General features: G+C 39.3%; 2 protein-coding genes and 1 long non-coding RNA gene across 5 annotated transcripts; 1 reads left to right on the top strand and 2 right to left on the bottom strand.

Moving 5' to 3' along the window:
• Positions 1–21,590: 21,590 nt before the first annotated feature.
• LOC113133872 (uncharacterized) lies at positions 21,591–53,527 on the bottom strand. Of its 3 annotated transcripts, none has more exons than XR_003296026.1 (6): positions 53,444–53,527; positions 49,287–49,524; positions 46,908–47,136; positions 43,473–43,598; positions 34,732–34,797; positions 21,591–21,734 (listed from the first exon to the last, which is right to left on the bottom strand). It is a non-coding gene; the product is annotated as an uncharacterized LOC113133872 (long non-coding RNA). The 3 variants fall into 3 exon arrangements; XR_003296025.1 differs by lacking the exon at positions 21,591–21,734 and adding an exon at positions 22,923–24,192; XR_003296027.1 differs by lacking the exons at positions 21,591–21,734; positions 53,444–53,527 and adding exons at positions 22,923–24,192; positions 50,940–51,035.
• On the top strand, positions 40,151–54,916 carry emilin2a (elastin microfibril interfacer 2a). Its single transcript, XM_026312863.2, has 9 exons — positions 40,151–40,462; positions 41,086–41,211; positions 43,094–43,284; positions 43,447–45,408; positions 51,341–51,691; positions 52,962–53,015; positions 53,451–53,498; positions 53,628–53,768; positions 54,286–54,916. The coding sequence occupies exons 1-9, from the start codon at positions 40,320–40,322 to the stop codon at positions 54,618–54,620; spliced, it is 3,351 nt and encodes a 1,116-aa protein (XP_026168648.1). The 5' UTR covers positions 40,151–40,319; the 3' UTR covers positions 54,621–54,916.
• A 607-nt stretch (positions 54,917–55,523) lies between these two features.
• lpin2 (lipin 2) lies at positions 55,524–71,292 on the bottom strand. The gene is made up of 20 exons (XM_026313091.2): positions 70,937–71,292; positions 68,685–68,885; positions 66,611–66,706; positions 66,010–66,365; positions 65,820–65,927; positions 65,596–65,722; positions 65,179–65,506; positions 64,992–65,091; positions 64,637–64,824; positions 64,221–64,314; positions 64,070–64,139; positions 63,868–63,960; positions 63,645–63,724; positions 63,280–63,427; positions 62,743–62,891; positions 61,604–61,690; positions 60,964–61,116; positions 59,700–59,814; positions 59,058–59,161; positions 55,524–58,218 (listed from the first exon to the last, which is right to left on the bottom strand). The coding sequence occupies exons 1-20, from the start codon at positions 71,105–71,107 to the stop codon at positions 58,074–58,076; spliced, it is 2,913 nt and encodes a 970-aa protein (XP_026168876.1). The 5' UTR covers positions 71,108–71,292; the 3' UTR covers positions 55,524–58,073.
• Between the last annotated feature and the right edge of the window lie 797 nt (positions 71,293–72,089).

Raw genomic sequence — 72,089 nt, 5'->3', positions numbered from 1 at the left:
CCCACCTCTCCATCGGGCAAAGGTGGTTCTGGCTTCCTGCTGTACTGTATTACCCAGAAGTGACCAGAGCAAACAGCAAGGGAGCTTGTGACAGCTGCTAATTTATACATTGGTTTCTGCCACACACAAAGGTGTGAATTCACCAAGGAAAACCATGTGCTTTGTAAACAATAACAGCAAGCAGAAGTTCAGTTGCTATTTAGAAATTCCTGTATTTGCTCTGTCTAATTATTCTATTTCTGATTCAGTATTCTGCCTTTAATACAACAAAGAGTGATGCACATACTGAGCTTTTCATTCTTTCAAAACCACCAGCGCTTGTGGTTACCATGATATGTCACCATGCACAAGAGCAGCTGATAGTGGAAAAAAATGTGTGCCATTGAAGCCTAAGTTGGACACAGTACTGTGCTCACCAGGGAGCAATAGAGAATGGTGACGGCAGTGGGAGTCAGTGTGAACGATGAGATGGAAAAAAAAAAAAAAACATTTAGGTGGAATGACGGAAAGGTTGAAGGGGAAAAAAAATCCATGCACAGCCTCATGTCCCTGCATTTTGTAACAGCAGTGGGATTTCATTAGCCCTAGTCTAATACGAACTAATAAAGTTGCTTCGCCATTGTTTGATATTGATTTCTTTTTTTGCCCCTCTTGATGACTGTAACATCACCCGTTAGAGAGGTGGGTCGATCCATATGTTGGTTCATATATCTGTCATGGCCGTAGCGGTTTTCATTGGTTTTTCATGGTGAGTTATTGAACGTGATGTGCAAGGCTTTTATTAAGGCATCTAGGTGTTTGGGAAGATCTTGTCTCAACTGACCTGTGGTAAGTTGAAGTTATTAAAACAGTCACTCCTTGCCTTTTTCTCACCAACCTTGTCCCTTTATTCCATTAGCTCCCTCAGAGCCACACACCTACTTGATCACTTTCTTTCTGGTTTGACAGCTCCCTCCTACTCGCTCTCATTCTTCATTATTACTCTTCTCTAAGTCTATCTCTCACCCTCATTCTCTCCTGCCTCCCACTACCCACACTCTCTCCTGGGTGTTCTCTAACTCTCTGTAAACTGCTTTCAACTCATTCTCTATCCCCTGTCCTGTCAATTTACCTGTCCTTTGTTGCCTGAACTTGTCACTGCCTTGTAACAAGGGATCGTTTCCCTGGGTCTTGTGATGGCAAAAGTGAGCACTTGTCATATTACTTTCGTCACAGAGCGGCTCTTTCTGGCTCAGGAAGCATCTAGGTTTGCTTGTCTTTGTTCTGGTTCCCATGGTGTCCCTATCCAACTCCAAAGACTGCACCTGGATTCATAAACATACCCCTATAAGCACAAGAAGCAACAGTGTGTTCCTGCAGAGCATTAACGTTCTTTTAATACATTGATTGCTTTGGAGCTGCATGTTCAGCATGACTGGATTGAAGAAGCAAAGATTTTCTATGTTTCAAGTGCACTGCAAAGAATTAAACTGAATAGGATTAGTAAGTCATTCAGAGAGATGTGATTCAGGCATACGGGGAGTAGAGGAGAAGAAGGTGAAGAAGGTGAAGAAGGTGGAGGATTTTAAGTACCTAGGGTCAACAGTCCAGAGCAACGGAGAGTGTGGAAAAGAAGTGAAGAGACGTGTGCAAGCAGGTTGGAACAGGTGGAGGAAAGTGTCAGGTGTGATGTGTGACAAAAGAGTGTCAGCAAGAATGAAAGGAAAGGTGGACAAGACAGTGGTGAGACCAGCAATGTTGTCTGGTTTAGAGACAGTGGCACTGGGAAAAAGACAGGAGGCAGAGCTGGAGGTAGCAGAGCTGAAGATGTTGAGGTTCTCTCTGGGAGTGACGAGGATGGATAGGATCAGGAATGAGGACATCAGAGGGACAGCTAATGTTAGATGTTTTGGAGAAAAAGCCAGGGAAGCCAGATTGAGATGGTTTGGACATGTTCAGAGGAGGGACAGTGAATACATTGGTAAAAGGATGCTGAGGTTAGAGCTGCCAGGAAGGAGGCCTAGAGGAAGACCAAAGAGGAGGTTCTTGGTTGTAGTGAAGGAGGACATGAGGATAGTTGGTGTGGGTGAGGAGGATACAGAGGATAGGGTTAAATGGAGGCAGATGACTTGCTGTGGTGACCCCTGAAGGGAGCAGCTGGAAGGAAAAGAAGAAGAAGCACTAGCTTTGCAAAGATAGCAAAGAAAACAGAAACAACTTTTGGGGGGGGATTTCAACCTTTCAGGAAAGGTTAGAGAAAACATTCAGTGGGGTTCACTGACAGAGAATAATACTGCAGACTACCATGGGCAATGAAGGGTTATGAAGCACTAAACCTAATAGATCCATTAAGTAGCAAGAGTGCTATTAAATGGATCTAAATATAGAAGGGAGGAATCACGTTGCCAAAATTATAAATGCTTCTCAGTGTGTAAGCAGATATGTAAAGGAAAGAGGCTGTAGTACTGTTTTAGAGATGGGAAAGAATAAGGTTACATTCACCAAGAGTATTGTTCTGCTTAAGAGTGAGCTCTAGTGGCAACATGCTGAACCACAAAATGACAAGAATAAAGCACCACATGTTGTATGTTTCCAGCTATGGGCAGTAAAATGCACACAGCTATACCAAAAATGGCTCAATTTCACTCTACTGTCATTTATTATTTGGTGTAACAGTCTTTTCATCTTCCTTGTGTAAAGAAAACTCCACATCTTGGGGATATTGGCACATTAGTCAAGATAAGTGCTAACAGCATTGGCATTGCCATATTAAAGGAAACTGGTGTCTTCTATGCTATGTATTTAGATCAAATGTAAAGGCATATCAAATCAAGCTATATGCCTTTATGCTTACTTAAATATTAGAAGATTACTGAGGGGGGAAAAATCATTGCACACAAAGGAAAATTAACTGCCTTTCTCAACACCAAAGCAAACATTTCCTTTTCTAAAAGCATCCAGTGACCAGAAAAACACTAATTCAAAATGACTTGAAGAGGGATTCTGAAAAAGGAAATGGTACTTTAATGGTTTTCACAAAGTGCTTAGTAGATCACAATCTTCCAAAACAAAACAATACTCTGCAGCGTGGTAGCCTGGAGATTTCACTAATGAGGAGAGATAGGGAGATAAACTTTTGACTTATATTACAGTTGCAGCTGAAAGCCCTTTAACTGCTTTCACTTGGCAAAGATTGTGGATTCAATAACTAGGTGTGACATAAGTTATAATGTGAATTCTGGGCTTTTGCTTCTTTGTTTAGAGACGAGCTCAGAAGCAACACTTGCTGATCAACAAAAATGAAATATATTGAAGCAGAAGTGCTGTCTTATTTGTTTTATGTATTGCATTTAGGTGCTTAGATGACTAATAGTGAACATTTTTTGTAATTAGTAGTATATCAAAATTAAGAGTTTGAAAACCATCATAAAACACTTTGTCTGTTTCCCCTGGGCTGTGGGAATATGCAGCTTTTCTAAATCGCCTGCTCATACAATGCTGTCTGCATTTTGATTAAAAGCAAAGCTATTCTATCACACTGCAGCTTTTTCACCTTCAGAGGATGGTCCTTCCCCACATACAAATCACTACAGGTGCTCGGCTCTTTCGCTCCCTCTGTGACTCTCTCAACACTGCGTCTGCAAAATCCCTGTTTATTATTCATGTTTACCATCACACCATGTCTACTGTTTGCTACCAGTTTCATGGATGGACTGGCAGCAATTTAGAGTTGCTACATGAAACCCGGCTTTACCATCAACACTGAAACAGATCCCACTTTGTTTAACACAGCCAACCACATTGACGTGTGCTCGCGGAAAGGCACGTGCACACGTTTATTTCAACTGCCACTGTAACCACCCACACACTAAATATTCTCTCACACACACACACACACACACACACACACACACACACACACACACACACACACACACACACACAAGTTCTGTGAAATGCCTGTCAGATCACCATTTGAGTTCATGTGTTTTCTCAACACCATGAGCTCTGGCCTTTTAGATGTAGCTATCAATCCGCACAGTGTAGGGGAGAGAAATGAGAGTAATACTACACTAATTGCAAATCTACTCTGATGGTGGATAATTACAGCACAATGACTTCCTTGCTTATTAACCTATAAAACCTATTGTGGGTCTATTCCTCTTTTCTGGGTGCTGATAATAAACATGGAGCAACAATAAAAACAGAAAAACAGGTGTGCACACACTTCCGCAATCTGTAGATTCCGTGCTTTAGCATAGAAAGGATCCAATTTGTATTTTATATATCTAGCCATTTATAGTTTAGCCAACTTTTATATTGTCTCCATGTTCAGTGGTAATTTGTCATACACAAGATCAGAATTTTGACAGATAACTCAAAGATTTTAATTAGATGCAGTCAGATGCCTGAGTCAAGGTCCAGGCCGGAATCTGAACATAATCAAATATAGGCCTAATATCAAAAAGCAAATGCAGAACAAGAGATGTATTTCTAACACTGATTTGTTTGTACAAGGTATGACAACAGCATGAGCTCATCAGTTCCAGACACAGACAAAAAAACAGATTTTAACTTTTAAAATAATAGATCCATCCATTATCTATACCCGCTTATTCCTTAACCAGGGTCATGGGGATCTGCTGGAGATCTCTCTTTCGAGTGGAAGGCAGGGGTACACCCTGGACAGGTCACCAGTCCATCACAGGGCCACATAGAGACAAACAACCTCACACACTCACACTCACTCCTATGGGAGGAAACCAGAGTACCTGGAGAAAATCCACACAAGCACAGGGAGAACATGCAAACTCCACACAGAAAGGCTGGGTTTGCGAACCCAGGACCTTCTTGCTGTGAAGCAACAGTGCTAACCACTCAGCCACCATGCTGCCCCTACTAAAATAAATAGATGATAAAATAAATTTTATTCTTCCATCTTAAGTTTGACATTTTCATAGACAACATGGAGAATCATGTTTATGCTCAGAAGTTCTGCTATCCTCTCCCAATTTTGGTGTTGGCCTGTAGCTGGGCTAACTATATTTGTTGAGCCAAAGCAGAAATCAATATTGAAGAGTTTTATATACTGGCCGATACATTTTTTAAAAAGCTGATAAATACAGAAATTTTTTTTTTACTATGCCCAAGATACATAGTGAGTGAGACATTTTACTGTCAGAAAAAGATCTATTCTCAGTCCATTAAAAAAAAAGAAATTCCTTGAATTGTGTTGTATGTCTCTTGACAAGACAACATTTAACTGTGACACAGCATTTAACTTTATTGTTGCTTATTGTGAAACTGCACACTATAAGAGGTTTTGGTTTGGCGAAAGAAGACGGTGCCTTTTACACCTCATAGTTCCTTCTGAAAGCATGTTCTTGTGTGAAATGTGACTTGGTGCTCTTGTTCACAACAAACGATTGCTGGTTCCAACTGGACATGACACATTAGATGAACCTGACATTCTTGACAACACCCAGCAACTTCATGCTGACATTAAACTAAAACCATCTCATGCTGTGTTCATATGAACATCAGTTTCAACATATTGGTGTATGTATGTATGGTAGGCAGATATTGTGTTGTACGTTTGCACAGAGCCATTCTAGTCATCTCCCCCTATGTCCAGCCTACACAGTAAATGGCTAAACTGCTATAAATGGCTTCTAGCTGCAGCCTTATATTTAATGGACAGACCTTGTTTTATAACTCTATTTAAATTCCTGTGTTAATAAAAATATATAAAAAAGGAAACAAACATTTCATTTTCAAATAGCTGGAGTTTCAAACATTTTTAGATTCAAAAGAGCCAGAAAAGGTTAGAGCTTACGTGGTCAACATAACACAAACTAGACTAAACAAAGTATGCTGTTTTAACAGCTTGAAACTGTGACATTTAAATCTGCTTTGTTGGCAATCAATTGTTTTATATCTACTGAACTGAACAAAGATCTGTATAAAAGCTCAGAGGCTCACTGAGGACCAACCTCTGCCAGGACTCATTAAACTAAAATGTATTATAGCCATCACTGTCATCCACATCATCATCATCAACATCGGAGAAGATATGAGACTGATAACAGCATTATGCTTTTCAATAGAAGATAGGGCTGTCAAATATATAGCTATAGCTATAGCTGTAACGCACATTTGACCAATCATACCGCAGCCTGTGGGCTCAAAATAACCTGAGTAAATGGGATGACCCTGTATGCACCATGGTATAATAAAAATTCCACCTCTCATTATTCCTAGTTATACTAAGAAGCAAAATATCCCACACACTGTCTCTGTCCAGCCTACAGTCATTTCCCATTGAAAGGTGTAAGGTTAGTCTATTCAGTGAAAACAACTTTCACAAAGAGAATATCAAGGCAAAACCAAAAATGTTAACACAGGTCATGGTTACTCAGAGAAGGGATGCTTTGACTGTGTGAGCATCCTGTTGTTGTTTTATAGCTCAAGCCAGTGCACATCCATTCTTATCCACACTACTTTTCCTGGAACAGGGCAGCAGTGTCAGACTTTTAAAATGCTCTTCTGTTAGGTAATAATTTCATTTTCTATTGCACAGATTTATTTCACGATGCCTTAAGAGTTCATGTTTCATATGGCCAGACCCACATCCCACTTCTCCACCTGCGATTAGCATTCAGTGCATACCAGCCCACCCAGAACAAAACAAGAGGCTTTATTTCCTGAGAAGTACCATGTCTTAGCAGCCATCTTCTGATGCTGAGGACTTATCATCCCATCTTTCATTCATCTGTCCATTTCTGTTCTCGTCTATGTGATAACCACACACACGAGAATAGAAGGCATTGCTAAGGCCGGCTGCTTTATGCTCTCACTGAATTGAGGAGTGTTTGATCCGACCACTTTCCACCACTCGAGGGGCAGGAAATGAGATGGTGTCATGATGAATGTGGTCGATGCCTATTTTACACTGATGAGCTCAAGGATGATTGTGGCTCTACTGTTTCCCAGATGTTGAGTATGATGATGTCTTAAAATTGAGCTTTCAGAAAATAAAGTGGCATGGATGAGAGAAAGGGTATTTAATAGCACTTCAGACAATACACATCACTTCTATCGTTTCACGATCTGCAACTTGTTTGTGCTGAAAATGTGTGAAGAGGCGTAAACTCAAACACTTGCAGCGCAACGCCACAACATACACCCACATGGATTAACACTTACATCTACGCATTGTCTTCACAAAGTACAAAAGAGTACAAAAACTTCACTGGGGTGCCAACCTCTTCAAGTACATTACCTTATGCTTTCCTGTAAATAAAGTTCTGTTCCCTTACAGAATCAAAATTAAAATTATGCATTTACCCCATTTGGCCTGTATCCATAAAGAATAGTGGACTAAAGGCAAAACAGAAGATTGACAAACTAAGTGAGTTCACTAACCTTGACCAAGTAACATGGCTGCTGCTATCAATTACTTTCTTTTTCAATTGATCTGCAATTGATCTAATTTAATTGCTTTGGGCCATGTAAATAATAGTTATAATAATACATTAATCAAATGTAATTATAAGCACTTTTCAAAAACATACCAGGTCAGAAAATAGTCAGGAATTCCCAATACATTTTCCCAATGCCCAGGTTTTTATGTCAAATTGATTCTGTCAGCCCAAAACTTCAGCACTCAAAGATCTATCCATCATCTATACAGCTTATCCCATAGATAGTCACAGGGAGGCCGATCACTGTTGACGTTTGGTGAGAAGCGGAGTACAGCCTGGACAGATTGGCCGTCTGTCTCACTTTCACAACTGTGCCAATACAGTTGCCAATTTCTGTATTGGCAGAAGTGCAGTATTGTTTACACATTGTACAGTATGTTGTGTTTTCCATTACTTAGACCTATCCTGACCATCCCAGTGAAGTCATTTAGCCAATAATGTCAGAGAAAAAAAATGTGTAGAGTAGTAAAATAGATTAAGGCATGCAGTTCTTTACTGAAACCCAAACTGGTGCATCCAAACTATGTGTCCATTCTCAAGTTAGAAACTAACCTTTCTAAAGCTAACTTTACCTCAAGGGCCACATAAATCATTTTGACAATGTGTCTGCTCTGTTCTTTAAGTGTATCAACTTGATGGCTAAACCATGACTGAACCATGGTCAGGGTGATTGTGGGAGAATGGATCCAGTCTGGACCTTGCAGGTGCCTTAATAGCAGTTAAATAATAATAATGGCAGTTTGCTATTATTAGGTTTAGTGACTAAGTTTTATACTTACATTGATAAATTTGTACCTTAAACTGCCAGTAATGTCTTCGTACCACTGAAGCAGATATTCTGAATATTTTTATAATAATTAATGAAGTTGACGCTGTGACAATGTGAAAGGAGTTCCTCCTAATACAGAGAATGATCACCTGAATCTGTAGCTACACAGACATTTGGTTGTTGGTAGAGACCAAAAAAGTATAGGAAAAACTGAATGTTGTCACAAATCACAACTTTAAATTAAGAATTATTTTACTCCCAAATGCTAGACATGTAAAGCTACTGTTGGCCAACTTCAACCAAAAACTAAAGAGATCTTTGCAAATCTTTGCAATTTGCTGTTATGGTGAACAAAAAAAAAAAAAAAAACATCACTTGTGACTCTTGAGTTCACACTGACATGGAGTGTATATGATTTACAATGTATGCACCACTTTTTTCGTTATAAGACTCACAGGTTTCAGCCCCAACGCTGCTGTGGAGCAGATTTCTAATGAAAGGGAGCCTGCTGCATTTATTTCCTTTGCTGAAATGTGGGTGCATAGTTTATGTGCCTCTGTGTTTATGTATTCAACACATACAAATAGAAATCAGCACAGTGGGATTTTAGATTGGACAATCACACGTTGCACTGATTTGCTAAAGCACACCCACACCTACACATGCACAGGCACAGAGACAGACACTCAGTGCATCTGAGACCTTTCTTAAAGTAAATCATTTCACAAATTAGATTTGTATTTAGCGAGACAGTATCTGTAAACTTGCGCTCCATAATACATTCATGTATTTGCAAACATATTAGTGTGTGCATCCTCTTTTCTTTCCACTGCCAATAATTACGCTCACGATTGGAGTGTCATGGTATCAAAAATGCATTGGCAAACATAAAAGTTTAAACAGTTGCAAGCTGTTGCATACCACGGACCCATCCAACACGATAACGGCTCAACATTATTCTGAGGAAATGGGGTGCAATCACAACAGGAGGTATAACAGCTTTCATTCAACCAAATATCCTTTATTCTTTCTTCATGATGACATACAGATCAAATCATCAGATACAGATGACATACATACAAATCATCACAGAACATGGTGCATGCTGGGCAGGTTTCCAATGACCTGACAAACTGAAACAAACACTTTTCAAGCCTAGATCTTCTTAATGCCATTGTTGATTGTTGAAGAACATCTCTGCCATGTTCTGTGACTCCTACCACTGACTCAATTAACAAGAGAAGGAAGCCACCCTTTTCCTAATGTCAGCCTAAAAACCTTTCCCCAGAAACCAATTACTGGCGAGTGAGTTCGCCTAATTCGTCGTGACATGTCTGGCTGCACAAAAACACAAGAAGACAGAAAGAGTTGTGATGGGGGATCGGAGGTTCAGGCCACAGTGAGATGAATTGTCTTTTTTTCCCTGTTCCCACTCCAAATCCTGTCACTGCATGGTGACCTTAAGCTATAAGCCAACAGGGGCTGGAGCCTGACGCTGGCTGCTCAAATATTCTGCATTCAACCCACTCACCAAATCACATTTTAAGGTCAGCTTCTATTTAAAGTCACTCTATCAAAATATACCTAAGCTCATTTATACATGCACAAAACTACATATGCACACACACAACCAAAGCAAACAAGCACAATCAGGTGTGAACATATACACAGACATACAAACACTCCAATAAAAAAAAAAAGCATGAAAGACACAATTCTAAACCAGATAACATATAGTGGTGCACATTCACAACAGGCAGTTTTAAAGGCTCTCAAAAGATGCAAAGTAAATGAGGGAATATTCCTGTCACACACCAAATCTAGCATCTCTGCCTTGTACCTTTTTATGTGTTACTGAAAGCATTTCTGCACCAGGAGGAGAATAATAAAATGTTTCATCAAGCAGGAATATTCTAATAAGACATTTTGATAAAAAAGACATGATTCAGTTATATTACATCAACATTAAACCATCCACTGGAGTATTGTTGTAGGATGGAGGATATTACAGGATTTGATACCTATAATTTCATCCTGACACCTTTTTCTCAGGCGGCTTCACACCAATTCACACCTTAATTCATGTGACCAGTGACTCTCAGGGTTCCCTGGACCTTAATGGATACACGTGACCTCAGCGACTCTCATGTGGCATCATGGTGTTTAAATGACAGGGACTCCCCACATAACAGTAAAAATAATCGATCATTTTGGATGAGATTGGAAATGTCTCCACTTTCATACTTGCTTTACCCAGAAAATAAGCAAGAACTCAAAGTCAAGAAAAAAACTCTTCCAAAACAACTTCATTTAAAACACAGCTTCCAAACTGAAAACTCTTAAATATACAGGAGAGGATATCTATCCATGCTCTCTTATATTATGTATTATGTATATAAGATATTGTCATCATACCAAATTTTCAGCTGTAATTTTTGCGATCTAGAAAGTCATCACAATCTCTGCTGGGACTCCATCCACTAAAGCTTTACAGCTCAAAGGCAGTGAAGGAAACTGGCTGTGTGGCTGCACAAAAGGTTTCTCAAATGCATTTATTCAGAAAAGATGCTGTTTCGTTCTAAATAATTACACATTTTAGAAAGAACATACTGTACTTTAGGTTCCATTTGTAGGAAAAGCAGAAAAAACAGTATTAATAATACTGGTGAGATGTTTCCTTGTTTAAAGAAAAGCAGGACTGGCTTGTTTCATTAGCAAAAAAAAAAAAAAAAAATCAACATACTTGGAGGCGGATATGTCCAGATTAGTGGGAATATGCAGAAGGAGAGAGTGTGACACAGCGTTAGCATGTTTCATTAGAGAGCATTGTCATCCCGGTTATGTCCGTGTAATAAAGCTGGTTATCCAAACTGCTAGCCAAATGTGTGTGTGTGTGTGTGTGCGTGTGTGTGTGTGCAAGTGTCTGTGTGACATAACAGGCGGTACACACAACTGCCATCCATCACCCACACACTGTCAGCAGGGGAGCAAAAGAGGACACACATATGCACACACATACACACAGGCAAACACACAGCCCCAGTGTGTGCTCCAGCTTGGCACATATTAGAGACAAATACACAAACACACACACACACGAAAACACGCACACACACACAGATCGCAGAAAAAAAAGTTCTCATCATTTCTCAAGAAATGTTCCTCCTCACAGTCTCAGACCTGATATTTTTGTGGTATATTTATACCAGCCACCGACTCACAACTAGAAAGCCTTGAAGTTTTAATAATCAATAGTATGTTAGTATATTAAAACTAAACACTAACACTAACCCTACAATATGAATTGAATTTAAAATTATGTGACATTTAGTTCAATGAAAGCTGAGATCAGATCTCTGATATCAAACAAAAGATACTGAGCTTTTTTTTTTCCTGCAGTGACAATCCAAAACACGAGGCCTGTATTTATTAGAGTCAGCAGTGTTTGCTTTATATTTTACCATATGACGCGACCCTACCGTACTTTTAATTGGATACACCTTGTCACCTTTTGCTCTCACTGGCTGATCATTTACTTTAATGGATGTCATTATTTTTGAGGTCTGTTAAAATTTTATAACGGTGTCCTAAGAAAATAATAACATATAAATAAATAAACAGACTAATGAATTAAGGCAAACATCATGCCATGCCTGCCAAAATGTCTCTCAGTATCTCACAGAGCAACCATTGTTAGCCATTTGTGGCTCTAATTAGACTCATGAGTTGATTCTTTGTGGTTGTTGTTTTCTAGGAAGCAGGCAGGCATGAAAATGTTAGCAGGGTAAAAGTTTCCTCTCACACTTTCACTCAGTGACAGGGTCGGCAGTGTTTGGACCTATCACGACCTGTTGCCAATGTAAAGTGAATGGGAGGAAAAAAATTTATACTCATTAAGGGGTGAAGAGGAAGTGAAACATGCCAAATTGCAGTAGAATAACACTGAAAGACTCTTGAGCAGTTTTATCCAAAATGATGGGATACAAGAAATGAATAATTAGTGCTCTCAGATTAATATCATGCATGCTTTACCTCCTAATTCACCTAACACCTGTTTAAGAAATCTTTAAAGATGATTTTAAAAGCCAGACATTATTTTTGTAGTGTAATTAACTTATTGGATGTTCTTATAGTTTCAGGAGCCATCAAGTGAAGCATAAAAAATGTAGTAATACAAAGAAGGACACAGCAGAATATTATTAGAATCCATCAATTCAACAAAGATCTAAAAAAATCTATCATCCTGCATATTTAGAAACCTATGCCTGCAAAATATTTTGTTTAGCGGACTCTATAAAGTTCTAGGGCCCATATAATTTATCATCAACATCTTGGGTCGACACCAACATCTCTATTAACAACAGCTCTGAGAAATCCTCCAGCGAGGTCCAATAGCTTAAAATTGCTTCACCAATAAAGCACTGTGCCATCAATTTACCCTCCACAAGCACACCTGCACATTACTAATACTTTACAATCACCAGTATCTGCACTGTAATTAAAGCCATACTGTAGGAAGAGCTTTTATGTGTAGTTTTTATAAGGTTTTCATTATTGCTCAGTTATTATGCAATGTTGGCCATTGCATGGATGTTGCATGGTGTTGGAAAATCTCTCTACGCAAAAAGGTTTTTCTGTAATGGACAAAGCGTGTTAGTGTCAAAAAGTGAAATTTTACACAAATATATGAATGAGACTGCATCTGCTAAGACAACAGAATGACTTTGTCAGCGTTATATATTGCCCAGAGCCACTTTTGAAGAGAAAGCATGTATTTCACTAATAGAAGAATTTTTAAATCTGCGCTAAAACACAGCCCTCTGTGAAAATGTACACTATTGTACATGAAGGTGAAAGGAAAGTGGTGCAGAGCCTGGGCGCTCTGGCACCTGTCAGAGTTAGCTCACTTTCAGCCTCGCCACAGGAACACTCTCGTTTTAAATGAGCTCATTTGTGGCTACCTATCTACACAAGGTGGCCTGTCAAGAGGCCATGGCAGGGCATCAGAACTCTGTTTTATTTTTTCTCCCTCACAGTCTCATATCAAGACGCAAAACCACAATCACACTCTTATTTGCCCTGCTCTCAAGTTCATCTTTCAGTGTTTCAAATTCTCTAAGTTGTTTTGGTAGTGGTTCTGTTTCAGTACATTTGCATTCAATGCAGGAACAGCTGCAGGACAATTTTCCATCTCTGAGAGAAAAATTCCAAAAAGAACTAAAGGAAAGATAAAGTTCACATCATTTGACCACTCAACAGATTCTCTATGCGACAATCAACAGTAATCTCTGACAGCATGGATTGTAGCTGTGCATCCTGACAGAGTTGTGATTGATGGCAGGTTCTCATGCTTTTCTCTATCAGTAATTCTTTGGTGTTTGATGCCTCAGCCCTGCCCCAGGCTCTGCCCCAAGCTCTCGCCTCCAGCAAATCATTTCATCACCTGAGCTGGCTAAACTGGCTAAACCAAGGGGAACCTGAAATAAGAACTACCAGATACAACACAAGCCACTGGCCACAGACATTATTGTCTTTTGGTGTTTCTTTAGAATATCAAGAATATTTGCTTAAACCAGCTGAGGATAGAGAAGTGATGGTCACTTGAATGTCTGGAAGAAAATAGAGCATAGTGAAGGTATATGTTGGGATTACTTCATAGTTTGCCAAAAGACACTGTGTGCTCTTTAATCTTATTTGCCTGAAGGATAGAGAGAGTGCTCATATGCTGCCCTCTTGCTGCACTCTGCAACTCTGTGCAGGAGCAAGACTTGGTAAATAGTATATATATTTTTGATTGATTTTTTAATAGACAATTTTTCGTACTGTATTAGAAGCTTTTGTCAAAAATAATCTACATTAAGTATGACAGGATTTGATCAAATTTGTACAACTGAAACATGCCGACAAAACATCTAAAATATATTTTGCAGTGTTTTCAGGCAGAGGGACGTGAAAGCCAGACTGAGAGACAGCATGCAACAGTTCTGATTTGTTGAAGGTCAGGCTTTCTTGCTGTCCAGGGACGTCTTTGTCTGCAGTTTCAATAGTAAAGTATTGATTTGTCAACATGTGGTCTTCTATTCAGATGGAGACATAGATCCTTTTTTTTTTTCTAGGACCTCTTAAGCAGACCTGGCCACATGACAAGAAACAGCTGGGCTTTTTAAAAATGCCCCAGTATGGCACATGTGGCACTTCTTTGATTTCTTTTTATTTACATTTCAGACAAACTCACTCATTTGCTTCTTTTCTCTATTATTTGTCATTACACCACACCATCTTCATTTTCCTCGTGTTTAGTCAGTATCAATATTTCCATTTAGTTAATATAGATGTAAACTCTGGAGGGCTCTGGAATAGCGATTTACATCAAAATGGCACAAAGAATGAATTGTCGTCATATATGGAAATGCTCTTACACGGTAACCCACATAATTATTGATTTCTCATAATGCCAAAATTGACATTTCATCATACCATAAAAATTGTAAAGAAACAGGCCTTCAATTAAAAAACAACAAATACCTCAATCATTTATGTTTGGCTGAAAAGCAGAGCAATTGTAGGGGGCACAGCTGAAGCAAAAGCAAAACCTTTTCCTTTACAGTAGGCATAATGCACTGTGGACATAATTTGTGTTTGGATGATTCTTCCCCATGGAAAAATATTCAGTTCACATAGATCTCAGAGAGGGTAATATTTAAAGCATTTTTTAAATGTTTTTTGATTTTTTTTCATTGATATTAGAGAATAATTGAAAGATTTATTCTCATATGCAGAGTATCTGTCTGCTGTCCAAGCATTAGTCCTTTGCAGTTGTCCTTGTAAAATATTTAGGCTATCATTATGCAGTGTGAAACTCATGTGGTCAATATGTCTGTGCACCAGTGTGACCAAGACAAATCTGCCATTTATTTCCTCTCTGTGATTAAAACACATCAATAAAGTCTAAGAAATAAAGACATTGTACCGTGTGATGTTTTCTTGATCAGTATGTGTGTGCTTGACACCTCCACAACAGATTTCTCCTTTTAGATGAGCACCCGCATCATCTTCATGTTCTATCACTTGGGTGTTTGCTGTGGGTACTTTACTTTTCACAGTGACAACATAGATGAGTGTGTAATTCGCTAAAGAGGCACATTTGACACCTCTGACACATTCACCACAAAGAACAATGATCATTGTTCTGTTATGAAGCGAGACCAAATTGCATTGTAGTCAGTCCTTAAGTGTGCTACAACAGGCCTCTGCGCTACAGATATCAGTGCTGACCCTTGTTTCTCTTAACCCTGCAGCAACAAGCACTTAAATAAGGACCAGAAGAAAGTTTCACACAAAGACTTTGTTTGGTTCCAGTTGAGAGGCTCACCTCTCTGTGCTATTAAACTAGCAGTGATATTAGAGGTTTGAGCCTGGCCATTCAGCATCAGTTGTTGAGTGTTAAAAAACAAACAAGACCAAGCTGCAGCCCTGAAGCTCTCTCGTCCTTTTGACCAACACCGACTTCTACTCAGACCTTAGTGCTGTGAAGTAGCCCGCTTATCCAGCTGACCATAATGCGTTCAATCAGCCATCTCGCTGAGTCTTTCTACGCATTTTCATCCCTCCTCTCACCCTCTCCCTCGCCCACCCGTCCCTTTCTCTCGCTCTCACAGTTTCTTTACTTGGCTCCTTCTCTGCTGCCATCACTTCCACTTAAACCCAGTACGCAGGGGGCCTGACCGAGCGGATTGATTTCCAGTAAGACAGTGTCTGGAGCGTATTCTGGAGCTTTCCGGACACATTCATCCTCCTTTATTGGACTCTAATCTCAAGAGGCGACCGTGTCTGCTCCTTAGGCTTTGCTGTAGATGCACACACAAAATACATAAAAGCCTTCACACGGAAACACACACACACACACACACACACAAACAGCCAGGTGAAGCTCACAGTACAGTAATTTCAGCATTTGGCTCTTCCCTCCAAAGGCTCCTACTTAATAGCTAAGCACTATTATTGCCTTCTTTGTCTTAATGAATTTTATTGGCCTATCACAGCCAAGCAAGTTTTATTAAAGAATAAATAGGCATTTCATTTATAGCAATAAATTATACCTATCAGTATTAGTGCTGCAATACAGGAAGCCTATGCTCTGGGTGCACAGATTGTGCAACCAAATTGTGAAAGAAAATGCAATCTCCTCTGACCCATGCACTGCAACCACCACCATGACCTCTCAGTCCCCTGGTACCCTGCCCACTCTGCCTGCCAGCTGCCAGGGGCAACTGAATCCCTCACAGTGAAAATCCCTCACCCTCTTCCGATGCAGACACCCAACAAGTCATGTCCAATTAATGGCGGGGTCAAAGCTTTAATACACAAGCCAGCCATAGTTGCTATTCAGCCTGGTGCACAGAGATCAGGACCTGGGATAATGAGATTTCTTTGCACCTGGTGATTACACCGAGCAGCCAACCAGAAACAAAACAGATCAGGACAGCAGGATATGTCCAGTGATAGGGCTATTGCTTGGATCGACTGTCAATACCCAGTCTATTCTTACCCACAATCTATCGGCCGTTTCTGAAGTTTAAACAACAATTATCAAGACTGCTAAAAAAAGCAGGACTTTAACTAACTCTCATCTTCATTACTAAATAATTTGTTGATTGCTTTAAAGGTTAATTGGATTAATGTTTGGTCAATAAAATAAAAAAACAAAAGTAACAGTCATAAATGTTTCAGCTAACAAATTAAATAATCCCTCATTGAACCATTATTTTCTCTGTTACACAGGAATTGTTCGAAGTGTCAGTAAAGAACATGGAGAAAAATAGCTATCAAAACTTTCTCTTTAAAAATGCATTGTTTTGTCCAACTAAAACTAAAGGTATTACATAGAAATGCCAACATAAGTTTATTTGTATTGTACTAACACTGTACATTTGTCATCCATCTGCTGTAATCACGTACAGTACTGTAGTATAAGGTTAATCACATCAGTGCAATATACTGTAGTGACTTTACCTGGTATTTATTTATTTATCCATCGATGTCCATATACTCTACATACCCATAGGCACATATTGTACACACTTATAGTTTTTGTAGCTTTATAGTTTTACTCCACTTAGTATTTTTTTTAATATTTTTAGTTTCTTATTTAACTTACATCTTTGCTACTTCTGGCACTCTGCTGTGTACTTGTACTTTGCTGTTGCAACAATACAATTTCCCCATTGTGGGAAAAATAAAGGCTTTCTTACCTTATCTTATCTTACTATTCTGAGATGAAAATGGCATAGAAAAAAAGCACATTTACACATTTGAGAAAAGGAATGTGTTTTTCTTTTCATGTTTCTTAAGGGAGATGGTTGAGGATTATCTATGTTGTTTTCCACAAATCCCACACTGACAGTAAAACTAACATTAAATTTCATCTACTCATGTCATGTTGTAAATTTGTCAATACTTAGATGGCGCTAGCATGAATAAAGCGGAGATCAGATCACATACATTCTTCTGACATTGTAGAAAATGATGGACATTCTTAGGCTTTGAAGCTTTTATTTTGAAAATCCCATGTATTTCATAAGGAATAAAAATGTCACCGACTGGTGTGTTTTATAATTGCTTCTAGATGACTACAGCACAAACCAATAGGCTTAAGCAACCTTTTGGACTCACAAACATTTTGATGATTACACAAAATTCACTGTTAAGTTTTCGTCACTGTATTGGATTTGTGGAAAACAGACATCCCTGTCCTGGCTCTTTAAATTATCAATCAGTAACTGAAATAGTGAATAACAATTCAGCTCATTAAATGAAGCAGAACATGAGCAAATCCACACATTTGAGAAGATGAAAATTTACATTTTCTGGCATTTTGCTTGACAGCTGACAACTATCAAAACAGATGGCAATTAATTCTTGGCAATCCATTAGTGAAAAAATAATGTCAACTCTAAGAGAATGTTGATTAATTTGTTGACTCAATTTTAGCACTAAAAGGGATAGCTATTTCAAAACTGATGGATTACGCAGATAAGCAGAAGAGAAATCAGCTATGAGATTTTCTTTTAAATCGCTTGATAGATCAATAAAACAGCACATTTGTTTATAATTTAATAATTAAGGCTCAGGGCCAGAAGTAATTTTCACTAAGAAAATGTATTCTTGCAGTCAAATGTCTACCTTCTTGTTAGGATTCCAAATGCATTGTGAAGGGCCTCTCATCTGTTGCCGTCTTGTCTGATCCTGCACACCACAGTTGAGTGAAAATGCTGGCAGTGTGACATGGGCTGATGGGGTGTCCATCCCCAGCAGCTCAATAATGATGAGATAGATGTATGACAGCCAGTCACAGGACAATGTCAGCCTATTTGTCTTTCTGTCTCCACAAAAAGATGGATGACCCTTCAACTCTGCACCAGTGGAAATATTTACAGAGCTGCCATGTCATGAAAAGCCCATCATCATTCCCCACCCTCACAGCGGTCACTTTTCAAGGCTTCACAACTTGTTTAGACTGAATTATGTAGCTGCTTTTGGTATTTTCTATGGATTTAACCATTTTGTAAGCTACTGACATTCAATGGAATGGGTGAATATTGCAAGCAGTCCTAAACATCATGCTGATTTATGATTATTACTGACTATCAGATTTCAATGACATATGAAGACACTGGATTTACCTATTTCTTTTGTTCATATTTATTAATTAATAATTAATTTGTGGCGCATTAAAAAAAGTCTAATTATCATTTTCTAATGTGACTTCCTGATCGTTTTTCAGTGTGCTATATTTCTATAATGCTTCTTCAAAATCAAACCAAGGAGACTTCAGCCAGCTGAAATCTATTACTGAAGTTAACAAATTTCTTGCATTAATAGTCTTTTTTTGGCCACTTGGGAGGAGCTGAATACATTATGCACAATGCAACAATGACATATTATCACCTTACTATAAGATAACTGCATTAGCATACAGTTGCCTATTTACGCATCCAGCAGACAGACACCAATATTAGCATTCATTACCATTGTATTTATGTCTCTGGCCACATGACAGACTTTCACTTTTAGCGCTTCGGTCTCCACTGACTCCTGAGGGAAATAGCTGGCTCTCTAGCTACTAAATGTTCCACTATGTTCACCAGCTAGTTGCTGATTTCTTCTGCCTCTCTGTTGCTGGGCAAGAAGCTTTTTGGATGCCTGCTATGGTTGGTAACAAGGTTAATAGGAGCAGAAATAATGAATCAAAACCATGAGGCTGAAAGCAAGAAAACCAAAACAATGAGCTGCAAGATGCCAAAAACCACTATATGCTCTACACTCCACCCATAGAGGACCAGGTCTAACAATTTGATCTAGTGTTTTCATAAAAATATTACGGTTGGTGCAGCTTTGAAAGGGGCTATGCACTGCGACATGAAATTAGCAGCCGAAGTACCTCACGTTGGTTGGCATATGGGTTGAATCTTAGCTGCCAAAATAGGATACTGCCAAAATCACAATTACATTGTTTTAGTACTCTTCTGTATTCTTGCACACAAAATGGAAGCCAGACCAGCCCAGTCCTTCTGCAATGCAGTGGAGGAAACTACTGTACTTAAATTGGTTATGGATCAGTCCTTGCCTACTGTACCACTATCAATAATGTAAATGTTTAACATCTGCCAAGAGTCAAATAGTACATGGATATTTGCAGTGAATAATTCAAAATAAAAAATAAATAGTGTTAGCAGCTGTTGTGGTACATGCTTGAATTAAAAATTATTATACAGAGATACTGAAATCTATATAGTTTATATAGAACTATAATCACATATAGAATTTGCATGGGAATTAATTTAATCACATTCAGTTTTGCTTTACACAGCTCCTGTTCGTCAATGTATGTAGTAGGAATGCAATGATTAATTACTTGATGAGAATATTCAGACATATCCTCATACACGCAGATGTGCACACTAGTCTCTGAGGAGCAGGGGTCAGTCACAGATGCGACTCTGAGGATCAAGGCTGGGGCCAGACTGGATGATAGGAGGAAATAATTATCTCCATACATTTCAGTCTTTTATTCCCCTCAGGGAATACATCACTGATGTTCCCATCCTCTGTTTCCCAAGATCACATCAGCAGTCTTGCCCTTCTGCTCAGCTGGTAATCTTGACCAAGTGAAATTCAGCTTCATTTAAAGACAATTCTGCTCCTCCTCAACTTTTCACATGTACAGTTTTTGTACAAAAGTGAAAAAAGAGTGAACTGCACAATCAAATTCAAGGACTTGCAGCAGCGCACTGTTTGGTTCAGACTCCATTACACTCTGATGACTCCCACAGTTGCCTTGGTAACAGTAGGTAGTGCTGCGGAGAGTTCAGAGAAGGTACAATTTGAGTTTGTTGATGCAACAGTTGTTAATGAAAAAACCAGTATGGGCGGATGAGTTTCCTTGTCAGATCTCTGAAGCCTTAATATGCTATCACAGCACCCAGCACGTCATATTTCTTACATCCATCCATCTAACCACCACCCAGCACTTCACCTAGCACATCTAAGGTCATTGGGGGCTGGAGTCAGTCCCAGCATTGAGATTGGGCAATGGGCTGGGTGCACCCTGGATAGATCACCAGTCTATCACAGGGCTCTCTTTTATATTCATTCATTCATTCATTTAACAGAATTCAGTGCAATGGTATGAAGTTATTTTTACTGCTGAATTTATTGAGATAAATCTTTTCCCCTTGTGTTTAAAATTAAATTCATAAATCTTTAAAAAAGTATCCATTCAATTTGCATTTCAAAAAGATGAACAGTGGTCCTGTTAACTGTTAGGAAATTCAGCACCAATGCCATTTTATGAGCCCTAAAGTCTGCAATGCACTTTATCATGCACACGTCACAACAGCAAAAAGAGCTATGCAAAATTTTTAATCTCATTTCTATTAAATAAAAATTTCCATTCATTTACTTTTATATAAAATCAAAGGAGGTTTCTTTTATACCAAACATATGTTTTTGGTCAAAATAGCTACTTTGATTTAAAATTTTATTTAAATAAATCTTGCTATTAGTTGCTGCAAGCTGATGATCTAATGTGTCACTATGACACAGTAGTTGCCTGCAAAAAGGCATTTCTTCATGTTTACAGTTTACCAGAGTATATAAGCTATTATGAAGCATAATGTGGTCCACATTCTTGATGTCACAACTTTTTTTTTTTAGCATTTTACTTTTTGGATTTGGGCTGAAATACAGAAATTAGAGTCAGAGCTAAATAAAGGAGCAGTTACACAAACTGAGACAAAAACTTTGGTTTAGGTTTTACATAAAACAAACATGTAAAAGTCTGCTCTGCAGTACCAGGTTTTGATGTTGCTGTGTGTTGTTGTGATGGCTGAAAGCTGCCTCCTAGATCCACTGGAGCTACTGCACCTTCTCAACACTGACAGCTTGATGGATGTTGTTTTACAACTGAATGAGATTTGCTTTACAGTCAGTGTGTGGTGTCACTGTGGTTGGAACAATATGTCAAGTTTAAACACAGAACACTCTGGGTCCCCTTAAGCCTGTTCCTGCTTAGAACAACAAATAAAGATAATTAGCTTATTCATGCTTTCCATTATTGATGTTATGCTTGTATGACTTTATTTTTTACAGCCATTAAGGTGCTCCTGGTGATATTTGAAATACAAATAGACACCAAGTCAAACTCAGAGCAACAAGCCTTTACACAAACAGATTTATCAGGCTCTTACGGCCAACCTGTGCCTGATAAACGCTAGCATTATTACATCATCTACAGACATGAATGCCTAACACACACACACACACACACAATCAAGCATGACCTTCAGATGACAAAGTAGCTAATGTAGTTATGTGTAATTTCTCTTAATGAATGTCACCTTTTGGAATCTTAAAGTCTAGTGAAACAAATATTTCTGGAAAGTTAGTGATAGAATAGCCAATAAAAACAGCACAAATCACCACCAGGGGACTCTGTGTTTAAGACACTGCCCATTAATTTGCAACCTCCCCTGTCTGAATCCGGCTGGAGACCGTTGCCAGCTTCTTTTTCTCTCTCCCCTCCTTTCAATTTTGTACTAAAGATGTCTAAAAAAGGTTAAACGTCAGAGTGACAGCAACAAGCCTTCATATACAAATACTTTTATAGAGTCTTCATGGCCAATTCATTAATAAATAACACACAAAAAGCCTTACAGACCACTATTATGAGTAGTTACACACATACTGTAAATGTGCTGTGCATAATGTGGGCTAATGAGCACAAATTTAAGCTCATGGGTAATATCTTACTGTTAACACTGCAGGTCAGTACATGTCACCTCTAATCATCAAAGTTACACACGTTTGCATAACACACCTATGATTTTTACAGGAGTGTAGAGTTTTACTTTATTTAGATTGGGTGCTGCTCCACTGTCAGCCATGTTTTTATTCAACATAATTGGCAGGGGTAAAGCCATGGAACTGTGGGGGGTTAATCGTCAGTCAGTTAATCAGCAGAACATGCAGTCTACAGTTATTTAGCATCATCACAGCACATGGAATAGTAGGAATAACAGCAGATATAAAGCCAATTGTGAGGCAACAACGTAAACCCTGGACGATTCTGCAAAACCCCAAATACGTTAAGTTTGAACATTTTACATGTTTAATGCAACCATTTTAAAAATTGACACGGCTAATGAAAAGGCAAACATGAAATGTCTGCAGTGGCACTGAATGCTGGCACTGGCTATAAATAATAAAGTGCAGATCATCCAATATGAACATAATTCCTAGAGATACTGAGCCTGAAGTTATCACTCCACAATAATTTCATGACTTTTCTATTGTTATACAAATGCTGTAGCTATTACAGAATCCTGTTCAGCCCGAACTGCCAAAGGCAAACAAAGGATTGGTATTAAAACCAGAACAGGTTCTGAGCCATCATCTCAGCCCATTTATACAAAGATGAAACAGTTATCCTGAGTCTTTGTTCAGGTCTGAGAAAGCCACAGCTGTTTTCAATGAGCATTTTTAAAGTATTTTCAATTGTATGTACAATTTCCAGAGGCAGTTTTACTCCCTAGAAAGCACCTCTCGTACAGTTTAGAGCTCAGGAGAATACACAACCCTTTTAAAAGCATAAAAACTACAGCAGTGAAAACTTCAGATGAACCTTTCTAGCCCAGTTCCTTTACGCAAGTCTCCTGAAAGTATGAATCATGACAGTTTGAAGCAAGCCCCTTGCCCAGCAAAAATAAAAGCAACCCTTTCATAACGAATCATTGCTTTGTCAGAGTTTGTCACTATATTAAAACAGTTCTAGGCTACAACTCTTCTTTGAACTCCAGAGACATTAAAGTAGCTCATTCACATTTAAAAGGAAGGAGTAACACAGATCTGCCCGGGGTGCACTAAAGCTGCAATCACTGTTCAATTATTATTATCACAAAGAATTTTAATAATTAGGTAATAATGGAAACATTATCTGGTTACAGCTTCACAAATGTGCTAATTACAGATCGCTGTGAATGGCACAAACATGCCATTTACACATTTTGCATAGATTAAATGACTGAGAACATTATTAGTTGCATTTTCTGGCAACCAGAAAAACAACGATAATTTCCTAATACATTTAGTGATAATAAACTTAGAAAAAGGAAGTGATGAAATAAGTGAATAATGACATCACACAGTGAATGTCTGCACCAGCACCAACCAACCAACTATTTTCTTGGGGGAGTTGAACATGAATATTACTTCACAGGTGAGTTTTTGGTAAATAACAGCAACTTCTCACACAGATTCACTGCAGCTTGTGATTTTCTTAGTGGTGATTAAACATTCACAGTGTGTCTGTAACCTGCATCTTCACTCCTTTACGTGTTGTATAGCAGCTAATCAACTTGGAAGGGAATCTTGGACATCTCTTCAAGCTGAATGTTGAAGTTCCTGGCAACAGCGATTGACAAGACATTTATCAGCCTGCAGCCATTGTCTCTTTTCTAAAGCCTCATTGATTTTTTTCTACTATTTTCTTCCGTTACGCTAAATGTCAGCTGAGGAACGCAATCTTCCATCCAAGTGTTTGATCACAGGCTAACTGGGCAATTCAATAAAAGATTTTTCCCCAGCTGGGTCTTGCCAGCTGGAGTCTTGCCAGACTTTTGTATTAAAATGCAATCCCTCTGAGTCAGAGGTATTGCTGTTGTCATTGCTCCAACTCCAAGCTCCTGTTCACACTTCTACAACCCATACAGCTAAAACCCTCTGGAAGATAAGCTATTGTTGGCATCACTGCTGGCAACCGGAAAAGACATCACTGATCACTAACTCAACAGAAAATTCATTTTACATTAACATTTACCAGCCTTATTGAATGGATCATCAGTCGTCAGAAGGAAGGCAAACACAAAAATAATTGGTTAGGTTGGTTTAATAAAGTTTCTAAAAGTACAGCCTGGATCTGCTTTCACACTCCGGGGAAATATTCTCTCATTAAGCTGAGTGTGGGGGAGGAGGGTAGCCGCAATAAGGCAGATTTCATCCGAGGCTCAGGAGAAAATGAAACCTTCTGATGACAGTAGAGCATTTAATGTTTTCATCTGGTTTTACCCATGGAGGAAAATTAAACGAAAATTACTGTTGCATGTTTTTTCCCCCTTTACTCACTCGGTAAGTGATTGTTTCCTTCACAATGGACAAAACAAATAGGAATGTTCTGTCTTGATGTTGTATCTTAAAATACACTTGAACAACCACGTGTTGTGCTTTGAACTGTATTAACTGCTGCCTTTGTGCAGGACATGAGAATAGCCTTAAAAGACTGGGAAACTCATCAATGCAGTGAGCTTCAAACCTATGTGAGCTGTTAATGCATGTAGCAGCAGCTTACCAGGATTCCTTTGACCTTTTGGAAACTTTAAAGGCCAGTAAAACAATCAATGTTATACTTTCAGAACTAACATTTAGATTTGAAAAGGGACCAATAGTTTTAGAATTCACAATTGACTCTTTACATCACTGTAAAACTGAACAGTGAACATGTGACATTTCGGCTAACAAGTAATGGTCCACTGTTGTAATGCCTGATCCACAAGGCAGCATTAGTGTATGGACACAACTGCATTTTTATTATGATTAACCTTTTGAATGTTTTTTTTAATTGTGCATTTTGTCTATATAATATCTTAAAATCAGCACAAATGCCCATAGCAAGCTCCAAACTTGTAGATGTTGCCTCTTGTGTGCTTTATCTGAACAGCAGCTGCAAAATCAACAAAACGTTATTCAGTTTATAATAAAGATTGTAAATCTACAATTGCAAAGCTGCAGAAATCAGAACCTACAAAAAAAAAAAATCATTTTATTTGATAAATTACTTAAAATTAGCACTACACCATTAAAGAGCAGTTCAGTATAACAGGTATTTTCTTATAAAATGATTGAACTCATACTAAATTTTGTTTATAGTACTTAGGCTTATCCATGAAAACAAAGCTGCCAATCCTCATAACTGATAAGCTTGAAACAGCAAATATTTAGTATTTTTGGTTAAAAAACTATTGAAAATAATTCCCATCACCAAATATCTATCTAATAATACAGTGATTTTAAGAAAGAATGTCAAATATTTACTATATTTAATATTTCCAGCTTATCACAGGATGTGCTGCTTTTCTCTGTTTTATATTTTATAAAAACTTGACAGCTGATCAAAAACAAAGGACATTTGATGGTGTAACTATGGGCATGAAAGCTTATGATTCATGTTTTGCAATGTTTTCTCATATTTAAGAGACCTTTGGAATAGAGGACTGATTAATGGATTGGAAAAAGGCAGATAAATTGAGAATAATTATTAGGTGACAACTAACCCAATTACCCAATACGCTGGAGAACAAATGGCAAATATATGTTTGAGGCCATTTAAAAACAGACTCCATTACAAATATTAACTAATCAACAAAGATCAAGTTAAAATATTTTCTAATAAATCTCAAAGCTCTTATTTTAATGCATTCATCATTAATTTTAATGAAGCGATTCTGAAAATGTCCAAAAGTTGGGAATGTCTGTCAGTGACAGTTTCAAAGGTCTAAGCAAAGTGTTTTTATACAGTTCTTCCTGACTAGATTAATTTTTCAGGATACAATGAAAATCCTGACTGAAGGCGGGAAGGTCATTATACCAGTGGAGAGCCAAGAGGGAGCAAAGACGAGATCAGGTGAAGGGATGACAAGATATCAGTGCAATAGAAGTAGGGCAATGATATTTCCTAAAATATTCCCCCAGAAGGGACAGAACATCACTGTCACATCTGAGAATAAAACAAAAGTACTTCATTCACTCTAAGAGCTTTGAGGTCGGCTATAAAGTGTGAAGTGTGATTTGTGTGGCCAAGTATGGTGACCCATACTTGGAATTTGTGCTCTGCATTTAACCCATCCCAAAGTGCACACACAGCAGTGAACACACACATAGCAGTGAACACACACACAGCAGTGAACACACACCCGGAGCAGTGGGCAGCCATTGCTGCCGCACCCGGGGAGCAACTGTGGGTCAGGTGCCTTGCTCAAGGGTCTCACCTCAGTCGTGGTTTTGACGGTGGACAGAGCGCTGGCTATTCACTCCGCCCCACCAACAATTCCTGCCAGTCTTGAGATTCGAACCCACAACTTTCGGGTTACAAGTCCCCATCTATTAGGCCACGACTGCCCCTGTCGACGACGGCTAGACCTGCATTGATTAGCTAATTAATCAGTTCATAGAACAACAGACTGCTAATCAGCAAATTATTAATCAGCAAGATACTGACAAGCCAGTAAACAACTTATTTTTCTTAAAATCTGTTATAATGAAAAAGATACAGCATCTTACTCAGACCACAGTGAGTAACACTCAAATCATATCTACTTCCAGCACTTCTTTACAGCAAAACAGCTTTATGGAATTGAGGCTGCAAAGATCTTTCTTGTGGGCCATTTATGGGAAATAAATATAATTGATCTAGGTTTGAAGCATCCAGGATGAAAATATCTATTTGATACACATATTCAGCAAAACCGAATGTGAGATAAATATTTTTTCTCATTTTCAAATGTTCCTTTCTCCATATCCATTAGCATAATTGTATTCTGGCATACAGAGATCAAACCAATCCAGGGCATTGTGACATGGCTTCCACCAGCTCCCAATGTATCCAAGTGATCTAACTGGAAAGCTTTTTTTGAAATGTTTTGCATATCAATATAGGCATCCGCCAATTGAAATCCATTTTTATTTTAGGAGATTGCTTTTTGATGGCTTCTCATTTCAGGAATGCTGGCTATAGGTCAAATGAAAAAGTCATCACAGGCTCAGAAAAGGCTGTTCAGGGAGAGTCCGCTCTAGCACAGACAAACGCCCCTTTATAGTTTAACCTCCTTCGCTTGAGAGATGATGAATCATGAAGCCCATTGGAGAAGGGTGATGGGAGGGTGAATGAGCATTTGACAAGGTGCCAGTCAGCCTGCTTGTGACAATGTTACACACTTCCTACAGTGTTACTCGCAAACCATAATCACTTTGAGCCAGAGGGTTATGTTCAGGCTTGTCACACCTGCTTCTGCAAGTTGCCTTCCAAAAAAAAAAAAAAAAAGAAAAGAAAAACTGAAATTGCACATTGCAAAAGGACCAAAAAACAACTGGTACACTGTAAGACATACAAAAATTGTGTATGTCTTACAATCAACTAATATTAGTATTAGCAAATTCCTAATATTAAAGGAAATGGAGTATATCAGGGCCAAACAAACTGGATCGGAAGAATATGGAATAATATCAGAACAATACTGACAGTTTCATAGGCATGGGAAAGGGGGTGCTGTTGGCTGAGACTGCAACAGAGACTTGCATTAATTATTTATTTGACTGTTGTAGAATCATTTTTGCTGCTGTTTAATGTTGTGAATCTGGTCGATGATGAAAGATTTCAATAGTTTGTAACTTTTTGCTGAAGCCAGCTTATTATTTCCTTGTGCTGAGTGGCTCTGGTGTGTGTGCACATTTTTTTGGCAGCACTACTGACATGTAAATAATGTTCCTGTACCTCTGGACAGTTTTAACTATCTACTAACAGTAAATACAGCAAAATATTTTACAGATTTAACTGATTTGAAAACACATTCAGCCGATTAATCACTGCAAATAGTCATCATGTAGACTACAGCATATATCACTCAGGCAGGTGTGATATGATAGTTAAGGCTACCCTATTTAAGAGAAAAAGATAGATAAAGTAGAAACAGTTAAACATTTACAGATGCTAAGCAAATGCCTGACATTTGCTGTTTACAGCCTCTAAGTATATCGATTTCCTTTATACTTTATGAAACACTACTTTTATAAAAGTCCTGTCTGGCCTTGAGTAGTTTGAATAGGCTGAACTCACTGAATATGGATGCAAAACGTTGTGAGCTCGACTCACTCTTTCTCAATAGACGCCCAAACACAAAAATCAGCTTTTCATGTCTCTTGAGTTTCACGTAAGTGGCATCGAAGTTGAGGTTAAGAGCAAAAACTGTTTCACAATTTCACCTGCGTCTCCGTGGTAACACTTTTGCTTTCACCTCAATAAACATAGCTCCTGTCTCCTATCCTGCTCAGTGTTATGTTTGTGTCTTCTGCAATATAGCCAAATGCCACATCCAGATACTATATAACACAAAAAGTAAAACGTTGGCATATTCGCTTGATGAACCAATGCTTTGCAGTGTCTCTGTCATGATGAGAGCAGGAGGTCACAAGCAGCGACATTGAACGGGGGAGCTAACAGAGCCTGGTCTGCCGCTGTAGAGGTTCAAGCTGCGATGAGAAAGTCAAGCAGTAACGAGCAACCTGTGGTGACGCAGTGCAGGAGTCTGTTTCTGGCGTGTCAATGCGGTAATGAGGTTTTATTCAGACTGGAGCTGTGTCAGGACATCAGGCCCTTGCGTGCGGCCAAATATCTATCTGTCTGAATCTGTAAACTATGTTTGTGTGTTTATATTTGCAGCCTAATGATGAGTAGTCCTGGAAATGAGATGGAGAGGTGGGGGTGTAATGAAGAGGGAGCGATGTGGGGGCTAGAGTATGCTGTGTGTGTGTGTGTGTGTGTGTGTGTGTGTGTGTGTGTGTGTGTGTGTGTGTGTGTGTGTGTGTGTGTGTGCGCGCGCGCGTGTGTGTGTGTGTGTGTGTGTGTGGGGGTGGGTGGCATTCAAAAGAGGAAGCATGCAGTTGTTCCAATCACTGATTAATTAGATCATCATTCTCTCAGACTTCTATTGTTCATCCTCTCATCTGTGTGTACGCGGGCTCATCTAGTGTTTCTGGATCTGAGGTCAGCTGGCCGCCCTGGCGTGCTAATGCAGAGGAGACATTAACCCCAATCTCTCTGGCTGAGAGACCGCTTGGCGAGTATACGTCCCCCGAGACTGGTGGCATGTTTCTGTCTGTCTGCCAATCTTATTTCCCGGATAGCTTGCACACTTATTTCATTTTAGCCTGTTTCACAACCCTGTATTGATTTTTGAAACATCATATTGGTTTGAGGATAACGAGCCCTCTTTAAAACCTTGTCCTCCTCTGTAGTCAACAAAAGAAATTCCTTTGTGACCATGTGATTTGAGGATGTTACTAATTTGATCAGATGTAATTTTACATTAATTTATAGGTGTCCAGTGTTTTTTGATTTCCTCCTATGATACTTGTATGTTCTTTTTCTCTGCTTTTCAAGCTCCTTTATCTGTATTTGTCTAACCTTTTTCTTCCACAGCTTTTATTTCCCCTGTTGCTTTTCATACTCCATGCGCTTGCTTTGTCTGGGTGTGTGTGTCGAAACCAGCGGATATGGGATGGCATGCTGGGTATTGGAGACGTCGCTGTCTGTCTGTCAGTCCCTGTGGTACATTAGCCGTCCCTTACCATGTATTATTGATTCCCTCTCTAATCATTGTCTCCAGTGTTACAGATGAGCCTTTGCTGCCAGCCTCTACTCCAAGGAGTATATGGCAGCCAAAGTCCTCACTAAAGCACATAAAGACACTGCAGTCTTCAAGTAGCAAAAAACAACAGATGAGGTATCCAGAAATCCTGCTCCACACTTAAAACATTTTTTTTTTCCAAATAGGATGCTCTAGTCATAATTAGAACTATTATAGCTAAGGGGTCATGTTAAGCTTTGCACTGGCAAAATAACATATTTTTCAAGCAAAAAGAGACCCTTTCACTTTTGTCTGAGTCTGAACAAAAGTAAACAGAGGGGTGGCTATGTATCTAAACAGGGACGTTTAAGCTTATTGCCTGGTATACAAAACAACATAGATTTCCATGTAAAATCTGCGAAACATAAAAATGTTGAGCAAGGCTGCAAAAGCAAGTTCACAATTAAGACTGTTGTACTGATTTAACCTTTTCTCTCCTTTAGACTGACTGAAACTTTCACTCAGGGACTACCAAAACTAAACCAATCTTGTGTTCCAAAGGTTGCTGTTCATTGATAGTGAATGCAAATGCCTGGCCAATATAATTTTGTCTGCTGAAGCTAGAGATACAGGTTGCCTTGAAGCAGCATCACCTTTCTATGCTGACAAGCTTTCTGTCCTGCAGAGTACATGACTTGGTTGCACTTGTGAAAAATGTTGTCATGGTTTGTTTTAAGAAAACAATCAGAGAAAATATTATTATTGGATTTTTCTGTTTCAGACAGGCTATAATCCAAGCATTCCTATGAAGACTTACCCACACATGCCTGAAAAAACAGGCTCATAAGGTGCTTACTGACATGCTGAAACCTCTCAGGGTTTTGGCTCAGCAAACAGAAGTGTCCCTTCAAAAATCTTTCAGAAAAACAACTTTCTATGTTTGGGGAATCAGTATGTTGAACTCCCGCTGTCAGGACTAAAAATTCATTAAGACAGGCACCATTACACTGTAAACAATTTGGTAAAAAAGATTCATTTGTGCTTATGATGAACATAAATGTGCTAGTTTTATTTAGTAATCTTGTGTTTTACACTGTTCTGTATGTGTTTTCCTGTTTTATGCTGTAAATGCTGTGGTATATGACATAAATCCCCATGAACATAAAAACTATTTCCATAAAGGTTCACAAGCAAGACTGCTGTAATGAAGTCATGATGGCTAAACACAGGCTGTGTGTGCTAAACTGTGCTGATACATTTGACAGGGATAAAACTCATGTAGACAGAGCTGTGAGATGAAGCCTGTTTTTCTCTGTCCTTTCAGCTATTCAGTCAGAGTTTTCTGTGATTCTGAGAGAATCCACACAGTGGGGATTCAATTACATTCACACTAAAATGGATCAGAGACCACTAGCAATCAGCATTTTCTTTCCCCCTTCTCTTCAGCCTGTGTCTTGCTGAAGAACAGAGTTTTTTTTTCTTTTTTTGTTGAAAGAGATGACTACTTTTGTGTGAATCTCTGCTGGGTTCTTTGGCACAGAGTGAAATGCTGCACACAATGGGGGTGTGCTGCATGTGGGAAGAGTAGGGACACTGAGGGAATGTGTATATGTACAGTAAAGGGAGTGAGGAGTTGCAAAGTAGGCCTATTAACTCCTAACATTACAGATCCTTTCTAATGTCATACTGACATCATCACACCCAGCCCTGCCCGCAGTACACGCAACACAAAAAAACATTTACATCATTCTGAGTCATACTGCAGCATAAAGGTGTAGATCAATACTCTACTGATGTCATTAGAAATAACGACAGTCATATTCATAAATTACATTAAACATTATTTAATCAACCTGAATGTAATATTTTCATCACTCTAAGCAAGCATCATATATGAATAGCAATGTACACATTAAAAGATCTCATGCCTTACTAAAGTTTGAGGTGAAATCAAACATGAAAAAGTGCATCAAATCTTTTGAAAAAAATGGACCCTTTTCCAACAATCACTACAGAATTCAAGCCAAAGCTCAGGGTTATGTCTTTCTTCACACTTTTACACAAACGCGCAGACGGAGAAGTGTTTGTTCCCTCTGAACAACAAAAGAACAACATCTGAAAGAGGGTTACGTCACTTATGTCTGACTCAGAGTAGTCCTTGACTAAATTATGTTACGCAGCTGTGGCTGACAAAGGAGTGAAAAGAAAGATAAAGATATTAAAAAAATGAAATAAAGTAAAAGGAGAAAATCAAAAGGATGAAACATGGAAAGTTGGGGTCAACTAAAGAAGTGCGTCTTTGATAAAAACTCATTGAAAAGTTAATTAAAGTCTAACAGGCAGTCTGGTTACATGTGAGAGGAGGAGAATATCACATCTCTCCTGCGTGAAAACATGAACTTCATAAAGTCTGCTAAAGCAAAGAGCATTATGTCTCCTCCCAGGTTCCTTGTGTATAGTTGTTTTGGTCATTTTTTTATCTCTTTCAAATCTACAGTATGGTCTCATTAAACAAGGTTTTGATTTTTCTAATCAACGTTACTACCATACTCACCATATGTACAGTGAAAGAGTTATTGATTGTTATACTTCTTTCTTCTGTCCACAATAACCATGTGCTCCCTTTTTAGCAGGGTTACAATGAACAAATCCAGTTATCTTCCAAGGTTATAGTCCTAAGCATGAAATTCTATCTTCATTTCCCCATACAGAGCTAATGTTGAATAACTGACACTGAATTATCTAGACCGATCAAGGTTTACATTTTGAAAATCCACTAACAATATATTGGCCAACATTTGTTTTTTAACAAACTCCCCAGGTTACTGGTACAACTTTATAAGAACTGAATGCAATGTCTGATCTTCAAAAACAGTCTAGTCAACCAAGGTATGGACTTATCCCATGAAAACAGAGACAGTACAAAGTGAATTTCACTAGTAGATGCTGATTTCATCACTCCCCACAAGGAAACACCAAGATCAGAACAGCACAGATTGAAAAGACTGAAGGTAAAGTCAAAATTGCATAATATTTAAAGGTGCAGCCACCAACTTGGTGACATCAGGTTGTATGAATTGTCTTAATTAGCGTTTCCTCTGTATGGTACGTAACTGTTTCTTTCCTTGATAATTAATTTATGTTACTGACTTTTAGTGACATTCTAGGCATAATAAGTTCTTACAGATCTTTAAGTGGTTTAATCTGTACCTATTTTGCAGTGTAAGCATTGGCATACAGTATCATATGAGAGAGTATCTGGCCCAGTCTGAGACTCTAAATCATCCAGATGACACCCACCATGATAGGTGGATTTATGTCCAATATTAAATTTGTTTTGGCTCTGGGCTGTTTACTTGACAAGGCCTAATGAAGATTTGTGTTAACTGAAGCGATGCTGTGTTAATTACATTTAGGCTATTGTGAGCCATCAGTTAGTGTGACAATCTTTTGTCTGATTTCTTCCTTCAGTACTTTCAACTACTGTAGGGAGATTATTATTAATGTCTGGAGCTAGTTAAACCAAAACCCACCAATCCAACTAAACAGCAGCAGGCAAAGACATGAGCTACAGTAGATTACACACTTATATAACACACAATCACAAATTCATGTTGATAAGCAGCAACTGACCATCAGTACATGGTAAAAGTCGCCAGTAAGTGAAGCTGATTCAAATCAGCAGCTTAGATTTAATGTGATAGGAGCAGATAATCCCATTGCTTTCGGTGGAAATATTTCTCTATTACCTAGCTGAGTATGAAATATTGGTCACTGATGTATAAAGTGACAAAAGTCATGATGAGTTTTCTATCAAATCAGTACTACATGGAACATATTACACTTGTTCGTATTTCCTAAAACCAGCATACGATACCGCGCTCTGCTTAAAACATGAGATTTAAGTCAGTCAAAAGAAAAAACATGCTAAAAACAATGGCAGCAATTGGGTATAAATGTACAAATCAAATATTTAAACTCATTTGCCAAGTTGTTTGGTAAACCTTGCCGAAACAAATAGTCTCAACACAGCAGCTGTTGTCCAAACTGTTTAAGAGAGTTGTTGATTCAGTCTATTCAGTTTTGAGGCTGCACCTTGTGGTGCTGTTTGACTGTACTGCATTATACAATAAACAGTCCAGACTGGTCTCTAATTTTTTGGTTTGCCCCATTCATTTAAATGAGGGTGGGCAAAATAACAGAAACCCATCTGTGTGTAATGCAGCTCACACAGTCACTTACTTTATAACATCCATGATGATTTATTGCATTAAAACTGCTTTAGTTTGAACCAGGTGCACCTAAAAAAAACTAACGACTGGGTGCACATTTCACCACCAAAGCACAACAATCCCCAACAACAACAACAACAACCAAAACTTTGGTCAGACAGCAGTCCACGTTAAGCTAATGCCATTAGCAAATGCTAGGGTTAGCACGATGGCAACACAAAGAAGCTAGCAAAACATAAACCACAAGCAAAAAGAGAACAGCAAATCCTGCAAACACAAACTAAATATCCAAGAAGTCACAAAAATCCACCTACCTTAGCCAGGGGATGTGAAGCAGAGATCCTCGGGAAATATTTAGCTGCTGCTGCTAATGTCCAACGCTGCAAAGTATAGAAGAGGGAAAACTAAGGACCATAGGCTGGATAATATTTCAAATGAGTATCCCAAAGTGACATGACTGGAAGGTGAACAGACTGACTCTACATTAATCAAAATATTTGTAGCATCGAATGTTTAAAACTGCAAACATGGAGCATGATTTAGCTAGTTAGCTAGCTCGTTAGCTAGCTAGTAAAGGACATGGCAACCCGACTGCCAAAATTTACAACGAAATATAATGTTTTAATCCTACTCTGAGGAAATAACGCTGTGAAACATTAACACAGACACAGGCTGGTATTTTTAGATTCAATGGACTTTCAAGTGAGATAATCGTTTTCATTTTCCCCTCAAAAACTGTGCATACTAAAGGGCGCTATGTAACGTTACTCTATTGTGTAGATGCAATACACAAAGAGGAAGCGGTGCGAAAAGCTGCAGGTAATTAAAATAAATTGATGGAAAGAGTTTCACAGATAACTTAGAAAACAAGCGAGCAAAATATGAAACATATTCAGCTATTTTGGTTTTATTTAATGTGCAGCTGACACACTGACTACTTCTAATGAACTGTGGGTATGTTGATTTCTTGCAGCTCTAACTGTGAAGATAAACATTGTATATACTGTGGACAGTTGGATTTAGTCCACTTTATTAAAATGACTCTATTTTGTTATGCTGAACCTGAAAATGATGAATTACATTTAAAATTAAAATTTTAAAATATTAAATTAAGTACGTAAGTGCAAATGATTATTGTGCAAATATTATTTTACAACTAACTAGTCACTTCTCATTTTTTACATAAAAATGAAGATTAAAAAATGCATTTCTAATGAGCTACACATCATGATATATGGTAGCTATGGCTTGGTCCAACTTGACCAGATTTATTTACTATTAAATAACTAGACCTATCAGCACTTGTTTGTTTCTAATTACCAAGTTGTACCTGGTTTCCAATTAACTGGCTCATCTGAGTGGCCCACTGCCACGCCTACATAAAGATCAGCAGTTGTTAATGTTATTAGATATACCTGAACTCCTACTATCTATTATCATTGCAGTAGATAAACAGAAGTGGAACCTGATTCTCTGTCGGACGTGTCAGAGAAAGATGCTGCTCAAACTACAGAGTGTGATTGACAGTACTTCCCTCTCTCTTCATGCCTTTATGGTTAACTACAGGAGGAGGTCCTTCCTCCCAGTAACCATCAGTCAGAGGCCGACACTGTCAGAGCTGGACAGTACTGGCAAGAATTAGGAGAATGTGCTATTTTCATATACCTTTAGCATTTTCAGCACAGGCATTTCCTTTGGGATGAATAAAGTTCTGTTTTATTTAATCTTGGATATAAAGTTAAGAATAGCTGAATACTTCACCACTGATGAGTCAGGTTGAATAAGATGGTACAGATATAGGCTGGGTGAGGGTAAAAATGGATTACATTTATCATTCACTTTCACTATCACAATGGTTAATTCACACACCACCATTCATTAATTTAATTACTTTATGACTGAATGGGCATGACCCATCTTAGGTGCCCTCAGCAGTTCTTATTATAGCACATGGAGGTCTTATGGATTCAGCTCATCTGTTGTATTTGCTCAGTACCTCACTGAGACCTCTCGGCCTTGATGCAGTCTCACCTCATTAACATTTTAGGTGACGAGTCTGTCACAGTCTTAATTAACAATTCATGAGCACGGCTTATAGCTATATTAACATTTTACAACCAATAAATCAGCTTTCCTAATCTGCTGTGTGTGTCTGCATGCGCAGGCGCATGTGCATGTGTGAGAGACACAGGGGGGAGATTTTGTATGTGTGTGGGTGGGTTTGTTATTTGTGTAGACCCACAACAGGCAACTACATCTCTCTCTGTCTCCAAGTCTGTCTCCCCGTCTGTCTCCGACCATGACATTTGTTTGAACTTTGTCTAAATCCTATGTTCTGATCATGGCACTATAGTGAATCATACCCATTATGCTTTTTCTTCAGCAAAACAAGAAAAATCCAACAGCCTGCTCCAGAGAGGTCATTCACAGTGTTATACCAATTAATAATCTGAGAAGATAAATCTGACTAAGCACCTAAAATGCAAGTGTCAAATGTAATGGAAAGGTCGACTAATATGGTGCTATTATAAGTCAGTTGATTATAATAGAGCAATGATGATACAAGTCAGTCTTGAATCTTTTTCTCTTGGAGCGAACATAAAGGAGATGGGAGAGTAGAGAAATACAGACAAAAGGAATAAATCTGAAATAATGGTAGAAGAAGATCTGGAGTCGATTCTCTGAGGTATCATGATATCTGCTTCCCTTACACCTAACTCACATTCAAAGACTCTCTGACAGTGGGTGTAACAGCATGCAATGATATTGGGAGTCCTCGACTGCTTCACTGTGCCATAAATTGTGTGTACTGCATCTTAAATATGTGCAATGTATCTAAAAGGAACAAATAATCCTGCACCCCCACCTCAGGAGCATGATGCACAGAGCTCTTAAATCGGTAGACCTCAAATTAGGCTCGGGGCTTCAGAATAAGAACATTTTGTTAAATTCACCAAAAAGTGTTGCAATGAGTAATTAAGGTGAGATCAAAACACCATGTCTCATACTCTCTGTTTCACTCTGTGGAGCTAAAGGAGATAAATGAGAAATTGAAGTAACAATCCCACCACAGCACCCTTAGGCAGCCCCTTGACCTCACTTTGAAAAGCACCTGTGTTGGCAGTGTGTGCGGGCCTTGGCACTCCCACTGAGTCACCCAGTGTAAGTGCAACAGTATCATGGTGTAATGCACATGGTGCGTAGCTGCTGCTTGCCAAATGAAAGCGATCTCAGCACTGCTCAGTCTCCCTGGGTGACACAAGAACCCAGTGTTTGTGTGTGTGTGTGTGTGTGTTTTAAGGGCATGTGTATGCTTACAAAGACATAATGCCCACAAAATCCAGAGTGCACTTACACATTTATCTCAGGATGAATTTAATTTGATCCTCATGATATGAAGGTGTGTGTTCCAGGACACACATGTACTGTATGTGACTGCAATACAGCACAAAACTAGTCCTTCCAAGGAAAAAAAAAAATGCTTTGTGCTGCCTCAGTAGCATCCTTGAAGACGCACCCCAAACTGCACCAACACATTTATTATAATTTAACATAAAGATCAAGGTCAGTGCTTTGATGGAAGCACAATGAATTTAAAGGATTCAAAAGCAGTTTTGGTGAATAGTGGCCTTGTAAAATACATGTCTCGATGACAAATGTATTGTATTCTGCAAAGGATCTACCCTAAGTTCAGTGCAGGCTATTCCAATTCCAATCAGTCCTCCAACGTCTGCAAAGTCAAAAAATAAGAAATCGATCTAAGAGAGGTGAAACGAGGAATCGTCTCCTGGATTTATGGCTAAAAACAGAGTGTTTTTTTTAACTGAAAGATATGGCCTGGTATTTTCCTTTAGTCATGACTCATCTTACCTCACGTTCCACATGAATGTCAGGGCATATACAAAGGTAATGAATATTTTTAACCTGAGCACGACACGCAGGTGTGCAGTGTGTGCGTTGATAATGTCATCATGTAAATTAAGTGCGCTAAGTAAAGACTGAGGGCTTCTATCCACCAACAATTAGAGGTGAGAGAATAAAGTGTAGCATGTGTGATTTTACTAACCGCTCAAACAGATAATGTGAAAGTGACAAATAATGTAAGACAGAAGTATATTTGACCATAATTTAGTCTGATAGATAATATGATTAGAGTCAAATCTGCAGTAATAAATGAATGGAGAATTCAGAGTGGCCAACACAGATATTTGACATGAGCATAACATGACATGTTGATGGAGAAATTCAGGCACTCTTACTATCTCAGTAATGAAATGTCCTTTTCTCACTCCAACACTTTTGGAAAGGAATTGCCATGACTACAAGGGGGAGTTTTTACTTTCTTTACTGCTGCTGTGCTGCCCTCTTCTGGAGAGATAAAAAACAACCTGAAACTGACAAATATCTCACTCACAAGAACCTCGCTGACTACATATTTTCCTTCTCGCTGAATTGTTCGGATGTTTGCTGGAGTTGGTGAATGTATAATCTAGGATAGACATATGTCTAAATATAAGAAACTGAGAAGAAATCAACAAAAGGCAGCCAATAAAATTGTCAACAATCTCATTAAAGGATCGTGTACATGATGACATGTCAGTTTGACCTGACAATAGCTTAAATAAAACACTATCCATTTACATAGCCTATTCCAGCATCTCTCACTTGACAGACCCTGTGCACACTACCTGATGACATAGTCTTATTTTGGGAAGGGCTATCTTTGCTCTGACAGCAGTTCAGGGAAAAAGCTTCTTCAATGGTAAAAGGGACTTTTGGGTGAGGGAGGAGCTGTTATTGTGCCTTCATGTGTGTTCACATGTGTTTATACATCTTTTCTTCTCATATTGCTTTAAAGCATCCCACTGAGTCATTATACCACATCTAGTGCCTTCATTCTCACTTGGTCTTGTCTGTCGTTCTGTAACTTGCTTTCTGTTTTTCTTTCCTCCCATAATCATTCTTGTGCTAACTGACAGCATCTGTCTGATCTGGAGAAAGTCATACTGTATGCCCTTCAACAGCGCTCTGGGAAGCTGGGGGAAATTGCTTAAGGCCATCTCACAGAAATTATTTTCACAGCACCTCTGTGTGCATAGAAACTCTCCTCATGCTCACATTTTCACAAAGCACTACAGCACTGACAACGAGTTCCTGCCTCGAGTGCTGTGAATTGAAGCTTTTGTGTAACTAATGTGCTATACTATCTATCGCTGTGCACATTAATATATTGCTCAGCTAACTGCTGTTTGGCTTAAAAACCAGACTTTGCTCAGCGAGTTATACATACATAAGAACAGACTGCACACTATGTATATATTCTCCTATTCACCAACAGAGCAGACAGAATGCAAATGACTACTGTTGTCCCTGCTCATGAATAACATCAACACAATCACTGCATACACCTCTGTCTGCACTGAAGTTTGCATTCAAAAGGTCCCATCCTATTCTGCTCATCAGTGAGGTGTGAATGAATGGCTGTTGGATGACAAAGACTTAATTGAGTTGGATCCCAAATCCTTTTTTTTTTTTTTTTTTTTGGTGGCAGCATCCTCTTAGTCTTTGCTTTAATTAATGGCTGTTTGGCTGTTTCTTTCTAAAGACTTCAATAAATAAATGTAATTAAAGCAAAACTTTACCACAAGCTGAGACACCTATCAGACTCTAGACTGGGGGAGTTTTTTTTTTTTCCCCAGGCTGAGTTTTTTGGGAGGAGGGTGTTGGTCCTAAACGTCATTCCAAGGGAGCTGCAGCGAATGTGGACTTCCCCAAACTTCAGTTACTGGAGTTGGACAAGTCATTGGGTCAATGTGACTTTAGTGTTGGGTTCTGCGGCGCGTAATAATAACACAGAAGTCCTGTTTCTAACGCTGGGAATATTTAGTTAAAGCGTTTAAATATGAATTACAGGCATGTAGACATGAACTGGCTATGGACGGTTTTCACACTGTTTTTGAACTTACAGTTCACCTACGGGGCTCCCTCCTCTTATGACTTGTTCCAGTCTGGATACACTGGAGTGGTACACAGACACAGAAATAGGTAAGTATTGGGTTTTTCATTCTGATGTTGAGAATCATTCGAACTTTTCTGTTTTTTGAATGTTTTTTTTTTTTTTTTAACAAAGTTCAACGCGGGTGTGTTTTTAATCACACTTCTGAAGATGAAGGCTGCGCGCTTTGGTTGCGCAGTTGCAAATAATAATGCGATGACTTCCAACCCCGTTATTGATCGGAATGACCCCCAACACTCGCTCAAGATATTGCCTCTTATGGTCATATATAGCCTGTTCACATTCACTGTGCCTTTTATCAGCCTGTGACTAAATGTGGCTGGAGGTTGCCAGTGTAGCCACAGGTGATAAAATGCAGATAAACGCTGGAATGTCAGTGATTACTGCCATCTCTCATTTACAAGAGACCATTAGCGCATTTGCAGCTGTTTCCTGATGAATTAACAAAGGTAAGCGTTAAAAGGGAACAAAACACCGCTTAAATTACGCGTCCTGTAGGGAGAGCACACGGTTCTAAAGATATTTTTTATTGCAATCTCACTAATAAGCATGCCCATATATTTCCCGTGGCGTTTGCACAGTGTTCCTCTACATTTAGTACAGTTCTCCCTATATATCTTGAAGCTGTTGTTTATCTCTCCCTCTATAACAGAAACTGGTGTGCCTATGTGGTGCACAAAAAAGTGAGCTGCGCCGTGCAGGGGAGTGTGGAGAGCTTCCAGGAGCCCGTGGTGGCCCCGTGCCCAGCCTACCAGCCCAACTGCCAGCAGCAAGTGACGTGAGCATCCGGGGAGCAAGGGGAAAGGGTTGAGGGTGCATGTTTAGATGTATGAGACAGACGTGAGGCAGAACATGTTCACAGTGACTGAAGAAATTCAGCTGGCAGAACATAAGAAGTGTTTTTCTGCCTTTTTCTCATTAAAATATCGCTTTCAAAGGAGCAAATGGCTGAACACAAAATGTAACTCTAAAACTTTACTATACTTTATACTAAAAATCTATTCCTAGCACTTGGAATAGGCAGAGATAAATGGTTAGAGTTAGGTTCATATTAAGAGGAAACACCCTGACTGTGAAATAGCCTTCACTTTCCCCTGAATCTGCTCCTGAGTCTTAGAATCCCCCACCCACCCAACTATATCATGGCTATAGTTATAGTATCGTTACAGTAGACAAAAGTACATTTCAAATTTAAGCCAGTGTTAATAGTTCATGCTAACCAACACTCTTTTTCACCCTTTCACACACTTGTGTATCTTCTCTTACCAAACATACTAGCACTGCTTTTTCTTACACCCCTCAAAACAGAATTAATTTGTCTCAATGCATCACGGTTTTAATGAATCAAGTTATTTCCTCTCACAGGACAGGTTTGTCACTGCCAGTCTAAAACTGCATAATTGTGCATGTAGTTTTATCAAGTACTGGTTTACAGCTGTTAGTTACTCATTATCAGGTTAATGGCAATGAATGTAGACTTTATTGTCACTGTGGAAAAATAATATATTATCAGTTCATTTGAAAATCGCATCAAAGAGAATCTCATCAATGATTCAGGAGCTGTGCTTACTTCTGTGCTGAATTAATGTCCCTAAAAATAAACAATGGGGAGCAGTACATAAGGTTCATTATCAGAGTTCATGTGTGTAATCCAAATATTTATGAATGCAAAAATGTGTTCTTCGTGTATATTTTAAGATGTGCTAGCTAAATATTTTGTGAACACTCTACAGTTCGTCATGCTTTTCTGGCAGTATGGGCTTTTCTCACCACTATTATTTTCTTTTCATTTATTTGACTTTGATAAGATAATACAGCAAATTGAAGTACCATTTAATTTGATTTAAACCCACATCTGAACCCAAAATTTTTAAGACAAACTAATTATCAATTACTGTAAATGGGAACATCCACAGTAACTGGTAACATTTATCCTATTACTCATTCTGTGCAGGAAGATGTGCTGCACACAAACACATGCAGAAAAGCCTCTGTTGTGGGAAAGATCCCTGGAAACTGATATTTCTTAGGTCACAGTAGCACATTTCCAAGTTCTTGTTTAAAGCAAAAAGAGCTGGCAGTGAGTAAATGCCTTGGGTTTTTCCATTTCTGAGTTACAACATTTTTGCCTTCATGTTATCTCATGGTAGGATGAGGTTTAAACAGATATTGTTGATTACAGCCATAATATTAACTGTTATTGCCCCACCGGTTTTCACATTTCTTTTTTCTATTATTCAAGTTGGAATCTGTGACGGTGACAATTGGGAAATGTACAAGGATGATTGTTTCAGACATCAACTTTCCAGATGTTCTGCATGACATGACCCCTGCCTGCAGGGAAGTGATGTCATCTATTGGTTTTGTGGAAAGTGTTTGCCTTGGCTAGAAACTAAAAAAATTTTGATGTACTAGGGAACAGGGAAGTTCAAAAAATGTCTATGTCCAACAGACAGGCGTTTCAGTGATTGCAAGTGTGAAGAGTTACCAATAAAATGTAAAAGTTTTTAGTTAAGTCACGTTTGTACAACAGTCAGGTATAACACTCATGACACTACAAATGGTCTGGGTTTGATTTTGAAAATAAAGCTCAGTGTTACTTAATTTACATGCATATTTGAAAAACACAATGGAATGACTGCATTTTCCTTGTTTTACAGTTACCAAACTCGGTTTCGACCCACATACAGGATTGACTACAAGACAGTCACAGAGTTAGAGTGGAGATGCTGTCCCGGTCACGAGGGTCCTAACTGTAAAGATTTAAAATCACCTCCAAATCAACAAACAGTGCAGGGAACACAGCCTTACCCCCCACCAAATCTTGGACATTCAGTCAGACATACACAGAGTAAGATTTTTTTTATGTTAAGTGTTTTGTAAATTTATACTTAATTAGAAAGTATTAATACATTTTACTAAGTAACACTGAAAAAAACACCATTCTGCTCATGGAAAACAGCATTTGTTTGTATTTACATTTAAAAATCTCTAAATTACTCGGTGATTATAGGGCCAGAGCGGAGGGAAACCGGGTACCATGAGACAAGAAATGGTGGGGCAGATAAGGTGCGTCTTCTGGAAGGTGAAGTTCAGCGCCTCTCTCAGACAGTCGTAGATCTCCAGTCCGCTTTGACAGGATTAACTGCCAACCTTCGCACAGATCTGCAGGAAGACACAAAGAAGATGCTTGTGACACTTCTTAACATGCGTCCACCAGACAGTGCTATAACCGCAGGCACAGAGGAGAATCCAGCTGTGCTGGATGGTCATCAGGCTACCAGAGGAGGGATTGCTGGAGACAAGGCACTAGAAAAAATAGTAGCCAGATTGGATGATATAAACAGTGCACTAAAGAGTAAGGATGAAGCTTTAGAAGACCTAAGAGAAACCATGACAAGTCAAGAGGGGCAGATACGAGTCCTGATGGATGCTTCTCAGTCTCAGACTCCAGCTATAGCAGAGTTTGATGTTGTACAGACTTACGTTGATGGAAAATTTGAGCAGCTAAAGAAGGAGCTAGACCAGAATGTGGAGGAACAGATGGCCAAGCTACAAAGTTTATGCAATGACAAGATCCAGACCTTACAGAAGACATGTGAAAACAGCCGTGACCAAGGTTTGGTCAGCTTGTCTAAGCTGGTGGACATCAAGGAGGATAACCTGAAAAAGGAGATCCGGGCACTACGTTTGGACATGACTGCTGCGGATGGACCTGTACGAACTCAGAGGCAGACAACTCCATCTAAGGAGGAAGAGGACCATAGTGACCACACAGACCTGTGGCGTGAGATTGATCGTATTGCAGAGGCTTATCGCATCCTGAATGTCCGAATTGACAACGAGCTGGCACACCTGTCTGTACCTGAGGAAGACGTTGATTTCAGGCTCCTGATTGAAGAGCTAGAGGCACGTATAAATATCACAGAACAAAATGCAGAGACTCACTGTTTCTACATTGAAGAAAAGCTGACCCGTACGATTACAGATGAAGTGGCTGCACTTCGTCAACTTCTAGATGATCGTCTTAACACTATGGAGGACCAGCTTACAAACATGCTGGTGGAAATAAGCAACAACTCCTTCCCAGGGATGTCTGGTGACTCTATGGATGCCATCCAGGCAGAAGTCAATAATAACAAATTCCTCCTCCAAGGGTTGGATGATAAGGTCAATGCTGTTGGAGAGTTGTGCTCCGCAGGATGTTCAAGCTCAGGAATTACTGCAGGTGCAGTGAGTTCATCATCCACACCACATGTTCTAGAAAACATTCTGAAGGATCTAAATCGGTATAGGAATGACTTAGATGTTTTGTACACAGATGTCAATGACAACAAAGACAAGGTCACGCAACTGCAGAGCATTGTTAAAGGTCAATCAGCTGGAAATGAGAAACATGCCAAGATGATGGAGGACTTTCAGAAGGGATTAATAAATCTCCAAGACAATGTGCAGGGTGTGGCTGGTGCTGTGACTGGGTTAAGTGACTCCTTGAGCAAATATAACCAGGATTTATACAAAATAAACGTAACATGCTGCCATGCAGAGCAAAGTGGTAGCCTAGCAGGAGACAAAGTCATTGCAGTCCCCGTTAACCAGGAAGACACCAGACGTCAAGTGGAGGAGCTGAAGAAAGGGCTTGATACGCTCAGTAAACTGGTGTCGTCTGAACTGAGCCAATGCAAACAAAACACACAGGGTGTTTCTGATGGCGTTTCTGCTGTGGATGGACGAGTGACCAGACTTGAAAAGGTGTGTGGAAGGTTAGATGTGGTTTCTGCTAACATGAAAGAGCTAAAAGATGGACTGGAGAGACATGTTGGTGGTCTGCAGGGCTGTGTGCACAGGATGAATAGTACCATTGGAAATCATGGCAGAGACATCAACACAATACAGAATTCCTTGCAGAGGTTGCAGGCACAGCTGTCTGCGATGGCCAAGCATGTTCTGAAAGACATCACTGCCAAAGAGCCAGGTGAGTGGGTGATTTACCAATAGCTTGATGATGTTATTGGATACCACAGGATAGGCTATTACAAAAAGGAAATTATTACAGAAGTGCTTTTCTGAAGCTTTTTCTGAGATAAACCAAGTCAAAGTGAGGTGATATTTATCTAACTTTACTTGATGCACAGAAACCTGGCCTCAGCACCCATGTTGGGCTTTATGTTTATGGACATGTACAGCCTTGACATTTGGCATCTGGTCTCAAACATGGTTAAAAAACACCAACAGGCTCAACACAGCAGGGAGTGGGAACAATCATAACATAGACCATAGGTTGGAGTATGCTTGAAACTGTGTAATCAGAAAATGTAGAAAGGTGGTAAAGGTGGGCTGAAAAACAAGAGATGAAATAATTGTTTCAATGAGGACAAAGGTGCAAACGTTTTGTGGAAGGCATTCATAAAGTTTGGACACAAAAACAGACAAATTGTCTGTGTCAAGAATAAAAAAAAAAAACAGTTTAAAAGAGAAATTCAAACTTCTCTGCCTAGTTTTTAATATTTCCACACCTGGCCAGTTTTTGTAAAAAGTGTGCATGGATGTAGAATAACTGTTGGACACAGCCTGCCAATTCTGACTTTCGAGCCTAAAGATTAATGCTTGTGTGGACGTGGGGCTTATGAAAGATATAACAAAATACAAAGAGCAGTAGCAGAGCATTCAGGTGAATAGTAAGGCAGAAAAAGAGGGAGACTGAGGTTCAGTATAAAGTTTTTTGGCTATGCAATCTTCAGTAGACTCCCACATTAGAACAGTCGAGCACTGAAAGGAGCCAACAGAAGTTGGACAAAGAAATGCTGATAAACAGTCTATTTCAGCTTCCTCACAAACTTCCAACATTTGAGTTTATCAAGTGTGATTAGCATCTGTGTAAACAAACTTTTCCTGGAGATAATCCTTCACATAATGCATTCTGCTTGTCAAGTTTACATGGAGGCTTGGAGGGAAGGATCAGATCCCATGAATGACCACAGGGTATTTCCCAGAGTGGGAGGACACAAGTTCACTGGGCCTCCTGTGCTTGCCTTGAGTGTGTCATTTAATATGTCCTGGCACCAAGAGGCAGAGGCTGATATTTGATACTTCCTGAGACTTAAATTCATGTTGTCCTGAGAATTCCCCAGTTTTAATATAAGGAATGTGACAGGTAAACTGAATGTCATGCCGAGCTCTGTTTGTCCAGTCTCCTGCCCTCTGAACTATTCTGCTGATTTATTTGCTGTTTAATACCTCACTGCTCCCTTATGTAAATGTCAGAACACCCTTGCAGACTATTCCATCTTTCCTAGTCCCTTTATGAACATGTTGTGAAGTCTTATTCTTGCACCAAGATATCTGCTTTACTTCTACCACAGAACTGTAGATCTCGACCTCAGTTCCCAGTCTCTCAGCACACTACACACACACAGTCTTATACACAATGCACCTCCCTCTTTATTCTCGTTCTCCTGACGCATGTACACATACCAGCCTTTAGAGATTCCCGTAGAGTGACCTCAGCCTGATGCTTGCAGTCTGGTCCTCATTAAGAGCCCTGATTCACGGCTGGAGCCAGTTTTGATGGAGAGGGAAGAAGCAGGGCTCCACACCCAGGACCAGATGCTTCATATACTGTCAACTGTGATGTCATGACTGGGGCCCCATCACCAGTGCCTCCCTTTCCTAAACCATCATCCAAAACAATAGTGATAGAGACCTGAGGAGAAAAGGAGGGTGGCTGGGTTAATGGTTGCAGCGTAGAGAGACAGAGTGCATGAAGGCATTTTGTATTCCATTTCACTCTTAGCCAAATATGGCCTGTTATTTCCAAACTGTGATATTTGATTTCATTACCGTATATGGAACATTATACTGCACGTCTGCCCAGTACTAAATCAAACAGAACTGTGTGTACTGCAGCAGCATTGTGAAAAATATTTGTCAGGTGCTATTGTTTCTATAACCCTCCTGTATAGGAGCTGTTTATAGATCCCAATAAGAACATGTTTATAGCTTTTCTTTCTATTAGTGGGTATATTCAAAAGAATAGTTCAAGATGATAGGTAACATGCTTTGCTTATTTAGTTAAACTAAAGACTACTAGTGGTAGATTCATATTTATCATTGAGAGAAACAGTAATGGTGGAAACAGATTATTTAATTTTTTTTTCTTAAAGTTCCGTGAGAAGATCCCACCCTTAGCTCAGCATGAAGACTGGAGACAGGGAGACCCCTATCCTGGTTTGGTCCAAAAATAACAAAATCCACCCCCACCTCCACACTCCAATGTACCTCTCAAATTAGGAGTCACTTCTTGGAGTCACTGCTGGTTGTCTCTCAACTGGTTATGATCAAGAAAATTTTGATTTTCACACTTTAGCATTTGTATGGATTAAAAAACAAAATATAGTGTGTTAATTAGTGAACCTTAGAGGTGCTGGTAGGCAGATTTTTGGACAGATCCACTTTAGCTGTTTCCAAACTTTGTGCTAAGGTAGCCAGTCTCTTCCTGTTTACCATTCAGCTACAGAAGTGCTATCATTCTTCTCATCCACTCTGTATTTCCCAAAAAAGTTTTCCTTTAATGGCAAATATGTTCTTGCACTTTGTGTTCCTAGTCTGTATCTCAAATCCTAGGACAATGGGAGTTAAGACCTGTGGCTGAGGAATTACTGCTGTCTTAAAATTCTGGAAAGCAAAAAAAAGTCTAAATACAGATACGATTTTCATAAAATCCCAATTCTGTGGGTGTGGTGATGGCTGAGAGCCTCCTGAAATGTTTCCTCATTGCGCCTGAGCTCATATTCTCCACAGTCATATGAAGACCCCGAGGAGGCCGCAAACAAATGAAGTGTTGTAATAACATAACAGAGATTATCTGTAATAGCTTTGCCCTCAGTCAGTGTGACTGCTGAATGGTATTGTGTGACTTCAGTTGCAAAACGTTGGCATGTCTTTGCCCTCAGCAGCTGCTGCAGCAGAGGTCTGTCATTACAGCTTGTTTGTCTTTGTCTCTGGCGCTTTTCCTTCCAATAGGGAGTTGTGGTTAAGTAGCACTGACTCTCTTACATAATTTAAAGTGCATTACTTCATGTATCAAAGACTTTTGAAATTACACAAGTGTTTTTAATATCTTAAGGGCTGCAATGTAATTAATAGATGTTAGAAAATATAGATATATGGAAAGTGCTACTATTGTCAGAGTTTCTGCATTCCTTACTCAGATAGTGACTAATCAGTCTTGTGCTGAATTTTCTCATTTGCTTCTCAAGCTGTTTTTTCCTCTCTTTTTTTTTTTGACAACTCCTTTTTTGGAGGTGAGCCCAGTCCATCTCAAATCACTTCCTTGTTATTTCTTATTGCTCTCTCCTTCTGTTCAGGTTTTTTTCTTCCAATTTGTCCTCTCAAGAGTGCCAGAGGACTTTCTTTCTTTCTCTTCGTCCTCCACCTTGTCCTGTAAGTCTATTGACAGACGAGGTAGAAAACAGAAAAAGCAGTTTGTTAATATAAGGATAAAATGAATGCTTTGATTTCATGGATCAATGCTTTGCAATTGATTATTCTGACTTTATATTGAAGAGAGAGGCAGTGAGATCAGCCGTCTAACGTGATGAGGGAATACAAGAAAAACAAGACATCAAAGATGTTTTTGAAGTCAGAAGGGCCAGAATGGAAAATTGTATTCGACACTTCTATACACAAACACACACATTTGTTTTCACTCTTCATGGGGACTTTATATTGACTAACATGCACCACAACCACTACTTACCTAACGCTTATCCTAACCGTTCTAACCATGAGGACACGCACGCATGCATGCACGCACGCACGCACGCACGCACACAGTATATATTGAGTCAGCACCAGAAATTCTGAAGGGACGCTTTGGCTGCAGCAGCTTCCCCAGAGAGATTCCTGGAGCTGTGAGGTGAGACGTTTCCATCTCTGACCTGAGAGCCCATCTGGAAGTCTTCAGAGTAGAATGGACCCAGACACACAATGGGAGTCCCTGAGGTTTGCCATACAGTGCACAATTTAAACCTCCTATCATTAATATCACTGGAGGAAAATGGGGTGGAGGGTGAAATTGTGTCCATGTGTGCTGCACAGAAAGGAAAAAGAAAAATGTATGTCAGACTGTGAGTGATGTATTACTGTATGTGCGTGCAACCACCGTTCCCTGCTCTGTGCTGTTTGACACCACTTTACATCATGAGTTCAGCTGGCCTGCTACAGTCTTTCTTGACACTTTCAAACACTTGTGAGTGCGTGTGCAGCCTAATCCATGAAAGCACCACTGACTAAAGCATCCCTCCCCCTGCAGTGTTTCAATCTGCTTGTAAACAATAACATCTGGTTTTGGTGATGGTCTTGGTTGCACCAGCACTCTTGTGTATGTGTCCGCCTTACTGTGTGTTTTTCAACTCTGCGGTTGCCCCCTTAGTGAGACACAGGCTGAGAGCTCATGGGAAATATGCACTCAGGCAACTGGCATCCTGAAGGAGGCACAGGGAGGAAATGAAGAAGAGATCTCTGATTATCTCAGTACAACATGATTGCTGGCTCTAATTTATTTTTCATTATAACATGTGGTTTCTGAGTAGCTTGTGGTATCACTTGCAGTAAGAAGGAAGAATTTGGTTGATATTTTATTAGATACGAACACAGTGGCTGATAACTTTCAAAATCCAAAGGAACAAGCAAACATATGTAATATTCCATTTTGGTACCTTTGGATTGATCACTATACCCCAGTACAAGCTTGAATACAATAAAAATTAACTTTTGACTTGTAGTACTGTTGGCTATGGTAAAACTAACAGGAGTGTAGTTCATGCTTAAGCATCTATGGCCTGTTGTTATGACAGCTGATCATCTACCAGCTGACCAGTAAATCTGATTTACACAGACATATAAAATGGTCTTTATATCCCAACATTTCTCACACACTTATACCTTCTTATCCTCATTGCTGCTGTAGCAGTTTCCACCATACCTGCTTCCTATGTGTTGACAGTTTTAGTATTGTTGGCTTTGTTAAGCAGTTAGCGTTGTTAACAGTAATGTATATTATTGCTTAGTTCTTACTTCTACATGTATGAGTTTGTATGCTTATTATCCTTGCAGATCCTTTGTTGTAGCTTTTATACTTTGAGAGTTTCCTGATAGATCTGAGCCTTTTCCAACAAATCTAACTGTATAATCATTTGCAATAAGTGGTCATTTCCTTGATATAAGTGTTTCTGCCTAAATGGCATTGCTGTAATCCTGTTATATGTGCTCCATTTATGCCAAACCTTACCCACAAGGTTTAAATGGCATTACAGATGCAGTATTTGCACAGAGCACCAAGTACCGACCAGGCAATTTAACGCTCAAAATCTTTCACTGACCCTTAAATACAACATGGCACAAATCTGTCTGGCACCTGGTTGTGAAAAGGGGCTGACACATAGCGGGTTCTGTAATTATTTTTGTTATTTGTCCCTGGGACACTGACAATGCTTCTACACAAACCTCAGAGGTCCAAGTGATGCCTGTGCCCAGGGGGTCTGGCAAGCAACCAACTAGTTTCTCTTCAGATGCTTCACAGTGTCTACAACTGGCATCGACCGCCTGCTTTTCTTTTACGAAGGGTAATAATGGAACCAGCTGATTAAAAAAAAACAAAAAAAAAACAGCACAACAGAGGTGCAGCACAAGCCGGGTCTAATATGGCCTGTCATCAGAATAGAAATCGTTAAGGAGAATTCTCAAGAGAAGAGGGATGTGGTCTTAATGTGAGGGAGGAAGTGGGATTTATATACAGAAAATTGGAGCCTTGCAGCATTTTTAGAAGATAACATGAAGCTTTCTGTGATGGTTACTTATATATTTATAATCCTACTACTGTTTTTCCTTTTCTTTCACTTTCTAAGGTATGACCTTAAGACCAGAGAGGCCTGCTTCTTTGCCAGATTCAACTCAAACCAGAACCAGAATACAACAAATCCACATCCCTCTCATCATCCCACCGCCAACCAACCCCAGGCAGCCTTACAATCCCAGCCAACCAGTGCAGTCCAACACGCACTCAATTAAGATCAGTCCACCAAGCCAACCGTCTAGTCCTCAGCAAACAAACCACCCCACCCTGCCACTGGTTCCCATGAAGCCAGTGGTGGAGACGGGCGAGGCAGGACCGCCAGGGTACATCCGCAGGGTGACTGTGCGGAGAGGCTCCGAGGACTTGTCCAGTGTGCCTGTCAAAGGGTTTGCTGGAGCACCAGGTGAGTAACTGCTAATCAGGAAAAGTTTTCAACACCAACAATCTCCTTCAAGTCTCATTTTAGTTTCACTTAATTTTGTGGCACAAACCCTGTTTTGGCAATGTTTTAAATTATAGCCTACAAATTACAGTGTAAATACCATTGAAATACTGAAACACCCCAGGTCTAAGAAGTATAGAGAATACAAGAAGGACTCAGACCATCGCTCTCACATTCACCTTGAATATCATAAAATACAGTAACTTTTGCTGTACACACCTGATGCTTATAGTCTGCAACAAACCAAAGTAATGTTTGTGAAAGTGTAATATGTGCATTTGTGCTGTAAGTGTCTGTGATCTAATAGAATGATATATAAAAAAAATGTATTGTCAGTTACATCCTACTCGTCTCCAGAGTAAACAATATAAAAACTCATAACTCATTTGTAGTAACAGCTGCAGAGATACAACACATGCTTAACAACATTTGCTCCCCAGTAACAGTAATAATGTAAATTGTATTAAAAATAATTTTTAAGTACCTCTTAAACACAAAGTTGTTACTACCTTATTCCCTACCCTGCTTTCATTTTCTGAACTTAGTATTTCATTGATTTCCCACATATTTGCTGAATTACTACACTGTAATTGCAGGCTGTAATCTAAAGTGTTACGCCAGACTCTGATGCACATTTGACTGAGTCACAGTCTGCTTGTGTATGATTTAATGCTGAAACTGGAATCTGTAACAGCAATGACAAGAAGGGAATTTTATTAAACTCATACATCAACATGCCGATCCTCATTTAAACTAATCCACAATAACAAAATTTGGAACTGAGCCTGGATCTGTTTCATTCTTTTTAGCTTTTTTCACACATGGAAGCCATATTAGGGGTTTAGGTCCCCATGTACTTTGTTTTTTTGTTTTGTCAGAGACACAGTGGAATTTTATACTAAAGGCTTTCAAAGGCTTTCAAAGGCTTTAGCTCTGGGTTGAATTAACTGAACTGCCTATATAATGATTAGAGAAACAACGAACAATAACACCTTTGTTTTAGCTTTCACATGGGTATATTTTGGCAGCAGAGGAACAGAGACATCAGTCTTACTCTTACTGTGCTCTGACTGGTTTTATTTAGAGCCGAAACAGCACAAATTGGTACCTTCTCTAGGAAACGATCCCACAGTGTTTTGCCCTAACAACTGCCTCTGGCTTGAGCATTTCCTGACCCTTCTCTTCAGATGATAATAAAACACGATGTGCTTGTCATCTGTTTCTTTCGTAGGCTATCCTCCTCTGCAGCCTGCATCTTTCAAACCTCAATCAGACAGCCGCCAGGGTATTGTAGCACTTCATTATCAAGTTACATTGCATGCATCTGCAAGCTTTCCAGTCCTACTACATGAGTGTAAAAAATTGGAAATGCAGTGAATAATTTGTAGCCTGGGAGCATGAGGGAGTGGGAACTGGATGTGTTTAGTTAAAAGATGTGTGGGCGGACTGTGAAAGGATTTTAGCTCATCTCCAGGCACTTACCAGAAAGTTTAATCCTGGGCTACATGGCAAATGTTACATTTGATGATGATGAAGGAACTCAAATTAGTGAAAAACATAATAGTAGCTAGACTTAATTTAATCATCTGTGTTTTTACTTTCTAAAGATACAGACAGATGTGAATAAATGCGACTGTTACAAAAATAAAGGTGACAATAGGATTAAATAATGAGTAAATAAATAAATAAATAAGCTTTTTTAAAAATTTGCACCTCTTAGCTCCTGTGCCATGGAACCTGATGTATCAAGCGCCCGCCGATTCACCAGGTAACATCTGCCTTGAAATGATCTCTCTTAATTTTAGTACCTGCATGGATAAGGAAGCAAGCTCATTATAAACTGAGAAATGTACAGTGATTTATATTTGAAATAACTTTTGTGTGTCTTTGGGTCTAGTTTTGGTCGACAGCAGCGCTTTCACAGATGCCTTCTCGTTCTCCGCTGGCCTGACACAGCAGCCCTTCTCTGGAGACTTTGGCATCATCCGCTTTAACAGGGTCCTAGTCAACGATGGTGGACACTACAATCCCCACACAGGTACGCACACAACAAAACATTTACAGGTAACAGGTAAAATGTTATGATCATACATGAACTAACTGGGTCTGCTGCATTTATATATACTTGTTGCATACAGTACACAGCCAGTGTACTGTGCCCAAGCTGAACTTGGATCAGTTTTGCCTGAGAAATAATATTGAATTCTGATGGGATGTGAAAAAGTGGTCAAAAGGAAACATACATTAAGGACCTATAGTTTGTTATATTTGCTGATTTACACAAGAGATTATGATTCTTTAACTCCCCAAAAAGGATAATTTGATCAACCTCTTTGAACTTCTATCTCAAAGGAATCTTGTCAAAATGAATTCTTGTAAAGGGACCACATTAAGTACATCATCTACAATATAAGCGTTAATTTGCCTGCTTTATCCTTGAGGACTTGTTTGGTAACTCAAGTTTTGAAAAATAGGGTTCACGTCTTTCTGTTGAATAAACTGTATTTATTAATATACATCATCAGAATGAATCCTTCCTTATCTCACCCCTATAGGGCTCTTCACTGTGCCAGTGGACGGCCGATACCTGATTTCAGGCCTGCTCACTGCAAAGCAGGGAGACAACGTAGAAGCCGTCCTATCCGTTTCTAACCGCAGTGTCCAGAGGCTGTGTAGCTCAGCAGCACCTGTGGCTGGTCAACACAGGGGCTCAGCCGGTGGTAACTGCAGCTGTGGAGGATCGGTGTCTTTCAGTCTGATCCTGTCCCTAAAAAAAGGAGATCGTGTGGGCCTGGTGAGGACTGGAGGCCATCTGGCCACCACAGAGGCCAGGGAGATCCTCTCCACCTACAGTGCCATCTTCCTTTATGCACCACAGGCCAAAAGATAGCTGGAGCTCAGCAGGACAGGAACATTCAAGGACTAGTTTGTTCCCAGGTAGATGGACTGGAGAAAAAGTTGAAGAAACCAGTTTTCACTCATTTGCTGTGAGTGCCTGTGTGTGAAGATTATACATTCAGTTAAAAAGTCATTACATTGTCATTTGTAAACCATTTGTCAAACCTGAAGCAGTATCTGTTTCTAATATATTTGATTAGCAAAGTCACTTTTTGTATCTTCTGCAAATTTAATGTGTAAAGTTTTTATAAATTAACATTAAAGTTTGTTTCATTTTATCAAAACCACCTCAGAGACTCAAAATACCAGTGGAATGTTTTGCTGGTTAGGCAACAAAATCTTGATTAATCATCTTTAAGCATGGGCTCACATCACTGTAGAGTGTAATCTACACTATAATAGAGCGAATCAACGTGGTGACTGAGGCATATGTAGCAGCATGGCAAGCGTTTAGAAATAAATTAAAGTTAAAAAGCATACTGATTATGTGAAGTGGATGTATACTAAATTCCTTCTCTCCATGCTCCAAAATATTAAAAAAAAAAAAAAAAAAAAAAAACTCAAACAGCATATTAACTCAAAAACCAGTATTTAAAGAAAAAAAAAAAAATTTGCTTGTGAAATTTGAAATGACCTTCATATGGCAATAAACTTGCTCATGTACTGTTACTTTAAAAAAGAAAAAGAAAAAAAAAAAAAACAAACCTTGCACCAGTGGCCTGTGGTTACAGTTGAACTTTCTGACACTGACTCAGGCTGGAGACAGGAAATGTGTGGCACACAGCTGTATTCAGTTAGAAACTTTATTTAATACAAATACGACCACAATCCACAATTTGTTAGCTTTTTTTAGGCCTGGATTTTTTTCTTTTTACACTGGATTTTGTTCTTTAAACCACATACACTTAAGGTATTTCTGTTGGTCAGACAATCAAGTAGCAAGCATTGCCTCTAAACAGAACAAAAACAGTCCCACAAAAGAAACATATACACTTTAGAAGAAATAAAACAAAAAGGCATCAAAGACAGGAGAAAGTGACGATCAGTATAAATACTGGATCATTTTCCAGAGCAGAAAGTGACAGTATTATATACCACACAACCCAGGATTATAGAGAATGAAGTGTGATTCTACCACACAAGATGTTTTACTTTCATAGAAAGAATGGAATTTCTTTTGTTAATTATAAGATGCATCTATTTGACTTCACTAAATTTCATACAGGACAAGAAAAATCTAAGCAAAACACACATCATTATCATCACAAAAACACTGGAGCGACAGAGTGAATGTGGCAACACTTCAGCAAAATGACAAAGGCTAATGTCTAGATGACAATCTGGATCTAGCAGTCATCATCTATTGTGCTTTTTTTCCATTAAATTTGTCCGCTTTGTCATGTCTCGTTGCTGCTCCTTTATGATTTGTAATCCTTGCTAGGACATTTTATTATATTACTGTTGCGGATGTGCTAGAGGTATGATTCATGTCATTTAAGTGGTACCTCTTTTTTCATAATTTGCACACACAGGGCCAGGAAAGCGGTACAAAAAGCTTCCTATGTGCAGTCAAGTATTTCCTGTTTATCTCCAAACACAACTGGCCCTTCCTTTGGTGACCAGAGGCATAGGATCAGCTTTTTGTCTGTCCCTCACACACAGAGATTAAGGAGCGGCTGTGACTCGACGTTCATCTTTTCAGCACCCTAAATAAACATTTTGTTTACATCTTCACATTTTTCCTTGCAAACTAACCATATTTAAACAACATTTTATATTGCCATATTTCAGAAAAGCTGATTTGTGGCGTCATGTTCACTCAAAGGAAAAACTAGAACTCTTCATCCTGAATTAACTGCATGCTCAGGTCTACTGTCTACACCGACCTTCAGTGAAGTGCATGATGTGGGTGAGTGGTGTGCTGAGCTGTAAGTCTGTGTCTCTGGGCGCAGCTTAGACAAAGTGCATTGAATATGTCTGGGCAAAGCCACTGAGGGAACATAAGCAAAGGGTGTATGATCCTAAGTGTACACACACACACGCACGCACGCATGCACGCGCGCGCACACACACACACACACACACGATCTTGAAAATGGAAATCCTTCATTTTTAGCTTTTTGGATCTGCATATTTCCATGGTTCCAAACTGCAATGTTTTTTTGTTTTTTTTAAAATCACATTTTGATAAAGTGACAGATTCTTAGAAAGGTATGTGTCCTACAAATTCAAAGCTACACTGTAAAACAAGGAATTTGTCAAGAAAATGGGATACAAGACTTAAAAGATCATACAATGTCAAGCAGTTACTGTTAAGTGCATGTTAACCTGTGACCAACCATACAAAATACTGATATGAAGAACTTCAACATTGTGTCGGTGTTAAATTACTTTTTCAGACAAGCAAAGGCATCACGATGGAAATTAATAAGTTAAACATAATTACCATAAATAATGTCTGGATCAACAAAACACACTGATTTGCCAGAGCTTGTATAACAGAATAAACCTATTAAAATAACAGCAAGACAATATATCATGAAGATGCTGCATTTAGTTTAAGTCACACCCACCTGACTGTATCTTCACATACTTGTTGATTTAAGTATATTCCAGGCGTAACCTTGAATATTAAGAACACCAAACATCACTCTGTTTGTAACTTTTCTACAGTAGGCTCCTGGAAATTAAAGACTCAATTTGCTGTAACCTGTTATTTTCTAGCCACTATCACTATCTCAATACATTTTTAGAACAGAATAAGCCTCTAAATAAAGATTGTATACCTGTTTCTAGGCAAACACAGCTGCCAAAGTAAAATCTCACTGGCACATGACTACTCATTCATGTCTATCCCATATTAATTAACAGTGTGGATTATTATTATTATTTTTTTTTGCTTTAAAAAAAAAAAAAAAAAAAAATTTCATGTCGCCTCTTTAATATGTTCACAATATTTGTTTCAAGAAAACATTTCCTTCCGCATGGCTTAGACTAGTGCTGGGAGCTAGTGCCTTGAGTGGGACACCCTGATTCTGTCTGCTAGAAGCTACAGAGAAAGGAGATACATCCTTGGTTTTTATCCCTGTTCAGCAGTGACTAGAGTGCTCAGTTTGTTAGGATGCTTTCATAGGCAGGAGGAAAGTTGATAACTTGATTGGTGATTAGCCTTTTATCTCCCAGAGCTGAGCTTTTCCAAATTTAACAACCAGGATTTACTGTTTTGGAGATAAGTCCCACTCACCTCTGATGAGTTATTACAGTTTACCTGCTGCTTGTGTTCATGGCCATAACCCTGTTACTGTTTCACACTTATTGTAAAGTTGTGTGCATCTGAGTACATTGGAGGGAAGTCAGGTTCAAGTCAACGTGTTTCCTTGTGATGCATAAAAGTGCGCAGTCCAGTCATAAATGTGACTGTACCTGGGTACCCATACATGCTGGATCACAGCAGTTCGTCAGGGTTGATGTCTGGTATGGGCTGTCTCCAGTAACAGAAGGAGCTGTACTCTGGCATGACAAAGGCCTCGTTCTGCTCTTTACTCAACAGAGGGAACACATGCTCCACAAGCTCACTAAGTCTGCCATAACTGCAGAAGAGAGGGCAAGATCAGAACGACAGAGGCAGTGAGGACACAGATATACAGAACTGTTAAACATTTAAAGAAGTACATACTGACACTAGCTCCATTTATTTATAGATAGTTGTTTAGATTTAAAACTTCTGGAGTAAAATTCCTAAATACAAAAACTGAAGCTTAAAGCTGGTATATTTAACTATTTGAAGGCGTACACAGCACCAACACTATCACCTTATAAAGCTGGTAAGGCAAATGTGCTTGCAGTTTATATACACATCCAAGTGACAGAGAAAGGTTTGAGAAAATTTGAAATCAGGTTTCTAGACAGCCAAAAGATTTATGTCCAATATTCACTCTGTTTTTCACTTTGTTTTTGTTTACACCAACTCCTGAGGGAAATATGTGGCTCTTAAGCAGCTAAATGCTGCATTATGTTCACCAGCTACTCACTAACACTGTCTGCTATTTGGTGCTGGGTCAGTTAATCAGTTTTCTGCTATTGGAAACAAGGTTGATCAAAGCTTTGAGGGTGAGCCCAAACAGTAAATATGTGGTTCCTACAACCAAAACAAAAAGCTGAAAGTTGCTATGATGCTACATGAAGCTATACAGAACTGCAGAGTTGCATTAAAACCTCTGTGGGTTTTCTCATTACAACTTAGATCTTTCACATTACAGTCATTTTATCAATTGTAAATTCTGATTACTGCATCTTTATAAACTTGACTCTTTAAATATGCCATTCTGCAGATATTTTATAATGCAAAAGGGTGCACACATTTTCAAACTTGTAGGGTTAATTCTAATTGGGAATCTCAGAGAGAGTAACATTGCGTTTGTGTGCTTACGAGGACTTGTTGCCCTTGGTCTGTTCCTGGATCAGTTCTCCCTTGGGATTAACTGTGAAGATCCTACATACAGGAACTCCTACCTCCTTATAGGCAAACACATCCTATATGGAGACAGAGGTTAAAGTCTCAGTCATTAAAATGTAAACAAGACAACACAGCTGATTATATTTAGAGATATTACCTCTCAGACATTTGGCACACTGGTACAAGCTGACATAAGAGCATTAGTAATATGAAGAGATTTCCTGTTTCTGTTCCTCCTAGTGCATGTAATGGAAATATTTCTACAGTGAATGTGTACTTGTTACTTCTTTGTGTTATTTTCTGGCAAACACTGGGAAAACTGAGGTTTGATGGCTGACCCAGTGCTTCAGCTGTGTGTTGGTGTTTATGCAGCTGAAGATGGGGTGCTGCGCCTGGGTGAAGTTCATCTTCCACAGTCAGTCACATGGGACCATACTCCACCAGTGACCTAAGCTCAGGTTCAGCCCACTACTGATTTCATATGTTTGTGTCTGCTACATGATAGCCAAAGCGTCATGTTGATCTTGCGATACATCATGATTACATTGACTTCTGGAAAACACAACTCAGTGACATGTAAAAGTGCTGGAAATTTTCAAACATCGACTAACTCACATTAGCTCTATTCCCAAAGGCAGCGTAGAATGGCTGTTTGTTATGCTGGAACAGGTTCTTGATGTCTGTAAGGCATTCAATCTTGAAGATCTCTGGTTTCTTCTCAATGACCTCCCTGAAAGAAACAGTTTGATTACTGAGACACACTCACATGTCCCAACCATGGATCACACATGAATTTCTGTTAAGTTAGCCAAATATATATCTAGTTTCTCATGGAGTAGTACAAAATCAGTTTTTAGGTTTTCTAAGGGAGAGTCAAATTTCAAGATCAGAGCATTTCTACTATGTTCAAATAAATAAGGGACTTGTAAATTATGCAAATGTGCAACACACGTCAAACAGAAATCCACATGCTGTAGGTTGCCATGGTGACAAATTACCATAAGACAGTGTAAAGGTCACAGAAAAACTTGTTTTGTTGCATGATTAAAATCAAAGTACAGGAAAGGAGCACCTCCATGTTAAGGCAAAAGTTTAACTTGTGCTGAACAAAGCATAAGTGTACAAGTGAGAGAAGGCGCCACATTTAGCTTTGTTATGTGAACAGAACAGTCAAGCAAGGTCTTGTACTGTAACCTTATTTTTTAGCATGTTTAAGCCTGATGACATAAGAATTTAGTGATGCCAACAAACCCCTTACAAGTATATAACCTAAAATATCTGACAATACAGTTTATGAAATGTTATGGTCCATTAACTTGACATATCACAATTCATTTGGGAAAACTGATGCAGAGCTCCATAAAATGCAATAATGTATCAGCTGCATCTTGCAGTAAATCTTAATTACCAAGTCCAATCATTTCTGCATCGATCTAAACTGCAATGAATACAAAAAGCTTTTACAGTGTTCTCCCGAACAAGTTGCTTAGATTTTTGCTACAAATGTCAGTCTTCTCATATAACGTTACATCCACAGTTGAATTCTACAAAGATCTCTGACTAATTAATGAACATGTCAATCACACATCAAAGTTGACACCTAATATTTCACCATTCTCTGAAGTTTCACAGCCGTTCAGAACCACTGAACCAGGAAATATTAATTACAAAATAAAGTCAGGAAACAGCAAGTAAATTAACATTCGTGTATTACTGGAAACTGAATTTACCAACACAGTTAACACCCATTTAGACAGATTATTATGACCATGAGTCACAAACAGCATAGGAAAGGCTTCTAATAACAAATCAGGATTTGGAGCATGAAAAAGGTTTTGTGTCCGATTAGGCTGAAGAGAAATACTTAGAATGTACATACCTGTGGAAGGCAGAGAAGAGGCTGCTGGGAGACAACATGAGAGGCCCCCGGGGCAGAATGGTGCCCCCATCATTGACCCATTGCAGGTAACCTCTGGTCATGTCCGCCATGCCAATTGCCCGAGCTGAGCAGTACAAGAACTTGTAGCCATTCCTGCAAAAGGAGATAGTGGCACTCTAATGGTTGTTCCAACATTTTAATATCACGAGCATCATTTGCAGCTGCTAAGAATAGCATGTTTATTAGCCCAGTTGTATGTGGAGAAGTCATACCAAATCATTGATAATGTTACTGAAGAGTGATTCTACTTACTCTTACTGCCCATGGTCAGTAGAGCCTATTTGCTCCTATGTGTATTAAATTTCTCTTCTCTATATAACAAATATGATTACGTTTTTTAAAAAAAAGTGATGGATGAAACGCATGGTCACACTGACACTGTATTTTTAGTTTCTGCAATAATTCTTTCTTGATAGCTAAAATAACTGAGTCATCCACCTCAAAGCTCCCCACGCAAACACTGGGGAAAAAAATATCAACTCCACAGAGACATGACTAGGAATCAAATCCAGACACTGCTAACCACTGCCCAACCATTCATCCTTCCTCTGTGATTAATCAGTGCTGTTTGTGCACTTACTGAGCTACAGAGTGGTAGAGCTTGGCGATGCCCTGGTGGGTCCAGTCCTTCCCCAACTGCGGCAGGATCTGTCCAAACACATCTGACCTAAAACATTAAAAGACAGAAACTTTAATGGCATAAGCATATGGACATCCCAGTCTGCCAGGCACATCACTGACAGGTGCCAAAAACCACAGCACATGTACATTAAGAGTATCAGAGAAAGCAAGTGTGTTAACGAAAATACAGCAGCTTGGTAATGCACCACAACAACTTCAGCATTTCATCAAAAATAGAGACTGTTCTCCACTAATGAGGATTACTGGTCCATAAGGGAGGCACAGTCTCAACCCCAGCTTATGGCGTTGTGTGCTTACAGACTGAAATGTAAATCGGCTCATTATAGCCCCTGTGCTCTTCACCCTGTTACTCAAAGAAAGCTACATGTCACAGGTTAGCCTAATGGGGTCACACACATAATAAGCTGCAGTCAATCTTGACCTGTTTGATGTTGACCAACTATGAACTTTACAGAGTGGGCGTCAGAAAGGCAGCCGACATCAGTTTTGTGTCAAAAGAAAGAACTGGCTTTTAGCAAATTAAAAAGCTTAAACAGAACTGAATTATGGCCATAATATTTGAAACAATGAAAAATACACAAATGTACAAAACATAAAATAAAAATAAAAAAAAACATTTATCATCTTCCTTTGATATTCTCATTTTAACTATACATGATCCAAGTTATTTTAAATATTCCAATATTGTGAGCCACTGTTCACTCAACTCTGGTGTCTTATTTCACAAAATGTGGGCAATTTATTGACATGAACTTATAGCTCTTCTAGTGATGCTGTCTTGCATGAATTACTCCTTTGAGTATAGACGCTTACAGGCCATGATTCAATACAGATGTGTATCATATGTTACAAAGCTTGACTATTGATGTAAATTAGACACTCAACATATATTACAAATACTGCAAGAATGAGTAACCCTGATTACTCAGATACAAGGCTAATCAATATATATGCTATTAGAGTACAATACACCCAGTATATATTGTGAGCATACACAGGGCAGCTGATATTGTACACAACATGAGTACCTTGCATCAAAGGTAAGGGGGATTAGGAAAGTTATTTGGATGTACGTACTTTGTGATGGTACCATCAATGTCAGAAATAATGACTTTGTCATCCCAGTTCCACAGGTAGATGGTACCCTCGCAGCGGCATGTACCCTGGTATTGAGTGGTGATACTAAATGTCACATCATTAGGTCCCTCCTTCAGCTTCAGACTGGCCTGGTAACACAAAACAGTGGAGACATATGTATAAACAATTTCATGCACTAATATATGTTCTAAAAGTGCAGGCATTAAAAACACAGCAAAATTTTGCCATGTACAGGTCTACAGGGCCCTCTGCAGACTAAGAGGAGTAAACATGCAAACTAAAAGGGGCCAGCAGAGGGAGCACTGTATCAAATAAACCCTTTAAGGTTTAAATTACATTGATCCCCATGTAATCTGATCAGCTTTCCCTATACTAAAAATTATAAATACTGTGCTGAAACTATTAAAATAAGAGCACAATATTGTAAATAAATACAATCTATTTAGCTATTGTGGAGTAAAACACTACATTTTAAGGTAGTAGGCTAGAGGAAAAGGTGTGTAAACATGTACTTACTATCTGATCAGAAGAGAGGCGTAGTGACTTCCTGTAAGTGTGTGGGCTGGGGTGGTGCTGACCATCTATTGGCTGCAGCCTCTCTTGACAGGATGCAGCACTTACCTCCTTGGCCTCTTCATCACTGGATGTGTCTCCTGCTTTAGGCCTACACAGAAATAATTAGGGTTTTTTTTTTCCTGACTGATAAATAAAACTGCCATGTTAAAAGTACTTGACTAAGCATCATTCTGTCAGTATAACGTGATTTCAAGAAACAATTTTTACAATCCCACGAAATCTTAAGTCACTGTCACATGTCAATGCAATGCAGCATGTCAATGAACTCACTTGACACAGATCAATAAAACCCTGGAATCACTTACGGTAGGGCCAGCTTCTCCTGAGATATGGATGGCCCTTCCTCCTCCAAATGAGACTCCTTGGTTTCCAGCTTAGTCTCTGACTGCAAAAATCAAACCAACAACTAAAAACAAAAGCAAGTCTGAAAACAAGCAAAATCACATAAATATGGTTCTAACTTAAAAAAAAAAAAAAAAAATTAAGGCTTTATTTTGCAAAACAAGTTTTGGTTTTTAGCAGTCACACCTGCTTGATTGTACTGTCCGCCCTCTTTCGCCAGAACCACCAGCGGCCTGATTTCTTTGGCATTTTCTCCTTCACCCATAGCTCTTCTGTAGCCTAGGACCAATGAGAATGCGGACACAGTGAACAGTCACTTGAGTACCAATTTACAATGATCCACAGGCACTGACACTACACAGAACAAAATGCAAAATCAACTAATTACCTTTGGTAAATTCTTCTGAAATGCTTGTAGACTCAGAATCAAGGGGGCAGCTAGTGTCCAGTTATAATATCTGAGACCACAAAAATTAGAGTCAAATATTGACCACATATTTAAAATTCTCATCACATCTGAAATTAATATGCTTACTTACCTATTGCCTATCTTTACTACAAGGTTGGGGTTATCTATAATTGCTGGATTTTCAGCAAATTCATGATAGGTGATGATATGCTCCATGAACCTTTCTGCAAACACAGAAGGAGAGGGACATTAATTAAAGACGCAGATGAAAATGTCAGTGGTGGTGAGCCATAACATCTCACTTAAAGTCACACAAAGGTCAGGGAGCTTTTTCTTCCACTCACTGCAGCTGAGGAGGCTATAGTGACCGTTAAAATTATTTTTTGTATAGAAAGGTGTCTTCCAAAATTGGCTTCAAAACAGGGAAACTTACACAATGGATTTGGCAGATTCAGCAGTTTACATTTCCTGGCTTATGATAACTTCTTGCACAAAGTTCGGAGTGCACTTTAGCCTGCATTTTTTATGAGTGTCATTCTGATGTACCTTTGGATATTTCAGCATTTTCTGTCAGGCCTCCACAAAGAGAAAGGGTGACATCAGGGAGATCACTAGCTGAGTCAGAAAGACATTCAGTGCCGCTGTCAGCTGCAGCACTACCCACCGACTGTGGAGACTGCGAACCTGAGTGCATCTCTGAATCCATCCAGTGCTTAGTGGCTGCCTCAGACTCACTGGAGCAACAGAAGAGTACAATATCTCATGATACTGGTCTTTTAGGCTTTCAGTGTTATTTTTCTTCCACATTTCTGGCTTAAAATAAATAAAATAAACTTTTTTTGTTTTGTTTTTTAAATAAAATAGGTCAAGCAGTTGGTGGGTGCCTATTGCATAATCTAACCTCTTAGGAAAATATCGTGCAGCAACATCAGGCTCAAGTACATTCAGGTCATCTAGGTAGATATCCTCAGGACCCTGATGCTGACTCCTCTTTGGGACACCTGCATTCAACAAAATAAAAATCTATCATTTATTGTACTTTGATAATCTGGTATCAAAAGGTGTGATAGAAAAGTGATCTAACTTACCTTTCTTCTTAGAGGGTGAATCACTCTGTTGGCTGTTAGAAGGTGTGGATGTTGCCACATTTGGTGCCAGGATATCCAGCGGCTCTGTGGGGGTTACAGGACTCATCAAGCTGACAGATGCTTGGGGATTCACAGGTGTTACAGTGGTGATAGGGGTGCGTGGTTCAGGCTTGACAATGGTACACACTGAGGAGGAGGCATCATCTTCCTTTGTCATCTCTGTCTCGTTCTTCATGGCCTCAGAACTGAGGATGACTCGGAAGTGAGTGCTTTCTGATGGAGTGATGGTTACAGTTTTTAGTAGTTCGGGTTTCTCTTTTTTAGGGACCTGGATATTGTGGATGTAGAAGAAAAGTTATTAAGATAAGTACACTAAGAACTATGTTCTGATGAATTCTGGTGTTGAGAAGCACTTGCCCTGGTTGTTTCTGGAAACTCTCCCCAGGTCCACTGCATGTGGGACTCAGCTCTGAGCAAACTCTCTGAGGGTGTGACCACCAGTTCAGAGTCACTCTTCGGGGAAATGGCCTGGGACAAGCCATGACTAAAGGGATAGATAAACAAATACAATCAATAACACAGAGTCTATCTAATGTCTGCTACAGTCTTCCTAATGGCTGTGTGGTCATGTCAATATATACCTGTCCTCTGCTGGCCAGTCCCCATCAGACAATGGATAACCATCAAGGTTATGCCTGGCTGCAGGTAATTTTGGATCAATGTCACGTATTGTGGTCACTGAAGGTGACCTAAAAGCAAGTTGCAAAAAACATTAACCCTTCCATACATGAAGATCTTGGCTATGGCAACAAGCATTGACCTTGAACATACCTTGACACATGTGTTGCAGTCTCTTCATCAGAACTCAGGTCCATCTCAAAGATGTCCTCATTTTGCCCAGTGCTGGACATAGCAGCAGTTGTAGCAGCAGGTGTGTTAGCAGCATTGGTGTTGACTAACATGGGTGGGGTCAACTCCTCCCTTCGGGGGTCTCCTTTGTGCTTCTTCTTCCGTCTCTTCTTCTTTTTTGTGGTCATGGTGCTGGGAGCAGGAGGCTCCGGTGGGTCCTCTGGGTCAGCAGGGTCATCTTCCACATCTTTTGGTGCCCTGTGCTCCACCTCTGAGATCCACAACAGGTGACTCTCAGTGGGGATAGGGGAGGTGGCCAGGTGGGCAGGGACAATCTGCTATCAAATCAGGGGAAACATTAAGAGCATGATATTGTCCTATACTTGTTATTATTCTAGGCAGTAATTGCTGTTGAGGCAAAGGCATTCTGACACGCTGTCTTTCTGGTGTACAGAGTGTACAGTAACAATGCCTTTTGCATATAGATAGATACTTTATTCATCTATCTATATGCAAAAGGCATTGTGTGTGTGGGGGTATTCAATGTTCTGAGGTCAACCTGTGGAGATAGTGGGATTCTTACATTCTGCTGCTCAGCTTCTTGGACAAAAAAGGCCTCTCCATTGTCACCGAGCTTCATGTGTAGATCTACAGGCTCTCCATTCACTTCAATGTCAATCTAAAAGAATTTGTCAGAAAGTACAAGCTGAGATCTCTGAGCCAACATGAAAACTGAAAGAACACTGAAAATGGTGTTCATTTGGTGTCTAATCAGCCTGTATACATTCATATAAAACTAACTGCCTTTTTAAATTAGGCCTTGTTTGATTATAGATCCAACAGTGTCTGGCTACATAGAAACCAGTAGCTACTTAAAGCCCCAATGCTTTCCTGGGGCTTTACAAAACCTAATAAGTGTATGGTTCCTTTGAACCTTCATTCTGTGGAACCTGCCAACAGAACAGGGTTGTTCATATTTGCCAAGCAGTGAGTGAACCCGAGGCCATTCAGAAACCTGACACCACAAAAACAAAACCAGGTCATGTCTGGCAGAGACTACAGAGAAGGCAGACTGACTCACTGGTGACTGCCTGGTCTGAAATCTGACACCAGAGCATCAATATTAATTTTCGACAAATGGACACCGACATAATCAGTTTTTTTTTTAAATCCCTCATGTCATCTGCCTTGTACATTTCTTTTTACTGATGTCCTTTGCTGCTATTGTGGTTTGTCGGCAGCCTCACAATTTGATTTCACCCCCTCATGATCGCTAAGGGGAATATGTGTGTGGTGAGTGATTGCTGGGAATTTCAATGCTCAATTGATAATGAGCTGGAATAGATGAGACTCCCTTCACAGTGACAGGTTACATTCACTGGAGTGGCTCAGCTGTGTGTTTAGGTTTCCTAAAATCATGCTGATTACAGGATTACATGGGGATACTGGAAGCAACGCTCAGAATTAAATTGCAGTACATAGTTATTTATTCTCTGACAGCAAGAGCCAATATGTGAAGCTCAAACTTAGTTACAACAACAGGAAAGAAAAGAAGAACTATTTAAAAACAGCGTCAAATTCAGAATCAAGCAGTCCTTTAAAAACATTTCTGGTTTCCAGCCAAAGTGACTGGTGCATGGGAACAGACACACCATCCACAGCCAAAATCATTTGGCTGGCAGCTACAGCTTAATTCTCAGTGTATTTTAAAATATCTTCATTTCAGGCAGTATCAGCCATCATTTATTTCATCCAGCAAAGTCAAGAAAAAAAAAAAAATACATATTTAGCATTGGCCCTGCAGGCTTGGATGAGTGATCTCAGGGACACATGTATAACCATGTGTTACACAACAACCCTTGTTGAAGCCTCCTTCACGTTTCCTCCCACTCCCACACATTCAAGCTGTACAGCTGTTTCCATAGAAACTACTCATTCATTCCTCCCCTCAAGCCCATCAACATGCTGGGTAAGTGGTGAGAGAGTGTAAAACCCCCCACAAATCATCCCCTAAGAAGCAAGTAAATACTCTTCTGTAAGCAAGAAGTAATGAACAACTTTCATCACCAACCATACTGATGTGGTTGAAAAACAAATTATCTAATTTTAGCCATTACCAAACTGAATGCATAAGAATATTCTGAAATTTCAAGATATTCAGTTTCACTCAGAAAATTACTGATGCTAATGCAGCTTTGGAATACAATCCCATAAGAAGAAGATCTTATACCATTCATCTTGAGATCTACCGAAGAACCAATGGAAAGAATCTCACTCTACCGTTAATTAGGCCAAGACAAAGGAGTTACAAAAATACTGTTTTCTCAAGTGAAAAGCTCTAAAAAAAAAAAACAAAAAACAAAAAACAAAAAAAAAAAACACACACCACTGTTCCTCAACCATGATTAAATTGGATCTCATCTTCAGGTGAGAATATATAGTAACAGTTACTACCAGAGGGTGTAAATAGGCTCAGAACATCCCATCTGTGTTCTGCAGAAAGAACCAGTCTTTGCTGTGTGATGAAAAGATGCTCCATTCAAGTCAATTCAGGCTGAAGCCCCAGATACCAAAATGAGTAACCTGACCAGCTAATGGGGCAGGCGGTGTGCATGGTCTTTAAATCATGCCTTAAGCATGTTATGTCTTAAACTTACCACTTTCTCTTTGGAACGCAGAACACCCAGTTTGCCAAAGCGCACATGAAACGGTGAGCAGTGGTAGGTGCCATCTCTCTGGCGGACAACCACAACGTCGATGCAGCCCGACAAGGTGGCCTGATTTATGCCCTTATACAGTTCTTTGACTGTTACCAGCACTTGACCTGCCAGCTGGCCCACGTAGTTCATGGTGTCTGCCTAGAAGGGAGAACAAAACATTAGCTGGGTTAAGGGACAGACAGGATGAGAGCCTATTGTTTAGTAGAAGAAACAGTTTTGGCCCACACAAGTCATGGAATCTAAAAGTTTCACCCTAGACTTCACTACAATACTCTTGACCTTTCTCCAGGGAGTTTCTCTCTCTATCCACTATTGCCTTTCCTTTTAAGTATCTTCTTCCAGACAGCCGGACTGTCCTATTTGTCTTTTGCTTTCTCTTAGCTCCCTCACTGCTTGGCCTGCAGGCCCCATGTGGTGGTTGTTATCTCCTGACTTGCATACAGACCGATGACAGTGTCACTGGCTGCCGTCCGACATGAGCAACATCAGAGAGAGGGGGCCTGACAGCTGGGCTGAAGCAAAGAGAACAGAACAGAACTTACACGGTGTTCCCACTGCTGCAATGAAGTCAGCTGACTTCCTGTTTACAATGATAACCCTCTTCAAATATAATAAATACAAAATTGATCAAATCCCATATTAAAAGCCATAGCTCTGTGGCTGTAATTATATGAATTTACATCGACTCGGCACAAATATGTCTTGGAATAAGGAGTTTGACTAAAATCTTCGACAAGCAATCCTTTGAAGCTGCTAAATCACAGTTTACGCACAAACAAACTTAATCAATCAAACACACTCTCCATCCTTTGTGTGGACTCTCTCCTGAACTAGATTATTTGCTGGCATTTATGCACTGTGACATATAGTGCAGAGAAGTTAGCAAACAAATTTGGTTTACTCAGATCAGGCATAGTAAACAGATTTTCCTGCTGACTTCACTGGGTTTACGTAACCTGAAATGCTCCTGTCTCACACTGACCTTTTGTTCATAGCCTAGCATGAGAGCAGTGGGTGGTTGTGAGGGTAGAGAATGGTGTCATTTATGTGAGGGTGAACTCATACAATAAAGGACATACTGAGTAGAAGGTTTCAAACTAGAAATGTTAATGAAGACATGACAATTATATATTGAACACTGTATATGTAGTAACTATAGCCTGGTGAGTTCCCCTAATCTCTCCTGGCAGTTTCATTTTAATGAAACAAGTGATAAAGTCTGCTCCATCCACAGGACACATGTGAACAATGGTGATATTTATCTACAAAATATGTCAGATTTCTTTCAAAGACAGATTACGGTTTATAGTGTTCAGTAGTGACTGAACAGGTATTAACCAAGTAAATGAAAACCAATAAACAGATTCAAGCTTTCATTTTCAAAAGGGACCAGCAAACTAAAACACAGCCTGGAACATAAAAAAAGCAACATCCCTAAACTGCAAAATTACTTTACTACCCCACTGTCTCTGGAAACTAAATATGTCACATTGTTTACAAGATAGTTAGGCATGGTACTGGTTGAAGCATTATGGAATTAGGTTTCACTTATTTTAACAGAGGATCATATTAGAGGCACACTAAATGTTCCACTCCTATCTCCAAGTGCAAACATACATGAAGTCCAATGCTCTAAGTATTAAGGCAAAGTTTACTGGGGAACAATCTATATTAAAAACAGAAACAAAAAACACATACACAGCAACTGCTGGAAAGGTGCCAGCATGCATGAACAGTCACGTTACTAACGCACTTTACATGCTATTGTTTTTGCTTTCATTGTCAGTTAAAAAGCAAAAGCACAGACAAGAAGCTATAATACAAACCCAAAACTACTATTAAACAGGACAGGCTTGGGATTTTAGATAGAAGGTGATTTGCAGATTAAATGGGTAATAAAGACTCAATAACCCACACTGTTTTTGATCATTTGAAATACAAGTTCTACTGTATGTCACACTCTCCTTTCAGTCTAACTTGCACCTAAAACAGTCTAGAATGTAACCATAAAACTGATGATCTCCATATAATCCACTGTAGTTAGGTATCCAGCCCCTAGGCTTGGCTCCAAGCTCAGCCAAGCAACCAACAAACCAAACAATGTAACAAAGATGACTAACACAGCAGGAGTCCCTACAACAGCAGGCCCAGGGTATGACCAACTAAGAGACCTGTCAACACTGACTCACCAGAAACCAAGAGGACCTCCGAGACAATGGCTCATCCTGTTCAGTGTTGTCTGTGTAGGTTCCCACAAACTCCCTGTGCCCCCAGGATCTCTCTCTCTTCATCACTGTTAGTGGAGCACCAGCTCTTACTATACCCACCTCAGGATACTCCACTGGGAACAGTGTTTTCATGTCTGAGATTATGAGAATAATGTTGCCGAGGCATTCTGAACCCAATCTCAAATATAGTCCACTCAGTTACCTAGGAGTAACCCTCCCAGGGTTAAATGCTGATACATTGCTACAGGTTATGCAACACTGTTATAAACTTTGTCATCCTTCTTTGGGCTATTCTTTGCAGGATATGCATTTCTTCCAGTCTGCTGACAGCATACAAATGGTTCAGCCAATGGGATGGCCTCTTAAAGGTGGCCGTGTATGTCTGATAAGGGACATGTTTTTTTCCTGATAAGACTACAAGCTCAGGAGGAGCTTGTAAAAAAAAAAAAACAAACATGTAGCACTCAGCAGCATGATGTTCTTGCACAGTCACATGTACAGTACAATCATTGCTGTATGTGCTTGTTATTATATATGACTAACCAAAACAAGAGGTCATGAGATTGATTGGCTGCAGGAGTCAACCGACAGGATATTAGTACACTGAAAATTCACTACACTGACACTGACCAGACTTTCAGCATCCTCCTGGCTGGGTTAGCTCCTAAGTGAATTTCTAAGAAAACATAATGAGTTGGGTTGAGTTGATATGCCCTATATAAATATGTGAATATATAGAAATCACCTGCTATGAGTTTGTACTAGCGGTAACTTAATACATTAAGCCACTGTCAACACAGAAAGTCCTGTACAATCATAAATGATATGCAAGTGCTGTAGTCCTATTTATTCTTACTGAATAATTATAGTCTCCACCTGGAAGTATCCCATTCACATTTGCTTTGATTGTATGAAAACAATCAGTCCTGTGACTGAGCACAGATGGTTCATGTTACACTCTTTACAATATTAGGTTACACCAAATAATGCTACCTATTGTGTGTGTGTGTGTGTGTGTGTAACAAACTATGACAACCAAAACCAGTGTTTGCTTTTGTTTTTACACACAGTGCAGCTCTGTAAAAACATATTTAGAAATTCAATTGCTATTTTT

The sequence above is a fragment of the Mastacembelus armatus genome, chromosome 17 (genome assembly GCF_900324485.2).
Source record: "Mastacembelus armatus chromosome 17, fMasArm1.2, whole genome shotgun sequence".
Classification (NCBI taxonomy): Eukaryota; Metazoa; Chordata; class Actinopteri; order Synbranchiformes; family Mastacembelidae; genus Mastacembelus; species Mastacembelus armatus.
The sequence above is the reverse complement of the archived record's forward strand: the minus strand, read 5'-3'. Positions and strand labels throughout refer to the sequence as shown.

Excerpts from the sequence above, each read along its gene's own strand:
- emilin2a (XM_026312863.2), top strand. The coding sequence starts at position 40,320 with ATGAATTACAGGCATGTAGACATGAACTGGCTATGGACGGTTTTCACA. Across the intron at positions 40,463-41,085 it reads GTACACAGACACAGAAATAG|AAACTGGTGTGCCTATGTGG; the intron begins GTAAGTATTGGG and ends CCTCTATAACAG. Across the intron at positions 53,016-53,450 it reads TCAATCAGACAGCCGCCAGG|CTCCTGTGCCATGGAACCTG; the intron begins GTATTGTAGCAC and ends TGCACCTCTTAG.
- lpin2 (XM_026313091.2), bottom strand. The coding sequence starts at position 71,107 with ATGAAAACACTGTTCCCAGTGGAGTATCCTGAGGTGGGTATAGTAAGA. Across the intron at positions 64,825-64,991 it reads GCACGATATTTTCCTAAGAG|TGAGTCTGAGGCAGCCACTA; the intron begins GTTAGATTATGC and ends CTGTTGCTCCAG. Across the intron at positions 62,892-63,279 it reads GCCTCTCTTCTGATCAGATA|GCCAGTCTGAAGCTGAAGGA; the intron begins GTAAGTACATGT and ends TTGTGTTACCAG.